Below are 71,630 nucleotides of genomic sequence, written 5' to 3' on the forward strand. Positions count from 1 at the left end.
GTCGGTAGCCCAAAGTGGGAAGAGAACTTTACTTTACTAATATAACTGGTGCTACCAGAGTAGCAGGTGGGTCTATGGGAGTGAATGGTGATGCTACACGTGGAGAAAATAATTATGCTTGGGGAGGAGAGGCAGAATTACAGCTTTTCAAGTTGGTGGTACCGGCACACCCCTTTAAAGCTGATGGTTCCGGTGCATCACTGTACAATATGGGCGCTATGCCCCTGATCGTTGATATCAGTCATTAATGTTGTCTCAGTAGCCAGGTCTGCCTTTGCAAGGATTGTGCTGGCATTTTCTTCATGTGGTCTTTCAGTCACCGGCTTCATGTCAGGTATTTGTGGTCGATTGCTGGTTGGTCCTTTGCATGTCTCTTGCAAACACTACACTTGACACTTGTTTTTCGTGCACGTTTTGGAGAGTAGCTGTCGTTTGTTGTAGGAGAGTCTCTCAATGTTGGGAGATACAACTTTCAGTGCCAACCCTTGAAGAGGCGCCAGTTTTGTGATGATCCTGATGTCTGTGTCAGTCTTCAGGCATCTTTAGTTGGTATTATTGCTTGGTTGATGGTATTAGCAGGATTAGCAGTCATAAAGACCCCCAGGGCTGCGACGTGGACGCTCCTGCTGTGGCCCCGGGATGGGGGAAGGATCCCTCTTCGAGAGAGGGGGGAGGGATTTGGAAAGAGGGGGTGATTAAATACAGGGGAAGAGGAATGAGGGGGAGGGGCATGACCTTAAGGGGAGAGATGAAGAAGTTCTGGGCCTGTAAGACAATAAATGTAAACATCACTCATAATCCTCCCTTGCCAATGGAATGATTCTTAGCGAGACAGTAAGGAGAGTGAATAGGTTTTGAAGAATGGAGGAATAGCAGAAGGGGGGGAGCAAAGATCTTCTTCCTGGCCCTGCACCTCAGCTGCTCAAGCTGCACTGCTGACAGGATTTTTCAGGGACTGGAGTCTGTCCTAGAGAAAGGTATAACTTGGGGAATTATTTGCTATGAAAATAATTTAATTTTAAAAAGTATTCATTAATGTGTGACTTGTTGAGTCACTAACATCCTTCAGTTAGTATGGGGGCTATTTTCTCCCAGAATCCACCTTCCCCTGTCACTGCTACGGTGTTTGTCCTCCTAGCAGCTGTGAATGCTGTACCACCACCGCAGTGTCATGGGGTTATTTAGATTAACCAGGGAAGGAGAAGGATAGGACAGAGAGAGGAAAAAAGCAAGGGAGAAGAAAAAGAGAGGGCAGAGAGCAAAGATGAGGGAAACTGAAGGGAAGCAGCAGAGAGCAAAGGAGAAAGAGGCAGAAGAGGGAAGGAGGAACAAAACTGGAAGTGAATGCTGAGACAATGCCATGGACATCAATTTGCTGCCTCCCTCAGTACCAGAGGTTTGGTCCAGGTGAAGCCTTAGTCTTCAGGCTCAGGACTGAGATGAGAAGGGAGATTTAGTGATGGGTCTGCTGGGGAAGGAGGGTAGTTGGAATGGAAGACATTTTTTTAAACAGCTTTGTCAACCCTTATTTGATTTCCAAATAAAAGGCTAAACTTACCGAATTATTTTCCACTAAAACAGCGGAATATTTTGCGAAACCTATAAGGAAAAGAACATGTGATGGTTATTTCAGCTGCAGTCTGTTCGGTGGGGGGAGATACTGAGGACGAGGACAGAGAAAACATCTGCTCAGTCTGCTGGAGCTGGGAATGGCTGGAGCTGGCTGACTAGTTGGGGGTGGGGAAGGAGTCTGTGGTCATTAAACTGCACCACAGAAGGTGCTATTTTACATTCTCAATATTTCCTCTATTTAGGGAGATTTTTACAAGCATATAGCTAAGAGGCCAATCCTCAAAATGATTTCTGCAAGTAAAAGTGTAAATCATCTGTCTGAAAATGAACCCCTGCAAATGTGTCAAGAGCTAGGTCTTTTTTTGGACAATGCCTGAACTTTCAGTGGCAGAGAACGGAAGTGTTCCTGGGGGCATGTTTACGTCAGGGAAGGAAAATGCACAGACTGCATTTTCAAATCTTTGTGTACGCTTTACAAGCATTGTCTGAATTATCAAGGTGGCTCCTCACCCTGTAAAAATGTTGCTAACAGTTTTTTATGGATTTGACAGTTGCTTTACTTTGATTGTAAATATTACTACACTTAACATAAAGCTTGGGGGTAACCTGCTCAGAGCAGCAGGTACTACCATAGGAAGCTTGCTGGACAGACTGGATGGACCATTTGGTCTTTTTCTGCTGCCTTTATTATGTTACCAGGAGAATTCTACCCACACAAAATGCAGGAGCAAGTAACCGCTGTGATAATATTATACTTTCAGTTTGAAACTGGTGCAAAGGCCAGGGGTAAACAGTGCACCCGGTCTTTGTCCTAATGTGGACAGTTTGAAATTCACTCCCAAATTGTGCTTTTGAGAACAATGATGATGATAAGAATGGATGGGACAAGCCTAAGGAATAACCCTCATCCCCTTCAAATTAGTAAATTAGCTGTGGGTGATGCCCGTCTGTCTTCATTCACCCCATGCTCCCCTCCCACCTTTTCTCATTTCCATGCTTTCCTCACACTCTCACGCCATCCCTCCCTCACACTCTCATCCCATGCTCCCCTCACACTCTTTCTCTCACTCCATGCGCCCCTCACATTCTCTCCCACTCCTATGCCTACTCCTTCCCCAATCACTGAGCTCCCTTTCAATCCCTCTTCAAGACAAAGAACACTCTTGCACCATGTCCCCTTACAGTATCTCCTGTCCTCCATGTTCTCTCGCTCTTCTTCCCCGTTCCTCTCCCACTTTCTAATACTCCAATCCTCTCTCACACTTTTGTATTGCTGCTCTCCCCATCTTAACTTAACTTCAGCAACATAAAAAAAAACAAACTCATGACCTTAAAGTTTCCCTTGGGTCCTCAATTATTGCTCAGACCAGGGGCTTGCTCAGAGGAGAGTGAGGGAAGCAATTTCATACAATTCTGTGGCCACTTGGAGCATGTGTTACGGATGTGGACCCTTGAGCCGGCTAGAGTGTATAGATGATCCGCTGAAGGATGGGCTGCAGTGGAACTCGAGCCAGGAGGTGGACCAGAACCAGACCTGACAGGATCTTCACTATACCAACCTTCGTTCCCCGCAGGTTGAGCCCTTGGGTGCCAGGGCCAGCAGGACTTAGGCGGAGTCTACTGGTGAAGAGGAATTCGGTGGACGGTCCGAGTCAAGGCAGACGGAAGAGGAGAGGAGACGGGGTCAGTGCAGAGGTCGTGGCAGGCAGCAGAGGACCAAGATGAGGAGACAGACTGGAAGTCAAGGCAGCAGACAGTGGAGACAGGAGACAAGCCAGGGATCTAGACGGGCAGCAATGAGGAATACCAGAAGACGAGCCGAAGTCAGGAACCAGAGAGTCAAGCCGAAGTAAGGACAGGAACTGGAGAACAGAGGTGGGAACGGATCAGGAATCAGGAACAAGCTGGATTGGAGCGAGGATCAGGAACAAGCTGGAATGGAGCGAGGATCAGGAACAAGCTGGAATGGAGCAGGAATCAGGAACAAACTGGAACTGCAACTAGTAACTCCCAGTAGTTGACCTGTTGCCAAGGCAAGGAGTTGTGCTCTAGACTGGGTTTAAATACCCTAGAGCATCTGATGTCATCCCCAGGGCCGGGCCGTGGTTTCCCAGCACAGCCCCTTTAAATCTGGAGCTCCTGCACGTGTGCGCGCCTAAAGGGAGGAGACTGCAGTGAAGGATCAGCTGCATCTCCCTCGTGGAAGGAGCACCGCAAGAAAGCCAGCCATGGCCTGGGGCCGAATGGAGGATGCCGCGACCAGCTGAGAAGAGCAGGTGAGTTCGGGAGCCGACCGCGGCCTCCCACGGTCCGGGTTTTCAACAGTACCCCCCCTCCTATGTCCCCTCCCCAGAAGTCCAGGTTTGCTTGGATGGTCCCGGTGGAACTGATGAAGAAGAGATTTATCCAGTATGTTAGAAGCAGGTTCCCAAGTGTTCTCCTCAGGACCACAACCTTCCCAGGAGAGAAGGTATTCCCATCTCCTATGGTAGAAGCATACATCTAAGACATCACGTACTTGGTAAATGGTCTCCTGTTCTGCTACCGGTTTGGAGGGTTCCAGGGGATTTTTGTGGAAGACCGACAGAATCAGTGGTTTAAGTAGTGACACATGGAACACATTGTAAATCTTCAGAGTAGATGGAAGGCGCAAGTGATAGAAACCGTACCCACTCGCTCTATGACCATAAATGGACCAATGTATTTAGGTGCCAAGCACATGGAGGGAATCTGGAGACAAATGTGCTTGGTGCTCACCCAGACTTTATCTCCTGGGTTGAAAATAGCAGCTGGATAATGATGTTTATCAGCATTCTTCTTGGCTGTGTCAGCTGTTTGCGGGAATTTGTTCTGCGTAGATTCCCAGAGGGTTTGAAGCTGTTGAGCTGTGAGCTGAGCCGCAGGTGAAGGCACGGTCAGTGGAAGCGGCAACGAAGTGTTTAGTTGTTTACCATAAACAAGATGGAAAGGAGACGCTCCGGTTGCAGAATGAACCTGGTGGTTATATGAAAATTCAGCCCATGGCAGTAGAGACACCCAATCATCCTGCTTGTCTCCTATGAAGGATCGGAGGAAGGCCTTTAAAGACCGATTAGTTTGTTCTGCCTGTCCATTGCTTTGCGGGTGCAAAGCAGATGTAAAGTCCAAATGAACCCCAAACCTTTTACAGAGTGCCCTCTAATATTTAGCGGTAAATTGTGAGCCTTGGTCTGAAGCGATGTGAAGTGGTAGTCCATGAGTGCGGAATATATGTTGGGTAAAGAGTTGTGCCAGTTCGGGTGCAGTTGGAAGCTTGGCTAGAGAAACAAAGTGAGCCATTTTAGAAAATCTGTCGACAGTAACCCAGATGACGGTTTTCTCTTCAGACAGAGGTAAGTCCACTACAAAGTCTGTAGAGAGATGGGTCCATGGTTCTGTTGGTATAAGAAGCGGTTGTAGAAGACCCCAAGGATGTCTTGGCAAGGGTTTCTGTCTAGCGCAGGTAGGACATGAACTGACATAAACTTGGACATCCCTCCTGACATGTGGCCACCAATCGTATCTTGTTAGCAGCTCTAGGGTTTGTGCCTTACTGGGGTGCCCCGCTGTTAGGGAGTCATGGGCCCAAGATAGGACCTCCCTACTTCAGTGGAGAGGAACAACAGTTTTGCCCATGGGGACTACATTTGTGATGGCTATAAGGAATTAGCTGACTCTAGAATGTATTGAGGAGTGGTAGAAGTGTCTTCTGTCTCAGTAGTGCGGGAGAGAGCGTCTGAACGAAATTTCTTTGATGTGGGTCTGTAGCACAGAGAGAAATTGAAATGGCTGAAGAATAAGAACCATCGAACTTGCCTGGGGTTCAGGCGCTGAGCCCGACACAGGAATTCCAGGTTCTTGTGATCTGTATAGACAATGATAGGATGTTGGACCCCCCTCCAGCCACTGATACCATGCCTAAAATGCTAGTTTTATGGCCAAAAGTTCCTTATCCCCTATGCTGTAGTTTTTTTCAGCAGCAGAAAACTTCCGAAAGAAGTATGAGCATGGAAGTAACTTGCCCTTGAAGAAATTTGACTGCGAACAGCCCCCACAGCTAAATCTGATGCATCTACATCTACAATGAAAGGTCGCTGAGGGTCCGAGTGATATAGACAAGTGTCTAAGAGAAAGGCTTTCTTTAGATCCTTGAAAGCATGTTGGGCTGCTGGAGACCAATCTTTAGCGTTAGCTCCCTTCTTAGTGAAGACAGTAAGTGCAGCCACCCTTTGTGAATAATGGGGTATGAATTGCCGGTAGAAGTTTGTGAATCCAAGGAATCGCTGGAGAGCTTTGATGCCTACTGGCAGAGGCCAATCTTCAATGGCGGATACTTCGTCGGGATCCATATGAAATCCTGTAGAGGACACAATATATCCCAGAAATGGCAGAGATTCTTGCTCAAATAGGCACTTTTCAAGCTTAGCAAATAGGCAGTTGTCCCTAAGTTTCTGTAACACTTTCTTGACTTGTTGCCGATGCGTAGTGAGGTCTTTGGAATATATTAGTACATCATCCAGATATACTATGACTGAGGAATGAAGCATATCTCGTAGGACTTCGTTCATCAGGTTTTGGAAAACCGCAGGAGCATTACACAAGCCAAATGGCATAACCAGGTACTCATAATGCCCATCACGAGTGTTGAAAGCGGTTTTCCACTCATCTCCTGGTCGTATTCTAACTAGATTGTAGGCCCCCCGGAGATCAAGTTTGGTGAAGACCTTGGCTCCCTGTAGCCGGTCTAGGAATTCCGGGATGAGCAGTAACGGGTATCTGTCCCGATGGGTAATGGCATTGAGGCCACGGTAATCTATACAAGGTCTGAGTGAGCCATCCTTTTTTTGCAACAAAAAAGAATCTGGCTCCCGCTGGTGAGGTCGAGAGTCGAAAAAATCCTCTGTCCAAATTCTCCTGGATGTAGCGGGACATGGCTTTTGTCTCTGGAAGAGATAGAGGGTATACACGCCCTCTGGGTGGCATGTTGCCCGGAAGTAAGTATATAGTACTATGAAAGGGACGGTGTTCTGGAAGAAGTTCTGCCTTTTCTTTCAAGAATATTTCCAAGTATTCGGAGTATTGCATTGGCAAAGATAATGGAGTAATGTATAGGGGTATGCAAGGTCGTGGAATTGCAGGCAGACATGAAGAAAAGCAAGATGGGCTCCAGGACATTATTTGGAGATTATCCCACTGGATGACGGGTGAATGCTTCTGGATCCACGGCAAGCCAAAGACTAAAGGATGAATGGCTTTCTCTAGAACCAGAAAGGAAATCTCTTCGCTGTGAAGAACTCCTGTGCGAAGAGTCACCGGAGTCGTAGAGGCAAACTTACAGCTTGGGAGTGGTGTGCCATGGATGGAAGAGATCCGTAGTGGTGGCGTGCAAGGCTGTACAGAAAGTTGCAGCTGTTGTACGAGGTCTGCCAAGATAAGGTTTCCCCCAGCTCCAGAGTCAATGAAGGCAAGAGTGGAGAATGTTCCCCCAGAATATTCAAGGTTAACTGGAACAGTACATTGAGGAGCGGGATTTACACAGCCTAGGGTCAGCTCCCCAATGACTCCTAGGCCCTAGAGTTTTCCGGCCGCTCACTGCATTAAGCCAGCAGATGGCCCTTACCACCACAGTAAAGACAGAGGCCTAGAGAGTGATGGCGCTTCCTCTCTTCTGGGGTCAGAGGGATGCGTCCCAGCTGCATAAGTTCTTCTCTGCGACTGGTCGAGGAATCGGACGAGGAAGCCAGAGGACATGAGAAGGAGGGAGCCAGTGAGACTGCCCTTCTAGCAGGCTTGACTTTCTGAGCTTGTTGCTGAAGCCGGCAGTCAATCCGACCTGCGAGGTCTATTAGAGTCTCAACGTCCTCTGGGAGATTCCGAGCAGCGAGTTCATCCTTTATTCGGGGAGACAAGCCTTCCAAGACAATGCTCCGCAAGCTATCATCTCGCTAACCTAGCTCCGATGCTAGTGTGCGGAACTCCACTGCGTAATCAACCAGAAGGCGGGACCCCTGACGGAGGAGCAAGACTTCAGTAGCGGGAGTAGATTGCTGAGCTGGTTAATCAAATACAGTCATGAACACGTGGATAAACTGCTGCATATCCCCAAGCAAGGAGTCGCCTTGTTCCCAAAGTTGTGAGGCCCAAGCTAGGGCTCACCCATCCAAAAGGGATAGCATGTATGTTGTTTTAATCTGGTCTGATGGGAACTGCGCTGGTTGCAAGGCAAATCTCATGAAATAATGGTTCAAAAAGCCACGGCACTGGTTTGGATCTCCTGCATATTGTGGCGGTGCTGGTAGGTGTAACGATGCGGCTGGTCCAGGAACAGGAGCCGGGACTGGAGGTGGCACTGCTACAGGAGGGCTACCATCCAGGCAATTAGCCAATCTCTCCATGGTAGCCACCACGACATCTAAGCAGTGTTGCTGCTGCTGCAGACTTTGAGCCATGCCAGGAATGGCTTGAAGACCAGAAAGATCCACCAGGTCCACGCCTTGGTAAACTATTACGGATGTGGACCCTTGAGCCGGCTAGAGTGTATAGGTGATCCGCTGAAGGATGGGCTCCAGTGGAACTCGTAGCCAGGAGGCGGACCAGGACCAGGAGACCTGACAGGACCTTCACCTATACCAACCCTCGTTCCCCGTAAGTTGAGCCCTTGGGTGCCGGGGCCGGCAGGACAGGCGGGGTCTCCTGGCGAAGAGGAATCCGGTAGATGGTCTGAGTCAAGGCAGGTGGAAGAGCAGAGGAGATGGGGTCAGTCCGGAGGTCATGGCAGGCAGCAGAGGAGCAAGACGAAGAGACAGACCGGAAGTCAAGGCAGGCAGCAGACAGCGGAGACCAGAGACAAGCCAGGGATCAAGATGGGCAGCAATGGGGAATACCAGAAGATGAGCCGAAGTCAGGAAAAAGAGAGTCAAGCTGAAGTAAGGTCAGGATCTGGAGTACAGAGGTGGGAACGGAGAAGGAATCAGGAACAAGCTGGAATGGAGCAGGAATCAGGAACAAGCTAGAACTGCAACTAGTAACTCCCAGGAGTCGACCTGTTGCCAAGGCAAGGAGTTGTGCTCTAGACTGGGTTTAAATACCCTAGAGCGTCTGATGTCATCCCAGGGGCCGGACTGAGGTTTCCCGCCCTGGCCCCTTTAAATTTGGAGCTCCTGCACGTGCGAGCACCTAAGGGGCAGAGTCTGCAGTGAAGGACCGCGGCATCTCCCTCGTGGAAGGAGAGCTGCTAGAAGACCCAGCCATGGCCCGGGGCCGAACAGAGGATGCTGCAACCAGCTGAGAAGAACAGGAGGTGAGTTGGGGAGCCGACTGCGGACCCCCGCAGTCTGGGTTCTCAACAGCAAGCTTCTTTAAGGCAGCAGAAACTATGACCTGCAGGGAGACCTTTAGGATGCAGATTCCTGTTTGTTTCTTGCATCCTGCCCTGGAGAAGCTGGGAACTCTCCGAGAGAACAGAGCAAATATCCTTGAAGCCTGATTCAGTTCTGTGATTGCTGTTACAATACTATGGGACAGGGGTATTGAGCGTTTCTCTCACAGACACAAAATTGGAAGAACCCCTTAATACATCCAACTCATGTCACTTCTTTCATGCTTATCAGCACTGTACTATGTTAGTGGTATAAATAAGTATAATGCTATTTACCATAGTGCCTTGCTAGTCTTTCTAGAATTAAAAGAAAATAAATAGTGTTAAAGAAAGATTGACAAAGTATGACAACACAAAGAATGGGCTACTGCACTATGAATCTATACAAAGGTTTTATGATATTCTCAATTTTGTTTTCTATTCTTTTCCAAATAATTCCTAATAATCTATTTCCTTTCTTCAACTGTTGCCAAACCCTAAGCTGAAGCTATCAAGATATTGTCCACAAGGATTATGAGGACCTTTCCTGGGTGCTGACTTCTAACACTGAACCCAGCATAATTAACCTGTAGTTTGGATTCTTTTTCCCTACATGCATCACTTTGCACTTGTCCACATTAAATTGCATCTGCCATTTAGAAGCTCAATCTCCTAGTCTTATAAGGTCCTTCTGCAGTTCCTCACAATCTGCTACTGTTTTATAGATCCAAAGCAATTTTGGCCCCGCATTCCTCTGCCTGACAGATTTTGTGTAGCATTTGACTGGATCCCATGCTGCATCCGGGCCTCAAAGTAGAGGGTTGGCAGGAGACAGAGTGGGCAGGGAGACCATAGCATCTGCCATCATGGAGCAGAAGGAGACAGCGGCAGCATCATTGGTGGGCAGAAAGACAGAGGAAGAGACAGCATCGGTCCATGCTAGAAATAGGGGCATTCTGGGATGAAAACAGGACAGCAGTGACAGCTATGACTCAGAGAATACTGCAGAGGCTGAAAGGGAAGGGGAGGGGAGAAAGAGAGAGAGAGCTTGGAAGGTGGCTAGGGATGAGAAAGAGAGGCTGGAAGTGGGTAGGAGAGAGAGAGAGAGAGAGGGTGAAGGCGGTAGGAGAGAAAGAGAGGGGGTGAAGGGGGTAGGAGAGAGAGAGAGAGAGGGTGAAGGGGGTAGGAGAGAGAGAGAGAGAGAGAGAGTGAAGGGGGTAGAAGAAAAAGAGAGGTGGGGGGGGGGGGGGGGGGGGGGAGAGAGAGCCATGAGACAGAGTGATAGAAAGAGACTGGTGAGGGACAAGAGCCTGGGGGGAGGGGGTGACTATTACAGTATGTTGGAAGGAATTCTGGGGCAAAAACAACTATGTCTTTATAATAACTGTTTCTACATTAAAAATAATATATAATAATATATATAATGATTTATTACATTTTAAACAAAGACAGTGACCATAGTGTATTACATTAACAAATAAAATATTCAACATTTTACAATATTCTGCATTTTCTCACAGAATTCCCCCAGGAGAATAGACTTTAGTACTTACGGCCTGTCGGGTTCTGCTGGGGGCTCCTCTAAGGGGGGTTTGGGGGAGGGGGGCCGGGTAGAACTAGGGGAGGGGTTGGGGAAGAAAGACAGCACAGGGGATTGGGGGTGAGACACAATAAGGGAAGTCTGAGGGGGCAGGGAAGTTTGGGAGGGGGGCCTAATATATATACTTTTAATGGAGGGGGTAGGGGATTCAGGGTCAGGAGAGGGCGGAGGTCTTGGAGAAGCCCCAAAAAGAAGTTTGTTCAGACTGCAAAAAAGAAAAAGAAAGGAATTATTAGATGTAATTAAGGATACACAAAAAGCCCAATCTACAAGGAAGATATTCTAATTACCCCTTCCTCTCAGGGCAACAACCCCTTCCTCACTCATCTCCACCCCTCCTCTTACCCAGGGCAGCGACTCATCCCTCACTCACTATCACCCCTCCTCTCACCCAGGGCAGTGACTCATCCCTCACTCATCTCCACCCCTCCTCTTACCCAGGGCAGTGACTCATCCCTCACTCACTATCACCCCTCCTCTCACCCAGGGCAGTGACTCATCCCTCACTCATCTCCACCCCTCCTCTTACCCAGGGCAGCGACTCATCCCTCACTCACTATCACCCCTCCTCTCACCCAGGGCAGCGACTCATCCCTCACTCACTATCACCTCTCCTCTCACCCAGGGCAGCGACTCATCCCTCACTCACTATCACCCCTCCTCTCACCCAGGGCAGTGACTCATCCCTCACTCATCTCCACCCCTCCTCTCACCCAGGGCAGTGACTCATCCCTCACTCATCTCCACCCCTCCTCTCACCCAGGGCAGTGACTCATCCCTCACTCATCTCCACCCCTCCTCTCACCCAGGGCAGTGACTCATCCCTCACTCACTATCACCCCTCCTCTCACCCAGGGCAGCGACTCATCCCTCACTCATCTCCACCCCTCCTCTCAGCCAGGGCAGCGACTCATCCCTCACTCACTATCACCCCTCCTCTCAGCCAGGGCAGCGACTCATCCCTCACTCACTATCACCCCTGCTCTCAGCCAGGGCAGCGACTCATCCCTCACTCACTATCACCCCTCCTCTCAGCCAGGGTAGCGACTCATCCCTCACTCACTATCACCCCTCCTCTCAGCCAGGGCAGCGACTCATCCCTCACTCACTATCACCCCTCCTCTCAGCCAGGGCAGCGACTCATCCCTCACTCACTATCACCCCTCCTCTCAGCCAGGGCAGCGACTCATCCCTCACTCACTATCACCCCTCCTCTCAGCCAGGGCAGCGACTCATCCCTCACTCACTATCACCCCTCCTCTCAGCCAGGGCAGCGACTCATCCCTCACTCACTATCACCCCTCCTCTCAGCCAGGGCAGCGACTCATCCCTCACTCACTATCACCCCTCCTCTCACCCAGGGCAGCGACTCATCCCTCACTCACTATCACCCCTCCTCTCACCCAAGGCAGCGACTCATCCCTCACTCACTATCACCCCTCCTCTCACCCAGGGCAGCGACTCATCCCTCACTCACTATCACCCCTCCTCTCAGCCAGGGCAGCGACTCATCCCTCACTCACTATCACCCCTCCTCTCAGCCAGGGCAGCGACTCATCCCTCACTCACTATCACCCCTCCTCTCAGCCAGGGCAGCGACTCATCCCTCACTCACTATCACCCCTCCTCTCACCCAGGGCAGCGACTCATCCCTCACTCACCTCTACCCCTCCTCTCACCCAGGGCAGTGACTCATCCCTCACTCACTATCACCCCTCCTCTCACACAGGGCAGCGACTCATCCCTCACTCACTATCACCCCTCCTCTCAGCCAGGGCAGCGACTCATCCCTCACTCATCTCATTCCCTCCTCTCACCCAGGGCAGCGATTCATCCCTCACTCACTATCACCCCTCCTCTCACCCAGGGCAGCGACTCATCCCTCACTCACTGTCACCCCTCCTCTTATCCAGGGCAGCGACTCATCCCTCACTCACTATCACTCCTCCTCTCACCCAGGGCAGCGACTCATCCCTCACTCACTGTCACCCCTCCTCTTGTTCAGGGCAGCGACTCATCCCTCACTCAGTCACCCCTCCTCTTATCCAGGGCAGCGACTCATCCCTCACTCACTGTCACCCCTCCTCTTATCCAGGGCAGCGACTCATCCCTCACTCACTGTCACCCCTCCTCTTATCCAGGGCAGTGACTCATCCCTCACTCACTGTCACTCCTCCTCTTACCCAGGGCAGTGACTCATCCCTCACTCACTATCACTCCTCCTCTTACCCAGGGCAGTGACTCATCCCTCACTCATCTCATTCCCTCCTCTCACCCAGGGCAGCGATTAATCCCTCACTCACTGTCATCCCTCCTCTCACGCTGGGCAGTGACTCATCCCTCACTCATGCTCACTCACTATCACCTCTCCTCTCACCCAGGGCAGCGATTCATCCCTCACTCATCCTCACTCACTATCATCCCTCCTCTCACGCTGGGCAGTGACTCCTCCCTCCCTCATGCTCACTCACTATCACCTCTCCTCTCACCCAGGGCAGCGATTTATCCCTCACTCATCCTCACTCACTATTACCCCTCCTCTCACCCAGGGCAGCGACTCATCCCTCACTCATCCTCACTCGCTATCACCCCTCCTCTCACCCAGGGCAATGACCTTTCTCACTCCCCATCAGACTTCCTCTCCCTCAGGACAATGATCCACCCCTCACTCACCACCACTCCTCCTCCTCTCACCCAGGGTAGTGACCCTTTCCCATGGGTCATTTCCCTTCCCAATTACTAAATAATTGATATATTACCAGTCTTCGATAAGATGGCCTGTAAGGAAAACATGGAACTGGTAAGCAAATAAAAATATTGATGCAAGCTAAGAACAGCTCTAATTTAAGAATCAGACTGAAGGACTGGGCAGAAATGATCATACAAAATCCCCACAAAAGTGAGTAATTAAGAAGTAATTTTCAAAGATATTCTCCCTGGTTTAATAGGTGCTTATCCATGGAGTTTCCTTTTCATGTGCATCATATGTGCAGTAAAGAATGTGCCAGGATTTCCAAATGAAAGCCCCAATCATAAGGGAATGTCCCTGCCACTTTTCTCCACACTGGGGAGGATGAAGCAATTTTCAAAGGGATATTCTCTATGGATAAGCACCTATTAAACCAAGGAGAATATCTTTGAAAATTACTTCTTAATTACTCACTTTTGTGGGGATTTTGTATGATCATTTCTGCCCAGTCCTTCAGTCTGATTCTGGGTTGCCCATCTTGCTGGCTTGTGGTGGATGGGTGCAAATGGGGGAATTCAGAGTTATATGTGTATGACTTGGGCTCCGGGGTGTTTAATAAAGCTGTGGCCTGTTGACTCCCAGATCTGTGTTTGTGTATTATGTGGTTGTAAAGAGGCAGGCTTGGGCAGAAGCGTCAGTCCTGGCTGCCCATATTATACTCCCATCCTAGTGGAATTACACTGGCTCTCAATCAACGAATGCATCAAATGCAAACTTGGAATGCTCGTACACAAACTTCTTAATGATCAAAATTGTCACTGAGCGAACGTGATTTTAAGATTTTATCAACCTGCTAGACTTCTCCGCTCTTCGCAAAGAGGCTTACTGGAAATTCCATTACCAAAACTAGCCAAACTTCACATTACTCGTGAGTGTGCTTTCTCTGTCGCAGCACCAACCTTATGGAATTCATTTCTAATAGAAATCAGACAATGTGATTCACTCAACAGATTTAGAAAATTAATTAAGACCTTTTTATTTAATTTAGCTTATGGTTAAGTTTGTTTTTATCATTTAACTCTTGTATTTATCAAGTGTTTTAACTTAATATTGTTGTGGAGCGCTAGGAGAGCGATCCCACTTCCTGAGAGAGGTGTGTCGGGCACGTCTCGACCCCAGAGGATTCCGAAGAGGGCAGCGGGAGGCGTGGCATGCCCGAGCATGGGTAGGACGGAAACAAGACGGGAGTGACGACCAGGCGACAGGCCCTCCTCCGGACCTGCACGCTTCGGGAGACCCAACAACGCAATGTTGGTCTTGTGAACAGTCCTCCGACTGTTCCCAGCCCTTTCGGACCTGCCGCAGGGTACGGCATGAAGCGGCAGGCCGGACAGAGGCCAGGACAGCGAAGGCTGGAACATAAATTCAGACGAGACTCAGGAACAGGGTACTGGGAGTGCAGACGTAGACTCAGAAGCAAGGTACTGAGGATGCAGAGGTAGGTACTGAAGCGAGATACTGTAGATGCAGAGGTAAATTCAGAAGCGAGGTACTGAGGGTGCAGATGTAGACTCAGGAACAAGGGCTGAAGGAAGACATGGGCATTGTCCCTCAGGGCACCCTACTCAGACCACCCGCGGGACTGAGTCACGGACCACCCTGTCCCATGCGCACCCTACTCAGCCCAGGAAGGCTGGTCGCGGACCACACTGAGAACAGGAGAATGCTGGAGGGATCCAGGCAAAGCGAACTCCGATGCTGGGATACTGACATCCGAAGCCCCATCGGCTGGCAGGAAGGGAAGCTCCAAAGCACAGGGACAAATCCCACCTGTTGGCCACTCCAGGGCCCAACAGGACCAGAAGGCTCAGGAGCCAGACAAGACGAAGGGCAGAACACATGGACTGGATCAGGAACTGGATCTGGCACCGACATCAAGGTAACAGGGAAGAAGCAGGATTGCTGCATACCGGCAGCCAAAGCAGGATTGCTGCACACCGGCAGCCAAGGCAGGAAACAAGATCAGGAACAAGGACTTCTCAGGGACTTAGAAACAAGGTACATGGCTTGCATCACAGATGACCCTAATCAGCCCGCCCCGAGGGCTGGTCATGGACCACGGCGTGGCTTGCCGCGAGGTACCAGGACATTGGAGGACACTGGATCAAGGTGATAGCTTTCAAGAGATTCAGAAGCAAAGTACTTAGCTTTCAGGCAAGTTTCAGGATCAAGGTACAGGCTTGTAATATCTGGACTGGATCATGGATACCGGATTAGGAATCAGACCTCAAGGCAGGAACATGAACAAGCAAACATCAGGACTGAAACAACTGGAACATGAAACACTTAGACCTTGCAGAAGGCTGGAACTCACAGCAACTCCTGGAACGAGGGTCTCAGGAGTGACCAACTTCTTGCAAAGACAGACTGAACCTTGAATCTCTTTGTAGAGCTGAAGTGGACAACGCCCAGGGAGGAGCCAGCAGGGGGCCACACCTGGCTGGCCCCTGAAGAACAGACGAGAGGCGCGCTCGTGCCCTAGGAAGCTGGAGAGATGAGTGCTGGCAGCTGGTGGCGTCCTCAGCCACGTGGAGGGCCCAAGGAAGCCATGGAGCAGCCCTGGGCTGGAGCTGGGTGAAGGCAGGTCACTGGAGCAGCTCCCAGCTGCAAGGACTGAAGCAGGAAGACAGAAGCAAGATAAGCTGGCTGCAGAGAGAACAGAGAGACTGCAGGCAGAGTAGAGAGCAGTAGCAGGCTGCAGGCACCGGCAAGGACGACTTCCCTGCTGGGCAAGGACCCGGGCTGGAGCAGGCACCAGCAAGGATGGCCTCCCTGCTGGCTGAAAGGTCCCGGGATCGCAGCAGAATGTCGGAGGAAGGCAGAAGCAGGAGCCAGCCGTATGGCAACAGCTGCGGGGACAGCCCCAGCTGATTCAGGGAGAAAGAAGCAGCAGCAGCATCAGCAGCCCGACTGGCTGTGAGAAGGTAAGAGCCTGCCCACGCTCCTCACGGGCAGGATCACAACAAATATTTCTTATTTTTGCACCATTGTAATATATCTTAATCTTTTATTTTAATTTTAATTGTATGTTGTTTTATTTATTGTTTTCTGATTCAAATTGTATATGTTATTTTGTTCACCACCTAGGCCTAAGTATTAGATCAAGATTGGTTTCACGATGACCGTAATCCCCGCCATGTTAGAGTGCTCCGCTAGTGAACTCTCCTCTCTAAGAAAGTTAAACATGTAATAAATGTAAATGTAAATCTTATATCACTTCTCGCTCTTTCTATTCCCTCAGAGGTGTCCATTCAGCTGCAGATATTTTTGTCCTCCAAAAAAAGGCAAATTTTTTCTTCTGTTCCCTCCACAATATTGCTTACAAATATATTGAATAAAACCAGCCTCAAGACCGATCCTGGAGTTCCTCCACTAATCACCTCTCTCTCCTCAGAATTACTTGTATCTAGCACTATCCTCTGCTGTTTGTCACCTAACCAGTTTTTAATGCAATTCATTGCCCTGAGACCCACTCCCTGGCTACTAAATGTATTAATGAACCTTCTATGCAGGAAAGTATCAAAAGCTTTGCTGAAATCCAATAAACCACATCCAGCAAAGATGTCCTTGAACCAATTCTCTAGTCACCATGTACCCAACAGCCTGTAAGTTCTGCTGAGAATGAGCTGTCATAGAAAGAACCCATTAAAATTCTGGATATTGCTTGTTGTGCTTATTCACCAAGTATTAGTGTTTCTCTTGGGCATCATCAAAAATGCCTAGTGTCTGACAGAAGCCTCCAGTTCACCATGGGTCAGATAATGAAATAGATACTGATCATTACCCCCCTTCCCTAGCCCCTCTATAACCCAATTATGTTTTCCTAAATGCTTCTGCCTTTGAAATGCACCCATTGTCTCTAAATGTTCCCCTAGTTTACTAGAAACATAGAAACATAGAAATGACGGCAGAAGAAGACCAAACGGCCCATCCAGTCTGCCCAGCAAGCTACGCAGTTTATCCATTTTTTTTTTTTTTTTATCTTCCCCCCCACCCCTTTTTTTCTCCCCCTCCCCCGTCACTATTGGCTTCCAGCACCCTCCGGCCCCAATTCCCTTCCACCCCTCCACCAATGCAGAGAGCATTGGTGGAGGGGGTGGAAGGGAATACATCTACCTGTTCTCATGATTTATTTCTGAATGTCAAACCTGTACACCATTATGAACTATTGATTTTCACATGGAATAACGGTTTATAAGACACATAAATAAATAAATCATCACAAGCATGGCCATTACATGAGGAGGGAGAGATACATGGCCCAGCCATAGTGCCAAGGTACCCTCAGCTCCTGTGTAGCTCTGGGATAGGGAAGAAGGCATCCCCTTAAAATCCTCATTTCCTCTTCTGTTGCATGCCTTTCTGTTTTCACCATCCCAAAACTGGATTGAAGAGATCTGTGAGTTTCTGGGAATCACAAGAGATGGTTACCTGCATTGGAAAATGTTGACCTACATTTGTGAGCAGTATGACTTCCACAAGCTTAAAGACTGATGCTTGATGCTCTTTTCCATAAAGCTGGTCAAGATGATGCCATAAGCCTACAAGAATGTTTCTATGAAGTATTTAAAAATGGTAAACTCCCTTACACATCTGCTTCCACACCCTAAAGGGAGTTGAAGAGGCATCTCTTCATGCAGACCTTTGATAAGAGTGGGAGATGCTACATTGCCCATGGTCAATGAAGGGCACAGTTGGCTTCTGTTTGCACTCCTGCCTAGATGATGGGCATAGCCAAATTCTTCTCTTTTGGGCCAGTGGGACCGACTCTATTTTCTTAGCTGTCAATACCCTTGCTAACAGCTTTAGATCCAGATTAATCAGAGATATATGGCAATAAGAGCCACATACAGCCGGGTCTCTGCCTGGTTTCACGATGACCGTAATCCCCGCCATGTTAGAGTGCTTCGCTAGTGAACTCTCCTCTCTAAGAAAGTTAAACATATTTGTTAGTGGGGTTACAAGTATATGAGAGAGGATTTTATAGTAGCTACTGGATATTCCATCCAAACCCGGGGATTTCCCTGATTTAAGTGACTGAATGGCTTGTAGAACTTCAGATTCCTTGATAGGGCTATCTAATAGACTTTGTTGTTCATCTGAGAGTGTGGGTAATGTGATGGTGTCTAGATATAAATCTATGTCCCCATCCTGTATGCTCTCATCAGTACTGTATAGTGAGGCATAGAATACCCTCCGAGGTGGTAAACATTTCACCTTTTGAGCTCTTAATTTCGCCTATGGAGGACTGGGCCATAATTGTTTTCAATCGCCTTGCCAGGTAATGTCCTGCCTTATTCCCCCCTTTGAAATAGATTTGCTTAGATATCTCTAGCGAATAAGCAATAGCCTCATTATCCAGGGTCTGTAATTTTGACCTAGCAGCGGTAAGATGTTTAAGATCATTTGGCAATTGAGAGATCATATGCTTCGAGATGGTTAGTAGGAGACCTTGCCTGCAATTTTCTTTTTCCTTTTTTACAATAGGACGCCTGGGAGATAATCAAGCCTCTGCCCACAGCCTTTGAGCATTCCCATACTGTACTGAAAGAGGAGTCTGTATTTATGTGATGCTGAAAATAGTCAAGGAGAGCATCTGCAATTTGCTTAACAAATGTTGTATCTTTTAGGAGATCCTCATTCAGATCTGAATGAGGCTCCAGGGGTTGCATCTAGAATTTGTTGCTGGCCAGGGGTTGCATCTAGAATTTGTAGATCGAACCATACTGGTGCATGATCCAACCAATTTGCATTGCCCATATTCACTCCCATTACTCTATTTTGAATGTTCCTGTGAATTAAAAAGAAATCAAGGCAAGAGTAAGATTTATGAGGGGTTGAATACAAGGTATAGCAACGGGATGTGTGATTCCTCTGTCGCCAAATATCTACTAAGCTCCAAATATTTAGAAGATCCATCAGAGATATCCGTGCATTTTTTGAGCCACTCGCACTGGAGGATGAATTATCCAGTATTATATTCCTGGATAGGTTAAAATCGCCACCAATAATCACCAATCCTTCTGCATGGTGTTTCCAAAAGGGTAGCCAGTTTCTCAAATAACATCCCTTGAATGGAATTGGGGGCATAAATGGAGACCAGAGTGAAAATATTCCTCCCTAGGCTTAATACTAATAGCAGATAAAGGCCTTGGGTGTCAGCAATCTGAAAGAGTACCTCATGAACCACAGAGCTTGTATGCAGGAGTGGGTATCTTGATTTCTTTGTTTCTTTGGTGCTTGCTGCCAAAAACATATGAGGGTAATTGTGTAAGGATAATAACTGCTTGTGGCGCTTGCGCAAGTGCATTTTCTGGATCGTTGCTATCGCTATCCTGTAGGTTGTTAATTCTCGAGCTAACAAGTGGCATTTGCGATAGTGGTTTCCTTTAACGTTTATGGAAAATATTCATTCTGCCATTTATATGAAAAGAATGTACAGAATAGTAAACACTTCAGCTCTATCTGCCCCCCTTCTAGTAGATCCTTGAATATTTCTTGGTCTTTCATAAAGCATAGATATTAATAAATCCCCCATCTGCTTACAAACCGTTACCCCTCTTTACTCACTCCATCCCCCTTATTTTGAACCACCCAACCACCAAAGCGATCCCTTCTAGCCTGGGGGGTGTTGCCAGCGTACCAAGAGGGAATACCCCCATCATACCTCCCCTCACGGAATACCAAACATACCAAAATTATGTGTTACATAATGATAACATTCAGTTTCCCAAACTTAACAGCCAGGGTTGAAATTATTGGTTAAGTTGAAAGTTGCAGTGACTCGAGGCTTCTATAAAACAGCGCTCCAGACTGCCATCAATTTACCATATCAAAGTCTGTAGCAAAGTTCATCCTTGATCTGACATGGTAGCTCCCTAATTCTCAGAATGGCGACATAGATGGTGGCCATGTGTTATGAACGTTAGCCGCAGGCGGCCGCGGCCGACCCAACTCACATCATGTGTGGCCCTGCTCTCCTCTCCGGGTAAAATCGCGGCTGTGACTAGCTACTCCCGACACATGCCGCCTATCTTCCAGGACTTCTCATGGTGGTTGGGATGCTGCCGACCTCCATGTCTCTTCCGGGTCTTTCAAGGCGCGTGCACCACCAAGCCTACCTTTAAGGACGCTATGGCGGGAACCTCAGGGGCATCTCCTATTGATGACATCACCAGCCAGGATTCATAAGCACCACCTTGGGCTTGCACTAATCGACTTGGCAAGGAGTTCCTTCACTACTGGTGCTTGTTCCTGTCTGCCCAGACTTCTGTACCTGCTCGGATCTCTCCCTCGGTTCCTGGACTCTGGCTCGGGTACCCGCTCCACAGGGGCCTGTGCGCGCTTCTCGGGAGACTTGTCTCTGGACCTCCCCACTCCTCGGGGTAGTCCCTGCGCCTCTCCAGAGGTCCTGCCTGTTGGCCTTCCCGCTCCTCGGAGCTGTCCTGGAGCTACTTTCAGAGACTCTTGCTTTGCATTTCCTCACTCCTCAGGGTTGTGCCTACGTCCCTCCACCAGCAACTGGCTCTGTACTTCCCCTCTCCCCGGGGCAGTGTCTTTGTCTCGATGCCAGCAACTTGCTTTGCATTTCCTGCTTCTCAGGGCAGCGTCTACACCTCTACTCGTGTCTTTGCTCCTGCTCTCCAAACTCCGGGTAGCCTATATCACTGCGGCAAGAACTGACTCTGCGCTTCCCCGCTCCTCGGGGCAGCCCCTACGTCATCTGTTACCACGCTATACTACAGTTGTGTATTCTACTATTGCTAACCACGCCTCCTGATGGGGAGGATCTGTGGGGCTCCTCCTCTCAGACTATAACAACACTCACCTCGGGCTAAGGGCTCACAAACCCATGAATCCTAACAACATCTTTACCTGCTCTATGCTAGCGTGGCAAAGTGTCTAATTTCTGTTGGTGAGGCACCATTTTGGGTATAGTAAAGTTAATCTTAATATCCAAAGCATTGAAAACATTTGCCGCCACTTCAAGAGTCTTTATCCAGGGTGAAGTTCCCTGAAATGTAAATTGAAGGCCGAATGGAAAAGTACAGCGATATTGAATTCCCTCTGCTCTGAGGAGAGAAGTCGCCTCTCTAAACTCAAATCTTTTCCTCAGTGTTGATGGTGCCAAATCCTGGTAAATATTTATAATGTGGCCTTCCCAGGTCCAATTAACCTGTTTCCAGGCTGCTTCTAGAATTTGAGTCTTCTGAGTGAAACTATTCAGGCAGAGGATAATGTCCTGCGGTCGTGTCCTGGATCTGGGACCCAAAGCAAAATGTGCGCAGTCTATGGTGATATCCTGCGGTGCAGATTCATTTTCCCTCACAGTAGCATTGCCTCCTGCTATAATAAACTGGCAGAGTTTTGTGGCCACGTCAGGATAGTCGGGTACTCCTATTATTCGGAGATTACACCGTCTCGTGCGGTATTCCAGGTCCTCTAATTTATCTGACAGAGACAAAATCTCTCCGGTAAGGATTTTATGCTGAGCAGCTAAAGTATTTAATGCTTCATCATGGCCCTCTATTTGTGTTCTCACTTCATTGACCCGGTGACCTAGCATCGCGAGGTCTTCCCATACCTCAGATATGGATACCAGTAGTTCAGTCTTGTATTGCTTCATGTCGGAGCGCAGCTCTATGAACCACTCTCGTATCTCTTCTCTCGTTATCGGGCTAGAAGAGATTGTCAGTGGGGTAATTGCAATGAAGCCGCCGGCGCCATCTTTTACTCCTGCTTCAATCACGTTGTCCTGGGCCTGAATGGCCTGCCCGCTCTCATGTTCCAGGATTTCTGTCACGTGGTTGCTGAAAGAAAACTGCTTCAGATCAGCAGTTTTCTGCTTAGTTATCATGGTGGAGTCTTTTGCTGCCTTAGTCATGTATTGGAACAGCCAAAACTAGTGTTTAGGGGCTAGATTATAGTTTTTAAAGTTCAGTGGGGAAGAACTCCAATCTCACATGTCCATCTTGGTCACCTGCTAAAGATCACCCCCGATCCTGACTCCATTCTAATGCTATGGCAGAGTAAACTTCTTAGATTTATTTGGAAACGTCGACCACCTAGGGTTTCTAAGGCTGTTCTCTTTCACAATAAACTTAGAGGGGGACTCCAGGTCCCAAATTTGGCCTGACATTTTGCTGCATCTCAATTGAGTGCTTTAGTTCACTTGCATACAAGCAGAGAGCTAAAGCCTTGGTCCGGTTAGCTCAATGGGGAGAGGGTGATCCACCTTTGCATATTAGGGCCTGGCAACGGGGTAAGATGTGTCTTATTGGGCTTTCCCCCTTTTCCAGTTTGATTTTAAAATTATGGGGAAGATGGAGATTGAAACTAGTGGGTGATAAACAGTTGTTTCACCTAACTTTTGACGGAACCTGCGGAGATAGAGCGGTGGAGAAGGGTTTGTTTAATGGGAGCAGATATGGGATGGGCCAAATTGCCTCCTATTTAATACATTACAACAATATTACCCGGTTTCTACAGTAGACGGATTTGCCTATAACCAGCTTATTCATTTCTTTACCTCAGCGAGGGTCGGTCAGGAGCTTATAATGAGCCGATCTCTTTTTAAACATTATTGTGTTTGAGCTGAGAAGCCTACCAAGCCCATATCTAAGATCTATGCCCTAATCAATCAGGAATCCCAGGGGAAAATGGCGTTCCAGCTTGCATGGGAGAGAGACCTGGAGGGTGCCCTTGGAGCTGAGGAGTGGGATCAATGTTTCCTAGCTATTAGCAGGGGCTCGGTCTCCTCCCTAATAAAGGAGAATGGGTACAAGGTATTATATTGTTGGTATTTGACTCCAGCTCAGTTGAGTCAGATGTCTCATGGATCTAATGATAGGTGTTGGAAGGGCTGGGGAGCCCAGGGTATGTTTTTTCATTTGTGGTGGTCCTGTCCGGAAGTAATTAAGTTATGGGAGGCCGTGCTCCACTTTATTTACACATTAATTGGTTTCACAGTCCCCAGAGATCCCAAAATCTGCTTACTGTGCATAGCAAGAGCTGTGGGAGATAAGTCTTTCCAATGTTGGGTACAGCAGGTTTTCACTACTACCAGATGTGAGATTGCGTTCTGGTGGCAGAAGTCCTCAGTTTCTTCCTTACTAGATGTATGTTCCAGAATTGACAGAGTTTGTTATACGGGGAAATTAACAAATATAAGAAATGACAGGCTAACTAGTTTTGAGAGGATACGGTATCCCTACTTACGGTGGAAGCTCAAGTTCACGATGAGTGTTGGGAAATGAGAGGATATACAGGCTTTCAACTCCAAGTTGCTAGTTATCTAAGCTTTTGCCCATGGTTTCCTGTACTGTTCGCTAGTATTCTTCTCTCTGTGCCTTATCCGCAATCATTCTTCATCTGGACACTGTCTTACCTGATGTCTTTACACTGAGTATGACCGGGGGGGGTTTGAAGGGTTCTGGGTTTAAAGAACACAGCCATTCCTTTTTTGCTTGTTGGCTGTAAAGATTTTTATTGTTTGCATTATGCTCACATATTACTGTATTTCAGAGCTTATGTGTGAAGGTTGTAAAAGTGATAGTGTTGCTACTTGTTTTTCTCAATAAACAGTTAATTATGAAAAAAAGAAAGAGTCTTTCCTGGGCGCAGGTAGCTAATGGGTGTAACACAGCAGACATACAGGTGATTTCCATTGCTTCCATGCTATTTTGTCCCCACTTGTCTGCCCATAGAAATAGCAGGTCCAGAGTATATGGATTCTATCAGTGCACGATATTGCAGATACTGATCTTCAAAGGCAAACATCACAGACTGATTCCATTTTTTCCCTTTGTAAATGTGCTGTAAATTTAACAGGCTTCAAGAGCTCAATTAAATTTCCCACCCTGCTGGCAATTGAAGACTTTCCCTGGAATTACCAGATTGTTTAAGGAGCGATACCCTACAAGCAGTCAAGCTTCAACAGCAGCTGGGATATACACTTAGCAGTGTGTCAGGAAGAACTGGGCAGTCTCAATGGGCCAATTGGTCTTTATCCGCTCTCCTCTGTTGTGTTACTATCTCTGAGTAATTTAGATTCAGTCCTAGGGCAGAGAATCTCTCCATTAGTGTGTGGAGATCACTGATGCAGATGTTAAGAGGACAGGACTGAGGTCACCTTCCTGTCCCTCTCTCTCCTGCCTGAGGCCTCTGCGTGGCATTTAGATTTCTTTTACAACTCACAGAGATGATAAAGGGGGATCACCAAACTGAGAGTTTGTCTTGTGTTCCCAAATACCTTGCTATGGCCCTAGTTGCATACATGGCCATGGTACAGAAATGTGCACACCGCCGCTGCATGCAGGAATTGAGGGGTGGTCGTGCTGCAGGGAGTGGGCCTGATGTATAGAAATGTCATGTCACTTTGGCTTGCCCCCTATTCCTACTTCATCTCCCTCTTGTCCCTATGCACTTCTGTCTAGTGATGCTACTGCCCTCATTCTCGTGTGTCTGTGCTTTTAGGAATACTCTTTTGTTTTATTTTGGTTTAACTTTGTTTTATGTGCTGTTGTGTAATTTTGTTGAATTCGCATGAGGCATTTTTAGATTACAATAAAAGGTGGAAAAAAATGTAAATACTTACATTTCCGATCAAAAAATGCCATGCTATCCTGCTAGAAAAAGAAATGAAAAAATAGCATCACTCATCTTTATTTTTATTTGTTTATTTATGAACTTTATTATACCGATGTCCGTAGAAAACATCACACCGGTTTACAATTAACCAAGAAAGAAGGAAAATTTGACTCTATAAGGGTCAAAGACTTGACAGGTGATATTCAGCACTACTTAGCTGGATAAGTAAGGATTTATTTTGCCAAGTGGCTGCAGCTGAATAGTAGGTCTAAAATTAGCCGGATAAAACTTATCAAGTTAAGTTTAAACTTATTTGGGTATATTCGGTGTCATAGCCATGCCGTTGAATATCCCATGTATGTTAGCTAGATCAGTCTTATTTATGTAACGTAGGCCTAGAGCCACTAAGTCACAATGTTTTATCAAGGAGGGGGGTCACCGTGATAGTGGGGGCCCCTTCTCCGAAAAAACATTATGGCTGTATGGCACGTTCTTTTGTCTCACGTCCAAATACCACCGGACAAAAGAATGTGGTGAGCGTCCCTTTAACACAAAGGTGGCCTCAACCTCATGGGACCACAATCACCTTAAACAGCCACTGCCCCCCCCCCCCCCCCCGCCCCAGAAAAATGGTGGATAAACTGGGAGGTTGAGTGGGAGTCAGTGCTGACCCCCGTCTCAAGCCAGGTCTTCCACAAGAGGGGGCCCAAACCCCCTAAATGGTCAAAAAAGTAAAAATACTGCCGTGCGGCAATGATACAGACTCAAATGATACAGACTCAAAACTTGGCTCTTCAGTCAAGCCTTTACTTAATCTTCAATCGACCCATCCTTCCTTATAGACACATCTGTATCCAGACCAAATCACATCCTTATAGACACATCTGTATCCAGACCAAATCACATCCTTATAGACACATCTGTATCCAGACCAAATCACATCCTTATAGACACATCTGTATCCAGACCAAATCACATCCTTATAGACACATCTGTATCCAGACCAAATCACATCCTTATAGACACATCTGTATCCAGACCAAATCTCAGTTTTCGCGTTCTGGTCTCCTGATCCTGACATGGCGTCCTACCTAAGTTTAGCTTTAATTTTTTGTTATTTGTACCCTTAAATTATGTTATTTGTACCCTTTGATACCAGTTCCATTATCCCTTGTTCGATGTAATGCATTCGTTTAATGCTGTTTCTCGTTTCGCTGTAAACCGATCTGATATGTTCTTTTGCACATGAATGTTGGTATAAAAAAAAGTTTAAAATAAATAAATAAATAGATAAATAAATAAATACAGGCCCCTCCACCCCCATCCCCAAGTCAACCATAAAATATAGGGTCCCGACCCCCTTCCCATACCCACCCCCACCTCTCTAAGTCAAACAGGTTCCTGGTCCTCCCTCCCTATACCCAGCCACCGAAAGCCAAATAAAATAAATGATGGCCCTGACCATTACCCCACTACTCGACCCCACCTTGCAGCACCATCCCCCACCCCTACCCTCCTCCTGCACTCCCCAAACCTTCAAATTAGGTAGTGAATCCCTCGTCTGGGCCGGGATGTCCCCTAGCACCCCACCCAGTCGGTGCCATTTTCCATAATGGCACTAACATGACCTTGATCCAGCTTTGTGACTGGGCAAGGTCCAGGGATCGGACCTCAGCCACACAGCCGAGACAAATGCAAAATATCATGTATATCATGCAATATCGCAGCATTAGTGCTCTACCTCAGCAATATCACGTGATATATGCAATATAACTCATGTTTGAGGGCTAACATGGCTTCATGTATTTCCCTGGGGCTTTTGAATATCAAGCCCTTAAAATTAAGCCAGAAGAACTCTACATATTTTAAAAGATCAAGATTTTTGACAGGGCACTCACCCAATTGTCCAAATTATTTTGGAGCTCCAAAGTGAGGGCTTCCATTTCTTGTTCTTTTCTTAGGGGAAAAATCATTTAGAAGATGGTTAGGATAAGACTGGCATAAGTACATAAAAAGTCTAGCATCCTCCCTACAAAGCCCTTCAGTCTCTCAGCCCGGGGTAGGGGAATCTTTTCCAGGTATCTTGGTATTTAAATCACCAGTAAGAATGTGTAAATCCAATAAAATCTGGCTCATGGCTCAGGCCACAGCACAAGGGTTCATATTCAGATCACCCAGCCAGCAGGGCAGTGCCGTACTGAGGACCAGAGAGGAAGGGAAGATGGCCCCGACCAATCAATCAGCACTGCTGAGGATGCACCTTGGAGTGAGGGTTGTTTCCTGTGCTGCCTGGCAAGACCATCTGGGGAGGAGGTGTGGGTCAAAAGAGACCGTTAAGGGAAGGAAGGGGCTAACAAAATAAAGACATAAAAATTTGGTTTAGGAATATTTCTTTTCATTATACGTTTGTAACCCACTTTATTTTTGGAATATCCATATAACCTGTGGATCATAGTTTACTCCAAATAATGATGCAATTTGCAACAAAATCTACTGTGGACTGGAGAAGAATTTGCAGATGTGACAAAATCAAAGGCAGAGTTTGCCAGCAATTACTGCATTTTAAAGAAATGCTGAAGTGGATATTTTCTTTTTCAGGAACTGTGGCAAAATCTGTGATTTCCCCAGAATGGAAGCGGTCCTAAATCCCTCTGATCTAATGGCATGGTAAAGTGAATCATCCCAGAGCCAGTTCTCCAAACCTCCAGCCCGAGAAGAGCTCAAGTTCCCTCCTGCTGAAAAGAATGAGAATGAACAAACTGGGATGGAGGTTATACGGGTGACTTCACGCATCCTCAGTGATCTCGATGGTCCCTGAGAGATGACATCACACACCACGCATGCATCCCTCCGCAGCTCGTGTGATAGAAGCAGCAGGTGAAGGCCCCATGATTGGTGCAGAACATGGGACGGAAAAATTACTTTAAGCAATGTGACAGATCCATTTACCTTTCCAATTTTATTTCCAAATCTGTAAAAAAAAAAGAAAAAATGAAGAATTATTTATAGTTTCTATGGCTGAAAAGTTAGAAGTCAATTTTCAAAGGAAAATTAGTTCTTACCTGTTAATTTTCGTTCCTGTAGTACCTCGGATCAGTCCAGACTGTGGGTTGAGCCTCCTTTCCAGCAGGTGGAGACAGACTAAAACTTGAAGGATGCCCTATATCAGGACAGAGCCTATCCTCTAACCCTTCAGTATAACGTATGTCAAAGCAGAAAACAAGAAAACCAAAGTAGGATCAAGCAAGTAACCATAAAGCTCAATGGAGCAACTGTAGAAAAATGTAAGGAACATGGTGTAACTACCCACTCTTGCATATTCTTGGCATGAGAACAACCAAGGCTTCCGGTGTTTTTGCTCAGTATTTTTGTACAAAATTGAGATAGACTCTGAAGATCTGCAAGAAAAAACTGCTTCGAGAGGACAGAAATAGACAAACAGGGAAGGGTGTCTGGACTGATCCGTAGTACTACAGGAATGAAAATTAACAGGTAAGAACTAATTTTCCTTTCCCTGTACGTACGCGGATCAGTCCAGACTGTGGGATGTACCAAAGCTTCCCTAAAACGGGTGGGATCAAGACAGTCCCGCTCGAAGCACTGGTAGCCCAAAAGAACCGAAGCAGAGCTTACACATCCAGGCGATAGTGTCGAGCAAAAAGAGATAAGGACGCCCAAGTATGAACTGCATAAATCGCCCTTGGAGAGAACAAAGAATGTTCGCCCAAGAAGGAGCTCAGGAACGCAAAGAATGAGTCGGAAGACCCTCGGGGAACCGCCAGGCCATGACAAAGAACAACCGAAGAGATCACTTCCTGCAACTAGCGCGCTATAGTGGACTCAGAAGCCGGCTTTCCCCGATTGGACCCACTCTAGGGAACAGGAAGATGGACCGATGCACGAAGGCCATTGGGGACCAGGAAATAGAGCAAGAGAACTCGTATGGAAGCGAGGTAACTGAGACCCGTATGGCATCAAGATAACGGGGACCGTCACCAGACACAGGAGAAATGCGGGGAGTTCCGCCGACCGAAGGACAAAGAAGTTAGACAAAGGTTCACCAAAAAGGAAGGGCCCGTACGAGGGCTACCCTGGAGTCAGAAGATCGCAAAAAGGGTTCCCGACAGGACAGCGCTTGGATCTGACGAGCAGAGGAGATAAGACCAGAAGACAGTCTTAAGCGTAAGGGCCTGCAGGGTGATGCGATGGAGAGGGTCGAACAGAGCTGTACAGAGGGGTCCGAACAACCGAGTGAAAACTTTACGATGGACAAGTGGGCGAGAAGGTGGATGTTGATGCCTGACGCCCCTGAAAGTCCAAATCGCAAACGGGTGGCCGCTCAGGGACGAACTGCCACTCGACCCAGGAGAGAGCTGAGGGGGTTGACTGGTACGCGCCGAGAGCGAAGGAAAGACCCTCTGAGAGACTGCCTTGGAGAAGAAAGGACTAACGAGATCGGTGCGGAGTACGCCGAAAAACCCGACTTCGCACAAACAAACTCAAGCACGTTCCAGATGCGCACGTACGCCAGGGAGTCGACCGTTTCCGGGCCCGAAGCAAGGCGAAGACGGCCTCCTCCGAAAAACCCTCGCACCGGAGACATCGCCGTTCAAAAAGGCAGGGTGCTAGACAAGCGTGAACGGCCTGTTCGAAAAATACAGGTCCCTGACTAGAGAGCCGAGGAAGATGGCGTAGCCGTAGAGGTCCGACCATCGCTAGGTTAAGAAAAACTGCGAGCCAAGGCCTGAACGGCCCCTCGGGTGCTACCAGAACCATGGGACACAGGTGGAGAACTATCCATCTGAGAACTTTCCCGACCAGAGACCACGGGGGGCGGGAAGTAGAAAAAGACGTACCGCCGGCCAAGGGAGAGCCAAGGCAACTACGCCTGCCGAGCCGTGGTCCCTCCAGCGGAAGAACCAATCTACCATGGTATTGAGAAGAGTCGCCATGAGGCCCATTTGGGAGGGGACCACCTGTCGATGAGAAAACCATGGTTCAGCCAAAGCATTCCCACTCCCCGGGATCTAGCGACTGACGACGGAGAAAGCAACCTGAACATTCCCCTAGCCCGCGGAGTGGGAGGCCGCCGGGCACTGTAGGTGTCGCTTTGCCCAGGCGAAGAGAAGGCTGGTGTCCAGGGCCACTCACGGACTGCGAGCGCCACCTGGGTGATGGAAGCAAGCCACGGTGGTGGAGTTGTCGGGCAAGACCCGTAGCACCTTGCCGCGTATGAGAGGAAGAAACTCCAGAAGAGCTAGGAACATCGCCCGAGCCTCCGTAATGTGCCAGCGAGACGGAGACGCTGGCCAGGTTCCCTGGGCATACTGGGAGAGGCAGACCACGCCTCAGCCCGAAAGACTAGCATCCGTGGGCACTATCGTCCACTGGGGAACTTGGAGAGGTAGGCCCGGTAGCAAAAGAAGAAGATGGGGGAATCTACCCCTGCAAGACGGCGACGGTAGAGCCCAAGAACAGGAGAACTGTGTGAGACTGTTCTGCCAGTGGCTGCCAACGGGACAGCAAAGTTATTTAGAACAGTCATATTGGAGCAAGGGCCCAAGGGACTAGGTCAAGGGTAGGAGCCGAGGAGCCCGAGATATGCAGGCAGGCACAAGCCGTCAAAGAAGGAAGCAAGGGCAGACTCTGAAACCGGCCGAACAACTTGAGGGCCCGCGCACGAGGCAAGAAGACCTTGCCTACCCGGGTGTCGAAGTGGATTCTCAAGTACTCTAACTCCGGGAAGGGCTGAAGATTGCTCTAAGAGAAATACAGTATCCACCCCAGGGACGCAAAGAGAGCTAGCAAGTGATACATCGACCGCCGACAAAGAACCTCCGCCTTGGCCCTGGCGCGCCAGATGCCTAGATAAGAGTAGATGAGGAGTCCTGCCATCAACACCTAGACATTGGTGAAGATGCAAGGTTCCATCGCGAGTCCAAAGGGAAGCGCCCAGAACTCGAAGTCCCGGCGGAGGACGCGAGCGCGAAGAGACTATGGCAGCCACGATGAAACGGAAAATGGAATATGCCACTGTGAGAAACGAGTGGGGCGAGGAATGCCCCGGGGCAGGACGGCACAAGTATGCTCACAGGGTGTGCATGCGGAGAAGCGGGAACAGAGAGCCCGGGGACTCTTGTGAGGTCTAAGAGTGAACAAAGAAAATAGGATAGTGGCCTGCGGCAAGTACGTTGGCTGGGACCGGGGCCTCCGCGCCCAGACACAGGAGCTTGGCGGGGGTTTGCTCCACCGTATGCCGCAGGGACCGACCACCCGGGGAAACGGGAAAAAAGATCCCGCCAAACTCGAGGAAGGCGAAGACGTACCCATGTTTGAGAACGTCGAGGACCCCTTGGTCCGACCGGAGCCGGACCCAGTCCGCGGAGAAGAGGGAAAGGCAACCGCCTCAAAAGGGGACCGAAGAATGAGGCAAAGATACTCCGGAGTATGTGCAGGCATAAGGATTGAGCGTGTGGGCTAACCCTCGCGAGAGTGATGGCACCCACAAGAATGCTGCGACAAAAACTGTGATCACAAAGGACAAACCCCCCTGAGGAGTCACCATGCCCACGTGGGGTATACCGACTCTGGCCCCGAAAGCGTGGACTAGAGGGTATAAAGGACCAGGATGGTTACGGACGGGCCACCGGGAGCTGATGGCCCCTACCGTCCCCTAAGGAATCCCTAGTCTCTCAAGGTCCTGGACAAGGAACAGATTACCTCTGAATGGCAACGTACCCCACTGGGCTGAGGAGGCCGGAGCGGCCGACCAGTGGCGCAGCTTGAGGAGCCATGTGGCGAACATCTCCGAGGCAATCGCTTCCGGCTGGAGGTGGAGAAGGGTCGAATGCGCAGCCTCTGGCCACAGGAGGTCCCGGGCGCAGAGGAAATTTGCCGATGACCCCATGTGAGACCTGCCCACAGCAGGAACTGCAGCAAATAGTGGAACATATCCCCGGCACTAAAACATCAGAGAGCGCATCAAAGGAGCCTCGAGCAGGCATACCGAGGCTGCTTGAAAACAGGGAAAAACCCTCCTGAAACGCGACCGCAGAAGGAGTCCACGGAGTGATTATGGGGTTTCCTTTTTTTTTTTTTTTTTTAAACAAAGCATGCCACCGGGAGGGGAAGCTCATTCAGGGCACGGCCCGACCGTGGAGCCTGCGAAAGCCGCAGGCGCAACTGTTTGGGCGTGGAAGGAAGGAGAAGGCGCTTGCCAAAACCAGGATCCCGCCAGGACCGGGGCCATATCCGTAAGCAAGAGGCGGCACCAGGAAGATTAGCTAACGCAACCGTGTTGTCTATAGGATCCGGGAGTACTGGGATCCATCGGGGGGGCAGGGAGGGGGCACCTCCGGGACCACCCGTGCCTAAGGGACCCCGGGGGCTCCGCAGCCGGCCGAACTATGAACGGCACGGAGTGGGGACATTTTTGTTTAAATCGATTACGAATTACCGATTTAATTAATCAATTAATTAATTAATTTTACATTGATTTGTCCCAGGGGGAGGCAAGGGGGGGACCTGCCACCTCCTCCTGCATGCTCACTAAAGGGAATTTACGCAGGAGGAGGAGGGAAAAAACACAGAAAAAACAAGCCCAAAAATCCCGGGTGGGGGAGGGGAAGGGGGAGGCGAGGGGGTGACAAAAAACCCTTCCTGGGGGGCTGGGGGGCTCAAATAGGGGGTAGCTGCAAAAAAATCAGCCCCCCAGCCCCAGGGAGCTCCGAAAACGGAGCCGATAAAAAATCCAAAATGGCCACCGTTCCCGGGTTTCCCGACCCGAGAACGGCCTGGCCAAGCTCTGGGGACGAGATCCCCGGGATAAATTTGCCTTCCCTGCCGAGGAGGGACCTTCCCCACCCGGCAGGGAGGCACAGAAGAAATCCCCACGGCAAAAACTTGATGGGGGCTGGCAGAAAAGAGGCAGGCTGCCTGCCCGCGGCAAAGAGAGAGCCGCTCTGAGGAAAAAAAGCCTGCAGAGAAACAATTTGATTGACAGCCTGGAGGCCAGGAGTGAAGCAGGGGAGAATCCTGCTAACTCCTGCCTGTCTGGCTGCTGGTTCAAGCCTCCTGAGACCCGAAGAAGAAAAATATGGGTCTACTGCTGCAAATAAGCTGGAGGTAGGGGAATACCTGCAACTTATAATAAGTGAAATTCCTCTTTTAAATATTTATTCACTTTTTTTTTTTTTAACTGAGCGCAGCAGTCGGGTTCTAAACCCTCTCGGCAGCCAGAGGGGGGGGAGATGAGACCCGGAGAGACTCTGTCCCCACACCTGGAAGAGGAACGGACTCAGGTTATGCAGCGCACAAGGGGCAAAGCCCCCCTGAGACCGGCAAGAGCTGGGAGATGGAACCGTCAAACACAGAAGAAAAGGAAAAAATCACTAAAGAAGAAGTCCCATACTACTAAGGAAAATAAGAATAAATACTTGCTTGATCCGAGAGGAAGAAAAAAGAAAAGGCTGACTAGCCTAAGCAGAGAACGAAGGGTGAGCTGCTGCACCTGCTGGAGACAGACGAATACTGAAGGGTTAGAGGATAGGCTCTGTCCTGATATAGGGCATCCTTCAAGTTTTAGTCTGTCTCCACCTGCTGGAAAGGAGGCTCAACCCACAGTCTGGACTGATCCGGGTACATACAGGGAATGGGATTTATCTGGGTTACTAAGCTGTTCCATTCTTTCAGTTTTTTAAAAGTCACCCTACACTTTAACTATAAATCTTCAGAGCAGCTGCTTTTTATTGTAATTTTTTTTGTTGTTCATGTAATTTTAAGAATGTTTTCAATGGAAGATGCTTTGGACATGGGATAATGTGGTCTATACATTTTTAAAATAGATAAATAACTAAATAAAATTATCCCCCTGACATTTCTACTACTGCAGATTTTCAAGTCATCTGGAAATGGGCACTTTTTCCATTCTAAGCCTTTCACAATGTCAATAGTAAAGACTCTGAGAAGGATCAGGGCGAGCACTGATCCTTAGGGCATTACCTTGGCCACATTCCCTTCACCAGATTGGACACCATGGTCCATAACTGTTCTGGTGCTTAAACAACTTCTCTCTTAGTTTATAATTTTTGTTCTAACTCTCATAACTCACTCACTAGTCTTTTGTGTGGAAAATTGTTAAAAGTCTTAGTAAAACCAGATAGACCACATCTACTGTACCCCTTGATCTGTGGTCATTTCATCAAAGAAAACAATCAATTTTGCCTGGCAAGATCTTCCTTTTGTGATTCCTTTTATCCACTAGCTTCATGGTATTGCACTATTTTTTCCTTTAATAGTTCTCTATTAATTTGCCTCCTTCAGATGTCAAACAAACAGGTCCCTATTCTTCTGCTTTACCTTTGCAATACAATATCTGTCACAGGCCAATGCAATATCATGCATGTAAAAACGTGCATCCAAAATGGGCGCACATATTTTTAAACGTGTGCACATCCACGTCTCCTGGGTGCTCAATGCAATATGCAAATGAGCTGCCGTGCTAAAAGGACACACAATGGATAATTGGTGCATCCCTTGCGCTCTGCATCGGGTGCCCAGAGCAGCCTGGCCAGTGCTTCCTCCCCCATCCTTGTCAGTGAAAAGAACCAAATGGGAACATCCCTGCCAGAGGATGGAGGAGGAAGCTCTGGCCAGGCTGCTCTGGGCATCCGATGCAGAGCGCAAGGGATGCACCAATCCCATTTCCGGACAGCCTTCAGAAAGGGGATTGAACCTTTCATTGACATGTGACAGTGAATGGACCAATCAGCAGTACGTAAAGCAGTGAATATATTAATAAAGTGCCCTGTGTATGCATGTTACCAAAACGGATGCTGAATTTATGAGTGTCTGTTTTATTCCCAGCAGCTAATTTACTGGCACAATATGCACACACAATATACATGCTCCTGAGCGTGTATATTGAGGATGTATATTGTGTGCGCTGAAATTTTTTTTTTTTTAATGTCAAGACATTTTTTGCATCATACTATCAAGTAGAAGCACAGAAAAGCACATTTTTTGTTTTTAAGTTGAGTCCTTGACATGTGGGAAGACTTTAAGCCTGCTCCAACAGGTATAAAATTTGACAAGTTAAAAAGTGTGCTTCGGCTGCACGGGGTTTTTTTGCATCGTGGGGTAATGGCTAATGGAATTTACATCTGATGAGCGCTATTAGCTATGTGCAAGTCTGGAGGCACATTTTGGACGTGCTGATCTCCTTATTGCAATCAGGTTTATGAACGCACTTCCAAAATGCACGTCCAAACATTCATTAACCTATGCACTAGGCTCAGCGCACGATATTGCATTAGCCTGATACAATCTAAAGCTTAGAAGAAAGAGACATTAATATAAAAATCATGTTTTGATAATGTTTACCTCTTATCCGAATTTGCTCTAAATTTAGCTGGAAAGCAATAAATATATGGTTAATTACATGTTTTATTTTTCTACATGAATGAATAAGCAAGCACAATCTCCATATATCACTGCACTCAGAAGCCAAAGACTATGGAGGGTGATGAGACTTTCTGTATAAAGGTTGTAGGGCATCAAAGCTTGGGAGATATAAGACTGAACCCCTCCCCCCCAAAAAAAAATAAACAGGGCTGCTAAGAAGAGAATGATTTGAGATGATACTGAGATGAGAGATGTTTGCAGATAAGGAGGTTCAACCAGGAGTGTTGTTATAGTTCAAGAGAGGAGTGGGGTGCTGGAGTGAAGGAGTTCAGGAATCAGGTCTCAATTTGGAAGAAAAAGAGACTGAGGGAACTGGTGTGGATGGAGAATTGCATCCAACATCTTTATCTCCCTTTCTCTGGCTCTGAGCCCCCTCCCAGTCATCTTTTCCTCCCTCTCAGCATCTTTTATCCTCCGTTTCTACCTCTCAAGCTCTTCCACTCCTCCATCTCTCTCTCATCCCTTTCATATTTATTTATTTTATTTATTTATAGGTTTTTTTATACCGAAGTATTGGTGAAGGCCTTCACTCCAGTTTACATTTTAAACAACGAGATACAGAGAACAATCAAATGATAACTAACATGTAGCTTAACAAAAAAAACAATCAAGTGATAACTTTAACATATAATATTAAACGAGGGGTATTTACATGTAGTATATTCGAGAGGGGTTAGACGAGAAAGACATTTTAATATGAAAAGGCTGTGTTGGAAAATACAGTGCTATCAGAGAGGTCAGCAGGGGGGGTTGGGGTGGGCTAGGAGGGAACAAGAGGAGGAGAGTGAAGAATATACAAGGTGGGGGCAGGGTGTGGAAATGGAGGAGAGGACAAGGTGGAGGAGGTAGGGGAAGTGCTGTGGGTGTCAAACTTGTTGGCTTATCCAATCCCATCTTTGTATGCTCGTTTGAAGAGCCATGTTTTGAGTAGTTTTTTGAACATAGATGTGTTGTTTTGTGTCCGGAGGTTGGATGGGAGGGAGTTCCAGAGGTGGGGTCCGGCTATTGAGAATGCTCTATTCCTTGTGGTGGATAATTTGGCTGCGCTGACTGGTGGGATTACGAGTTGAGATTTGTTGGTTGATCTAGTGCATCGTTGAGATTGGTGAGTTTGGATTAGGGATTCGAAGCATTCAGAGTTGTTGTGGTGGACAGCGTGGTGAATGATTGTCAGGGTTTTGTACTCTATCCTTTTTTCAATGGGGAGCCAATGTAGTTCCTTCAGTACAGGTGTGATATGATCGGTTCTTTTGAGGCCGGTGAGAATTCGAGCAGTGGAGTTTTGGACAATTTGCAGTGGGTGTATGGCTGATTTTGGTAGCCCTAACAAGAGGGAGTTGCAGTAGTCGATGCCAAAGAATATCAGGGCTTGGAGAATGGTTCTGAAGTCGGAGTGGTTGAGTAAGGGTTTGAGGTGTTTGAGGATGGAAAGTTTGTGGAAGCCTTCATTTGTTTTAGTGGTGATATGTTTCTTGAGATTGAGTTGGGGGTCGATCCAGAATCCAAGGTCTTTGACAAATTCTCTTAGTTTGATGGGGGTGTTATCGATGAAGATGGGGTGGGTCAAGTGATCGCCAGAGATGTTTTTTTTGATCAGCATACATTCAGTTTTATCGGTGTTGATGCAGAGCTTAAGTAGGAGTTTGATTCGGTTGATGGTTGAGGCAGCGATTTTTAGAGTGTTTTCAAGGGAGGCTGAGACAGGGATGATTAGTTGGATGTCGTCAGCATATAGGAAGTGGGTGATGGAGAGGCTTGATAGAAGTTGGCAGAGAGGTAGTAAGTAGATGTTAAAAAGGATGGCGGATAGTGAGGAACCTTGTGGTACACCAGTATCAAGAGGGATGGGGTCGGAGATGTGGTTGTTTAGGTTGACCTTGTAGGTTCTGTTTTGGAGGAAGGAGGAGAACCATTTTAGTGTTTTTCCAGATAGGCCTATCTCGGAGAGCCTGGTGATTAGGCTACTGTGTTCGACTGTGTCGAATGCAGCGGAAAGGTCGAGTAGGATGAGAATGTACCGTTGATCGTGGTCGAAGCCTCGTAAAATTGTGTTGGTTAGGTTGGTGAGCAGTGTTTCTGTACTATTTTTTTTCTGAAGCCGTGTTGAGATGGGTACAGGATGTTCTTTGCGTCAAGGTGGTCGTTCAGCTGTTTAAGAGCGGCTTTCTCGGTTAGCTTGGCGAGGAATGAGAGGTTTGAGATTGGGCGGTAGTTACTTAGGTCTGAGGGGTCGAGGTTCTTTTTTTTTAATATTGGTTTTATGGTGGCTACTTTTAGGTTGGTTGGAAGAGCACCTTCTTCCAGAGATTTGTTAATGATTGAAGAGATGGTCGGTGCAATTGTTTGGGAGATTTCTTTTAGAGTGTGGGTAGGTATTGTATCAAGCTCGTGTCTGGCTGGATTCAGAGTTTTGATGAGTTTCTCTGTATCAGAGATTGATATCGGATCGAAATGGTCCCAGGGTGGAATGTTTGTGCGATTTGGGATTGTATTAAAGGAGGAGGTATTTGTAATTTTTTCTGATATCTTTCTGATTTTGTTCTTGAAGAAAATTGCGAGGTCTTGGCTTAGGTTTTTTTGAGATATGTTGGTATTATTGTTCACTGTGATTAGATTGTTTACGATGTTGAAGAGGGATTTGGGTTTGTTTGTGGAGTTTAGGATTTTTTTGCTGTAATATTCTTTTTTTGCTTTGTTTATTAGGTTTTTGTAGTAGGCGAGGTAGGTTCGGTATCTTTGAAGAGTTAACTGGTCTTTGTTTCTTCTCCATTCTTTCTCTTTCCTTCTAAGGTTAGATTTGGTCTCTTTTAGCAGTGGATTGAACCATGGGTTGTTTTGGGTTCTTGAGTTAATTTTTTTGGTTCTTTCAGGGTTTATGGAGTTGGCTGTTTGTGTTGTTATTTGGTGCCAGGATTGAGTGGCGTTGGGGATATTGGAGAGATCGATGTTTGGTAGATGTTTTTCGAGTTCCTGTTGGAGTAGGTCGGGGGAGGATGGAGGTCGGTATTTAAGTGAGAGTGAGTTGTTGGTTTCGAGCTTTTTGATTGCCGTGGGGTGGGTTTTGCACTGTAGAAGGTAGTGGTCTGACCATGGTACTTGGGAGTAGTGGATGGAAGAATTTGAGAAAAAGTTGTCGTTTGAGAAAATCAGGTCGCGGGTATGACCTGCCTTGTGTGTTGGGTTGTTGACTAGTTGAGTGAATTGGAGAGTAGTTAGAACATCAAATATCTCCCTCTAAGCCTCAACCTCTGACTCCACTTTCTCCCTTCTAGTCCTCCCTGATTCCATCCCAGTCCCCCAGCCTTCCACCTCTCTCTCACTGTTGCGGTCGCCACCGCTTCCCTCCAACTACGACTCAAACCTGCCTACCTCCGCCTTAGGAATCGCCGCATAACGCCCGCTCTGGACCCCGGGGGCTTCTCTCACTCCACGTGGCGGCCGCCATTACGTGCCTGCTTCTCGTCAGTCTTGCGGCACGCGAGGACGCCCGTCTTGAGCGCTCAACTCTCGGAAGCCTGGCCCCGCCCGTGCTGCTGACATCACACCCAAGCCCCGATATAACCGGCGCTCAAACTCTCTCTCATCGCCTTGCAACGAGGTTCACAACTCCATAGTTGTTCTTAGTTGCGTTCCTGGTGATCTCCTCGTTTCCTGCTTTTGACTCCGGTATGCTACCGACTCCGCTTCAGCCTGCTGCCTGCCTCTGACTCCGGTTTGCCTCCGACTCCGCTTCAGCCTGCAGCCAGCCTCTGACCCCGGCCTGCTTCCGCTTCAGCCTACAGCCTGCTTCAGCCTCCGGTTTGCTACCGACTCCGCTTCAGCCTCCGGTTTGCTACCGACTCTGATTCAGCCTACAGCCTGCTTCAGCCTCCGGTTTGCTACAGACTCCGCTGCCGCCCGCTGCCCTGTCTTCAGCCGGCCCTCGGCCCTGTACTGCCGGTCCCCTGCTTCCCAGGTACCTTTGGACTTCCACTCCCACCTGTTTGCTCTGGTCCTGGTCTAGCCTTTCTCAGTCCCTGGACTTTCTGCCTGTATTTCCAAGTCCCAAGGTCCCAGTGCCCTACGGGCTCCTCCTGGGGGGCTCCTGGTTCCCGGGTGAACACCTCCTGCCTGTGGCTCCGCCTCCCGGCCTACCCTGTCACTCTAGGTAGGCCGGCCCAAGGGTCCACTATCTCGCCAGCAGTGTCCGACTACAACAGTTTGCAAGGCCATGGACTCGGCGGAGGCCCCAAGCCTGCAGGCCATCCCAGGGATGGCACAATGCCTCCAGCAGCAACAGCACTGTATCAACACACTTGCTGCTACCGTGGAACAGCTGGTCTCCCGCCTGGAGGCCTCTCCTCCGGAACCGCCTCCAGCCCCGCCTCCGGCACCAGCACCCAGTTCAGCTTCAGTGACTCAGTTACCCACGCCGACCCGGTATGCCGGGGATATCAAGACATGCCGTGGCTTTTTAAATCAGTGCTACGTGCGTTTTGCCCTCCTTCCTGCACAGTTTTCTTCTGACGCAGTCAAAGTAGCATACATATTCTCGCTACTGGACGGAAAGGCCCTTGATTGGGCTTCACCCATGAGGGAGCGTTAGGACCCCTTGCTACAGAATCTGCAGGCATTTGTCCTCAACTTTCACCTTGCTTTTGATGATCCTGCCCGCCAGACCACCGCGGCCTCGGAGCTCTTGCACCTCAGGCAAGGGACACGCTCGGTGGCCGATTACACCATAGACTTTTGCACGCTGGCCATGGAAGTTGGCTGGCGAGATGACTGCCTTAGGGGAATCTTCCTGGAGGGGCTTGCTAGTCGCATCAAGGATGAGTTAGCAGGCCAGGACCTCCCGGAGGACTTAAATGATTTGATAGACATCGCTGGCAGGGTGGATCGTCGCCTTCAGCAGCGGGATAAGGAGACCCGCTCCTACCGTAAGGCATCACCACAGTCGTCCACTACCTCCAGAACCCCGGCTCCTAAGGCTCCCCCGGCCTCTGTTAGCAGTGGAGAACCCATGCAATTGGGTAGATCTCCACTGACTCCCGAAGGAAGGAGGAGGCGCCGCCTGCTGGGCCTCTGTCTCTACTGCGGAGGCAAGGGGCACTTCCTCGCCAATTGCCCGGAACGTCTGGGAAACGACCGTGCCTAGGTTATACCGAGGAGCTACACCTAGGCTCTACAGGATCAGCTCCTCTATGTACCTTGCCAGTGACTCTGAAATACCCCGGTGGGGAACTCCAGATCCGCGCTTTCATCGATTCTGGTGCTGAGGGGAATTTCATTGTGGCTGACCTGGTGAATCAGCTGAATCTCCCCACGCTACAGAAAGTTCCCCCACTGCGGATTTCCTCTATCTGGGGCACCCTGCTCCCTGGGGTCATCACCTGCTCCACAGCCCCCTTGACTCTCCAGACAGGCTTGTTTCATTCCGAGGAGATCTCTCTGCTAGTCCTGGAGCGAGCTGTGCACCCCCTGGTTCTTGGACTACCTTGGTTGCGACAGCATTTGCCTGTAATTCAGTGGGACAACTTTCAGCTAACCCAATGGAGTCCCTTTTGTTTTGAACATTGTTTACGTCTCCCACGTCCACTGAAAGCCTTGCACCTCTGCTCCTCGCTTCTGCTGCCCGAGCCATATCGAGACTTTGCTGACGTCTTTTCCAAACAGATGGCTGAAATACTCCCTCAACACCGGCCTTTTGATTGCCCTATTGACTTGTTGCCGGGCACCACGCCTCCTCGTGGCCGGGTGTACCCTTTGTCTTTGCCTGAAACCACTGCTATGTCTCAGTATGTGACTGAGAACCTTGCCAAGGGCTTCATTCGTCCTTATCGCTCGCCGGCTGGAGCTGGCTGCTTCTTCGTGGCCAAAAAGGATGGCTCCCTCCGTCCATGTATAGACTATCGTGGCTTGAACGCCATCACCAAGCGAGACCGGTACTCGCTTCCTTTGATCCCCGAGCTTTTGAACCGCCTTCAGGGAGCACGCATCTTCACCAAGCTAGACCTCCGAGGGGCCTATAACCTCGTCCCCATTCGCCCCGGGGATGAGTGGAAGACGGCCTTTAATACCAGGGATGGGCATTACGAGTACTTGGTAATGCCCTTTGGACTCTGCAACGTCCCAGCCGTCTTCCAGAACCTCATGAACGAGGTCCTACGTGACATGCTCCACTCGCATGTCATTGTCTATCTCGATGACGTGCTCATCTTTTCCAAGGCCCTGAAGACTCACCGTCGCCACGTCGCACAAGCCCTGCAGGCTCTCTGAGACAATCACTTGTACGCCAAGCTTGAAAAATTTGTTTTCGAGGCTGAGGCCCTGCCCTTCCTCGGCTATATCATCTCCTCCACAGATTTTCGAATGGACCCCGAAAAAGTAGCTGCCATAACTAGGTGGCCTCAACCCGAAAGGGCTCAAGGCCCTCCAGAGATTCTTGGGCTTCGCTAACTTTTACAGACATTTTATTCCACAGTACTCGCATTGGGTCGCTCCCCTTACTGCCCTGACCCGCAAGGGAGCCGACACCAAGAACTGGCCTGATGCTGCAATTGCAGCTTTCACTGACTTGAAAGAGGCATTCCTCACGGACACCTGTCTCTGTCATCCAGATCCCGCCAGACCTTTCATCGTCGAGGTTGACGCCTCCAGCATTGCTGTCGGAGCGGTCCTCGGTCAACACTCTGACTCCGGACAGCTCCTGCCATGTTCTTACTTCTCCAGGATGTTTTCCCCCGCCGAGATTAATTACTCCATCGGCGACAAGGAGCTCCTGGCGATTAAGCTCGCCTTTGAAGAATGGAGGAAATGGCTTGAGGGGGCCCGACACACGACCACCGTATATACGGATCATAAAAACTTAGAATTTCTGTCCCAGGCTCAACGACTAACCCTCGCCAAGCCCACTGGGCCCTGTTCTTCAGTCGCTTTGATTTCATTTTACAGTACCGCCCGGCGGCCAAGAACCTCCGAGCTGATGCTCTCTCTCGGACTTCCTTTACCGAAGAGGACCAAGAACCTCCGCAATATATCCTCGACCCTAGTAAGGTTCGCCTGTCCGCCCTGACGGTCCTCTCACAAGATAGGACCGTGGTTCCCTGACGAGACCGGTTAAGGACGCTGCGCTGGGCTCATGACTCCCTCACTGGAGGACATGCAGGATGCGAGAGAACCCTGGAACTCCTTAATCGCTTCTACTGGTGGCCCAACATCCGACAAGATGTGCGCACCTATGTTGGTTCCTGTCCCACCTGTGCCCGTCAAAAACCCAGTCCTGGACCCCCGTGCGGTCTCCTACAGCCTCTGCCCGTCCCCACAGAGCCCTGGACCCATCTAGCTACAGACTTCATGGTGGACTTGCCCCCGTCTCATGGTCAAACGGTTATCTGGGTTACCGTCGACCGCTTCTCGAAGATGGTGCATCTTGTGCCATTGACCAAGTTACCCTCTGCACCCGAACTAGCTCTCCGCTTTGCTCAGCATATTTTCAGGCTACACGGCCTCCCGCACGTCATCGTTTCCGACCGGGGACCCCAGTTTGTTGCACGCTACTGGAGGGCTCTCTGCAAGTGCTTCAAGGTAAAGCTCAGCTTCTCTACAGCTTTCCACCTGCAGAGTACGGACAGTCCGAACGAATGAATCGTTCTCTGAAAACTTACCTTCGAGCCTTCACCAATGAAAAGCAAGACAACTAGTCGGAACTACTGCCCTGGGCCGAGTTTGCCTATAACAATCAAGCTCATACAGCCACCGGGCTCTCACCATTCCAGCTAGTCTACGGGAAACAGCTGAGACCTCCACTTCCACTCGCTATCCCCAGCGCCTCTCCAGCCGCCCAGTTGATGGCGCACCAGCTATAGACCTTGTGGCAGAAGACCCAGAACAAACTGCTCCGCTCAGCCTCTTCCGCCAAACAGGCGGCTGACCGCCACCGACGACCAGCCCCTACCTACCAGCCAGGAGTCCGGGTCTGGCTTAGCACTAAGAACATCCGTCTCCGTCTCCCCTCACGAAGATTTGCGCCCAGATTCTGTGGGCCATTCCAGGTTGCCGAAAGAGTGGGGTCAGTTTTGTATCGGCTGAGGTGCCGTCCTCCCTTCGAATCCACAATGTTTTCCACGTATCCTTGCTGAAGCCCGTAGTCCTCTCCCGCTACCACCGCAAACCTCCGGATCCTTCTTCTACTACCATTGATGATGATCCCACTTACCAGGTACGTGAGGTCCTGGACGTTCGCTTCCACAACCGCAGGTGAGAATATCTACTCACATGGGAAGGTTGCGGTGATGAGGACAACACTTGGGAACCTAGCCGCAACATCCTGGACAAGTCCTTGTTGCAGCAGTTCCACCGTGACCACCCAGAGAAACCTGGTCCTCTCAAGAGGGGCCGTAAAGGGGGGGGGTACTGTTGCGGTCGCCACCGCTTCCCTCCACCTACGACTCAAACCTGCCTACCTCCGCCTTAGGAATCGCTGCATTCCGCCCGCTCTGGACCCCGGGGGCTTCTCTCACTCCACGTGGCGGCCGCCATTACGTGCCTGCGAGGACGCCCGTCTTGAGCGCTCAACTCCCGGAAGCCTGGCCCCGCCCGTGCTGCTGACGTCACGCCCAAGCCCCGATATAACCGGCGCTCAAACTCTCTCTCATCGCCTTGCAACAAGGTTCACAACTCCATAGTTGTTCTTAGTTGCGTTCCTGGTGATCTCCTCGTTTCCTGCTTTGGACTCCGGTCTGCTTCCGACTCCGCTTCAGCCTGCTGCCTGCCTCTGACTCCGGTTTGCCTCTGACTCCGCTTCTGCCTGCTGCCTGCCTCTGACTCCGGTTTGCCTCTGACTCCTCTTCTGCCTGCTGCCTGCCTCCGACTCCGGTTTGCCTCCGACTCCGCTTCAGCTTGCAGCCAGCCTCTGACCCCGGCCTGCTTCCGCTTCAGCCTACAGCCTGCTTCAGCCTCCGGTTTGCTACCGACTCCGCTTCAGCCTACAGCCTGCTTCAGCCTCCGGTTTGCTACCGACTCCACTTCAGCCTACAGCCTGCTTCAGCCTCCGGTTTGCTACAGACTCCGCTGCCGCCCACTGCCCTGTCTTCAGCCGGCCCTCTGCTTCCCGGGTACCTTTGGACTTCCACTCCCACCTGTTTGCTCTGGTCTCGGTCTAGCCTTTCTCAGTCCCTGGACTTTCTGCCTGTATTTTCAAGTCCCAAGGTCCCAGTGCCCTACGGGCTCCTCTCGGGGGGCTCCTGGTTCCCGGGTGAACACCTCCTGCCTGTGGCTCCGCCTCCCAGCCTACCCTGTCACTCTAGGTAGGCCGGCCCAAGGGTCCACTATCTCGGCAGCAGTGTCCGACTGCAACACTCACCTCCTCCTGCCTTCCTTCGTCCTCAGTCCCTCCAGCCCACAGTATCCTCCATCTCTGCATGTGCTTTCCCTTTGAACTGGTGCAAAGACCTCGGGTAAAGTGCCTATGCAGACTTTAAATCAAGATGGGTAGTTTGAATATTGTTCCCATAATATGATAAAGGAAATTAAAAGAAATACACATGATCAAGGAAGTTAAAATAAAGAAAAAGGTAACACTGACCCCTTCTCCTGTGCCCCCCTCCACTCATTCGCCCCATCATGTGTAGAGAAGGTAACAGAAGCCATCAATATACATGGAAAAGCACAAAAAGTCCTTAAAGTGCATCCTCTATATATTCTACCACATATCCTCTTCCAGGAGTTTTCAAATATCTCAATAAAGGGGCCCCCAGCTGTGTGAAACTGCTAGGAGTCACAAGTTGTCAGATGAGCTGTCCTATCCCTCCTGCTTATGGAGAGTGGACTCTCTGGCAAGGTAAGCGCTGATTCCTGAGGCTTGGTGGATGGAAGGCAGGCTATGGAGGTCACTGGGCTACCAGTCAGACATCAGAGGTTCAGGAGACAAATTAGGAACAGAGATTGGGTGCTAGAAGAGAGGAAGGAGTGGGGTTTGGAGGGAGGATTGGTGAGCATCGGCTGGACAGATTGAGGTCTGTTATTGCAGGGCCTAGATTTGGCCAGTGAAGTTATGTGGTTAGTGCTGCTTCTTTCTCTTCAGCTGGTGGCACCAGATGATGTTGTTCAGAGTCCGGCAGCTGGGAGGGAGGAAGCAGCCTGCGCTGCAAGGCCACAGTCCTTCAATTGTTTAGGAACAGGGAGGGGATCATGGCAGCACCATGGGGGTGAGCAGCATGAACTGAAATCATGCACTGGTCACTAGCGGTGAGTGAGGGGATTGTGGTTGAGAAGGTGTGGGAGGGGGAACAAGACTGCTGGGGACTGGGAGGGGAGAGGGGACTGTGGAACAAGATTTCTGGGGAGTAGGGAGGGTAAAGGGGGCTGGGGAGCAAGACTGCTGGGAAGTAGAGACCTGGCAGGGGAAGGGGAACTGTTGAGCAAGACTGCTGGGAGTGGGGTGTCTGGGATAGGAGAGGAGAGGAGAGGGAAGCAAGACTGCTGGGGAGTTGTGGGTCTGAGAGGGGAAAGAGGGTTGGGACTAAAGGTGCTGGGGAGTGGAGGTCTAGGAGGGGAGCAGGGGCTGGGGAACAAGTTCGCTGGGGGCTGATAAGTTAGACTGCTGATGTTATGGTTTTGAGGTGTTGGAGTGGATTCTTGGGTACTGCGGTGATGGCCACTCCCACGGGGAGGAGCCCCATGAGGAACCGCAGTACTAGGCTAGACTCGAGACACGACAACACAGAGAAGTGGAGTTTATTATGCAGCTGATGGCACTGCCCGGGAAGCAGGCAGCAGTGGATAGAACCCAGAAACACAGTCCAGTAGTTCTCAGCAGAGAAGACCAGTCTCACATTCATGTAGATGGTATACAGCGCGGCGGTGCAGGAATAGGTCCCGGATGTAAAGATGAGTGCTGAAGCTGAGGAAAGACTGAGAGGGTTACTCACTGAAGCTGAAGCTGTGGTAGAGTTCCAGTCAGGCAGAAGTTGTAGAGTGTCAAGCACCAAATAGGGAGAGCAGGCCTTCGAGGAGCGAGTACCTGGTATCCCAGGATAGGTATATGAAAGAAGAAGGAGGGCCTCCGAGGAGCGGGTACCCAGGTTAGAGAAACTCCGAAGGACAGCGAAGACTTCCAGTGGCAGAGCAGCTTAGACCGGAGACATTCCAATCCTTGCTAACTCGGTTTGTTAGCAAATACAGGGCAGGCTAAATATCCGGCTGGGATGACGTCACTCGAAGGGGACGCCCCAGAGGTTCCCGCCATGACGTGAATAAAGATGTGGGTGGCGTGCTCGTGCGCACCCTAGGAGACCCTCAAGAGAAACATGGCGAACGCCGTCGCCATTGCCAATCCGGGAATGCCGGAGAGAGCGGCATGAAGACGCGGCCGCAGCCATCTTCCCAAGGCTTGAGAAGAGAGAAGGAAGAAAGGTGAGGCACAGAGGTTGAAGCCATCTGAGACTGACGGATGCAACAGTACCCCCCTTCAAAGGGCCCCCTCCAGACCCCCTACCTGGTCTTGGTTTTTGAGGATGCGAGCGATGAAATTGTTGGAGCATCTCTTTGTCCATGATATTAGCCAAAGGTTCCCAAGAGTTTTCTTCTGCCTCTCTTTCTAACATCAAGGATGGCATCAACCTTGTATTCGATGTCTTCTTCTGCATCAGCTGGAGATGGTTCAGGTGTCTTGGTGAAAAACTTGCTAAGGACAAGCGGTTTCAGTAGTGACACATGGAATGCGTTGTGGATCCGCATGGCTGGTGGAAGTTTCAGACTGTAAGTAAGAGAGCCCAATCGGAGAATAGGAAAGGGTCCAACGAAGCGTGGAGCAAACTGAGCAGATGGAAGCTTAAGTCTCAGATGTTTGGTAGACAGCCAAACTTTGTCACCAGGCTGGAATTCAGGAGCCTTGCTGCTGTGAGCATCATAGCCTTTCTTTGCTCTTTGTCCTGCTTTTTGAAGCATCTCTTTAGTCTTTCTCCAGAGCTGCTGGATGTTTATGGCAGTAGATTGAGCTGCCGGGGACGACACAGAAAGTGGAAGTGGTAAAGCTGGTAAGGGTTGTCGTCCATAGACCACTTCAAATGGTGTAGATCCAGTAGATGACGCTGGATGAGAATTGATGGCAATTTCAGCCCAGGGCAACAGTTCAGCCCAGTCTTTCTGTCAGGAACCGACATAGGCGTGGAGGAACTGTTTGAGAGTTCTATTCATTCTCTCTGTTTGGCCATTCAACTGAGGATGATACGCAGAGGTGAAGTCAAGTGTGATGCCGAACTTCTTACACAAGGCTTTCAGAACATTTCTGTAAATTGCGCTCCTCTGTCGGAAACAATGTGTTTAGGCATGCCGTGTAGGCGAAAGATGTGAGTGAGGAATAACTTAGCAAGTTCCATGGTTGATGGCAAGCCAGGGAGGGCCACGAAGTGAGCCATCTTCGAGAATCAGTCCACTGTAACCCAGATGGTGTTGTTACCTCCGGAGAGTGCAGGTCCATCACAAAATCTGTTGCAATGTGAGTCCAGGGCTCGTCCGGTGCTGGCAGGGGTTGAAGCAGGCCCCAAGGACGTCCAGGCAGAGGTTTCTGTCTGGCACCATTGGCACAAGATGCCAGATAAGCTAGAGTATCTTCTTTCATGGTGAGCCACCAATAGTACTTTTGTAGCTTGACCAGTGTTCGCTATTCACCAGGGTGTCCGGCCAGTTTCAAATCATGAGCCCATCTTAGCAATTTCTTGCGTAGATTGCAGGGTACAATGGTCTTGCCCGGGGGTACCAGTTGTGTAGCTGTGAGAATCACTCTCTTTGGGTCAATAATATGCTGCGGTTCATCAGGTACGTCTTCTGAGAGAAAAGAGCGAGATAAGAAACATAGAAACATAGAAACATAGAAATGACGGCAGAAGAAGACCAAACGGCCCATCCAGTCTGCCCAGCAAGCTTCACACATTTTTTTCTCTCATACTTATCATTTTCTCTTAACTCTTGGTTCTATTTCCCTTCCACCCCCACCATTAATGTAGAGAGCAGTGATGGAGCTGCATCCAAGTGAAATACCTAGCTTGATTAGTTAGGGGTAGTAGGGGTAGTAACTGCTGCAATAAGCAAGCTACACCCATGTTTATTCCCTTTACCCAGACTATGTCATACAGCCCCTATTGGTTGTTTTTCTTCTCTCCTGCCGTTGAAGCGGAGAGCCATGCTGGTTATGCATTGAAAGTGAAGTATCAGGCCCTTTTGGTTTAGGGTAGTAACCGCCGTAACAAGCCAGCTACTCCCTGCTTTGTGAGTGCGAATCCTTTTTTTTTTTTTTTTTTCTTCTCCCCTGCAGTTGAAACTATTCTGGATATGCGTGAAGCCTCAGCTTTTCTTATTCCCCTGCTGTTGAAGCAGAGAGCTATGCTGGAAATGCTTGATGTATCAGCCTCTCCCATGCCATGAAGCAGAGAGCCATGCTGGATATGCATCGAAAGCGAAGTATCAGGCACATTTGGTTTGGGGTAGTAACCGCCGTAATAAGCCAGCTACTCCCCGCTTTGTGAGTGCGAACCCTCTTTTCTTCTCCCCTGCCGTTGAAGCAGAGAACTATGCTGTATATGCTTGGAAAGTGAAGTATTAGGCTTATTTGGTTTGGGGTAGTAACCGCCGTAACAAGCCAGCTACTCCCCTCTTTGTGATAGCAAATCCTTTTTTCCACATTTCCTCTTGCCGTTGAAGCTTAGAGCGATGTTGGAGTCACAGTAAGCATCTGTATGTTTATTTAATAAGGGTATTGTCTCCGGGCAGTAGCCATCTTTCTGGTGAGCCACCCACTCTACATTGGCGGTCTCTTGACTTTATGGATCCACAGTGTTTATCCCACGCCCCTTTGAAGTCCCTCACAGTTCTGGCATCCACCACCCTCTCCGTGAAGAAATACTTCCTGACATTGGTTCTGAATCTTCCTCCCTGGAGCTTCAAATCGTGACCCCTGGTTCTGCTGATTTTCTTCCTTCGGAAAAGGTTTGTCGTTGTCTTTGGATCATTAAAACCTTTCAAGTATCTGAAAGTCTGTATCATATCACCTCTGCTCCTCCTCTCCTCCAGGGTGTACATATTTAGATTCTTCAATCTCTCCTCGTACGTCATCTGATGAAGATCCTCCACCTTCCTGGTCGCCCTTCTCTGTACCGCTTCCATCTTGTCTTTGTCTTTTTGAAGATACGGTCTCCAGAACTGAACACAGTACTCCAGGTGAGGCCTCACCAAGGACCTGTACAGGGGAATAATCACTTCCCTTTTCTTACTCGATATTCCTCTCTCTATGCAGCCCAGCATTCTTCTGGCTTTTGCTATCGCCTTGTCGCATTGTTTCGCAGACTTCATATCATTAGATACTATCACCCCAAGGTCCCTCTCCTGCTCCGTGCACATCAGCCTTCCCCCCCCCCCCATCGAATACATTTCATTTGGATTTCCACTCCCCATATGCATGACTTTGCATTTCTTTGCATTGAATCTCAGCTGCCATGTCTTCGACCACTCTTCCAGTTTCCTTAGATCCCGTCTCATTCTCTCCACTCCTTCCGGCGTGTCCACTCTGTTGCAGATCTTAGTGTCATCCGCAAAAAGACATCTGCTCTGACATTCTTGTCACCAGGGCGGTATTTCAGCACAAAGTCAAATCTGTTGAAGAACAGGGACCACTTCGCCTGTCTATGGTTGAGGCACTGGGCGTGACGGAGGTACTCCAGATTTTTGTGATCAGTGTAAACAGTAATCTGATGTTGGGCACCTTCAAGCCAAGGGCGCAATTCTTCGAATGCCATTTTTATTGCCAACAGTTCTTTATCCCCAATACCGTAGTTCTTCTCCGCTGGCGAGAAGCGTCAGGAAAAGAATGAACAGGTGTATAAGATCTTCGAATCACCGGTCTGGCTTAGCACGACCCCTACACCTACATCAGAGGCATCAACTTCTACGATGAAGGATCGAGTAGGGTCCGGATGACGAAAGACATGGTTTGCTTTGAAAAGCATCTTTTAACTTCTGGAATGCAGTCACAGCTTCCATAGACCAATTGGCAGTGTTGGCTCCTTTCTTAGTCATAGCTGTTAATGGAACAGTCAATGAAGAGTAATTTTTGATAAAGGTCAGGTAGTAATTGGTAAATCCCAAAAATCGTCTCAGAGCTTTTAGGCCTGTGGGTTGTGGGTTGAATACTCTCAAGCTTCTGAGGGTCCATTTGGAAACCACTGTTTGAGACAATGTAACCTAAAAAGGGTACGGATTCTTTATGAAATTCACATTTAGACAACTTGGCGTACAAGCGGTTTTCGCGAAGTCTCTGCAGAACTCTTTTGACATCATCTTGGTGGGATTGCAGATCCTGAGAAAATACCAAGATGTCATCTAAGTAGACAATGACACATTTGTAGAGTAGATCACGCAGAATGTTGTTCATCAAGTTTTGGAAGACAGCCGGGGCATTGCACAAGCCGAAGGGCATCACCAGGTATTCAAAGTGTCCATTCCGAGTATTAAAAGCCGTCTTCCATTCATCGCCAGCTCGGATGTGAACTAAATTATATGCTCCTTTGAGGTCAAGCTTGGAGAATATCTTGGCTCCCTGTAACCTGTCAAATAGCTCTGAGATGAGAGGTAGAGTGTAGCGGTCTTTTATGATGATCTCATTCAGACCTCTGTAGTCCATGCACAGATATAGTGTTCCGTCCTTTTTCCCCACAAAAAAGAATCCTGTGCTGGCAGGACACTTAGAGGGTCTTATGAAGCCTTTCTGGAAATTCTCTTGGATGTATACTGGCATTGCCATATTCTCCACCACGGAGAGGGGGTAGACCTTTCCTTTGGTTGGCTCCGTATTTGGCTTTAAATTAATTGCACAGTCGTAGGATCTATGAGGAGGTAACGCATCAGCAGCTTATTTTGAAAATACATCTTGGTAAGATGCATATTAAGGCGGAAACTCAGGCAACAATGGGGTAGTTAGCATGCAAGGTATTGGAGAGACTTCCATTAGGCATTTGCCATGACAATCTGGACCCCAACGTGAAAGCTCCAACGTGGTCCAGTTGAATTGTGGCATGTGTTTCTGCAGCCACGGTAATCCAAGTACCAAAGGGTGCATGGCCTTCTCTAGCACAAAGAAGGAAATAGTCTCTTTATAAAGCATACCGGTACGTAAGCTTACTGGTTCTGTAAGCAGAGTCACTTCTCCTGGTAAAGGCTCTCCATGAATAGAGGACAACAGTAATGGAGACGTCATATAGTGGTAGGGATCTGCAAGTGTTCCACTAGACATTTCAAAATGAAGTTTCCCCCTGCCCCAGAGTCCACTAAGGCAAGGGTCTGAAATTCCAAGGGCCCGCAGAAAAGAAAGAGTGGAGGAGAGGGTGCAGTTAGACCTAAGAAGAGTCCTCCCACAGGACTTAGGTCTGCCAGTTTCCCGGACATATAGGGCATGGTTTGAACAGCATGGCCAGCTTGTCCACAATACATGTACAGTCCCGACCTCTTTCGGAATCGTCTCTCTTTTGAAGTCAAATGACTGCGGCCTAATTGCATTGGTTGTTCTTCGCCAGCAGCAGGACCTGGGGGTGTAGGCCTGGATACAGACTTGACACGAGTCTCTACCTGGAGTGGTTTTCTGGGGCTCTTGACCTCTTGAACTTTGTCACGAATTTGGCGATCAATCTTTGCGGCCAACTTCATAAATTCAGCTAAGGTCTTGGGCATCTCACAAGCCACCAGCTCATCTTTCAACCGGGAGTTCAGGCCTTCAAAGAATAATGTTTTCAAACATCTAGGGTCCCAATGTAATTCAGAAGCCAACGTCTTGAATTCTATGGTGAAGTCTGATAAAGGTTTGTTACCTTGTTTTAGATGAACTAGAGCTGATCCTGATGTCGAGTACTGGGCTGGGTCATCAAATACTGACTTAAACAGTTCAAGAAACCCAGCAAGATCATTCAGGATAGGATCATTACGCTCCCACAACGGTGAGGCCCAAGCCAGCGCTCTTCCATCCAGATACGAAAGGATATAGGTGGTCTTGGCATACGCTGTAGGGAAATGATTAGGTTGCAGAGAAAATTGCATGCAACATTGATTAATAAATCCTCTACATTTCCAAACTTCACCCGCGAAGTGTGTTGGAGCAGATAGAGGTACTGTAGACTTGACCATCACTTCTGGCGGTGTAACATCTTTACCTGAGTTAGTAGGTGTCTGTGCGTGGAACTGGTTAAAGGCAACAGTGTGTTGTTCGGAGATTCGCTGGGCCAGGCCCGGAATGGCCTGCAAGGCGGTGAGCTGAGCCGAATCCATGGAGTTAGCAATCTGTTATGGTTTTGAGGTATTGGGGTGGATTCTTGGGTACTGTGGTGATGGCCACTCCCACGGGGAGGAGCCCCGTGAGGAACCGCAGTACTAGGCTAGACTCGAGACACAACAACACAGAGATGTGGAGTTTATTATACAGCTGATGGCACTGCCTGGGGTGCGGGCAGCAGTGGAAAGAACCCAGAAACACAGTCCAGTAGTTCTCAGCAGAGGAGACCAGTCTCACATTCATGTAGATTGTATACAGCGCGGTGGTGCAGGAACAGGTCCCGGATGTAGAGATGAACGCTGAAGCTGAGGAAAGACTGAGAGGGTTAATCACTGAAGCTGAAGCTGTGGTAGAGTTCCAGTCAGGCAGAAGTTGTAGAGTGTCAGGCACCAAATAGGGAGAGCAGGCCTTCGAGGAGCGAGTACCTGGTATCCCAGGATAGGTATATGAAAGAAGAAGGAGGGCCTCCGAGGAGCGGGTACCCAGGTTAGAGAAACTCCGAAGGACAGCGAAGACTTCCAGTGGCAGAGCAGCTTAGACCGGAGACATTCCAATCCTTGCTAACTCAGTTTGATAGCAAATACAGGGCAGGCTAAATATCCAGCTGGGATGATGTCACTCGGAGGGGACGCCCCTGAGGTTCCCGCCATGACGTGAATAAAGATGTGGGTGGCGTGAGCGCACGCACCCTAGGAGGCCTTCAGGAGAAACATGGCGAACGCCGTCGCCGTTGCCGATCCGGGAACGCCGGAGAGAATGGCATGAAGACGCGGCCGCAGCCATCTTCCCAAGGCTTGAGGAGAGAGAAGGAAGAAAGGTGAGGCACAGAGGTTGAAGCCGTCTGAGACCGGACGCAACAGCTGAGAATGGGTGTATGAAAGCCAGAAAGCCTGTGCTTGTGTGCATGCATATGACAGCCAAAGAACCTGTACATGTATGTGTGTGTATGAGAGCCAAAAGCCTGTGTGTGAAAAAGAGAAAGGTTATGTGTGTGATACAGACCCTGTCTATGTGTAAGAGAGAGAAAGAGAGAGAGGGATAATGGTATGAATGAGAGTCTGTGTATGAGAAAGAGGCTGTGAAATTTCTACTTACTAATACTATGGCCCTGTCAGTTTTGCCGGGGCCATGCTGCTTTGGAGCAGGAGGAGGTGCATGCCCTGCCCTGCCCTGCCCTGCCGGAAGAGCCCAAAGTCAGAGCTGGGTTGGCCCCTGTGGCCTGAATTTATTCCCTTGGCCGTGAGAGCTGAAAAAGGAGACTGCTGCTGCCTGCTATTTCAGAGGAGAGTGAGTGAGTGAATGAGAGGATGTGTGTATGTGTGTGTGGAAGAGAAAGCATGGATGTGAGAGAGAACGTGTATATGTGTGAGAGTAAGAAAAAGCATGTGTGTGGGAGAATGAAGGAGAGAGAGAATGTGATTGACCCCACTTCCTTTCTGCCTACTAATCCATGGCAATTTTAGGGCATCTGGTAATCAAAGGTTCCCAGGTATGGATAATGGAAAGTTTTTAAAATTCTTATTACCGTATTTTCCGGCGTATAAGACGACCCCCCCCTTTTTTTATACATATTTTTAAGAAAAAAAATAATTTTACACTCAAACAGGAACAACCCTATCTATGAAAAGGCAACACTACAAATACCGTATATCAGGCCCTAAAAACCAATACACCTCTTATTAGGAAAACAGAACTAGCAAGCGGCTATAGATCCCCACACAGAAATAATTGTAAAACTATACTAATAAGCAGAATAAATGTTTCAAAACAGCTATGAACAGAATAACATCCAACAATTAAAAACTCATAAAAACTATTAAACATTCTCCAAACACCAATAAAATATTTCAAAAAAGCAGACAGATCACATAATATTAAATAATTAAAATGGCAGTCAATCAAGAAAAATAAACTTTAAAAGCCACCTTACCCCCTCCAGCAGCTCTCCTACTCCTCTTCCATGCAGGCCGTAGCACACAGCAGAAGAAGCAGTAGAGGCTAAGCTCTATACTCATGGTCCTCTTCCTTAGGGCCCATGTCTCTCACACACACACACCCCATACCAGTCATGCCCCCATGACCAGTTTCTGTCTCTCACACACCAATCATTTCCCAAACAGTCTTTGACACACACACCAGACACCTTCCTGAACAGTTTCTCTCATGCCATACACACACACACAGGCTTCCCACTCCCGTGTTCTGCTTACCGTACATATACGGGCTTCTCACTCTCATAATCACTTTCTCTGTCTCTCACACACACACACACACACACACACACACACCAGTCTCTCTCTCATTTCCATGCTTGCTCTCCACGTGCACAGGCTTCTCATTCCCTGAATCACATTCTTTCTCTCACATTCACACACACCAGTCTCTTTCTCTCACACACACCGTCACCTTATCAACCAGTCTCTCTCTCATGCACGCACACACACACACACACAGCTCTCCCGCTCCCATGCGCTCTCTCACATAATCAGGCTTCTTACTCCCATGCTTTCTCACATACCCAGATTTCTCACTTCCATGCTTTTTCTCTCTCTCACACTCACATCAGTCATCTCTCTGAGCAGTCACTTTCATTGTCTCTCACATATTCACACACATGAGCTCGCTGACCAGTTTCTCTCAATCACACACATGCTCTCAATCAAATGCATTCTCTCACTTACACACAGGCTGGCTGCTTCTCTCTCTCACTCACTTCCACTCTACTCCCTCCCCGAGCACAAATAGTAGCTGCAGCAGCCTCCTCCAGCCCCCGCAGGCCAAGAAAGAAGAAACCCATCGGCCGCGGGAGGCTCATGCTGCGGTCTCCTTTCCCGATTACCAGCTCCTTCGACTGCTCGGGGGCCGATGCTGCTGTCGCCGCTGCTATTTTTTCACGCGGCACGGCTCTTTCTTCCCGCGCATCACTTCCTGTTCCGGTTCAAAGGGGGGGGGGGGGGGGCGGGAAGAAGAAAAGGCCAGCCGCGGATGACACAGCTTTTTTTTTTTTTTGCACTGCTGCCGTTCCCGCTGGGCTTGAACGTGCTGATAGCCCAGCGGCAACGGCAGTGCGGTGCGCGGGAAGGAGAAAGCCATGCCGCATGAAAAAATAGCAGCGGCGACAGCAGCATCGGCCCCCGAGCAATCGAAGCAGCTGATAATAGGGAAAGGAGACAGCACCATGGGCCTCCCGCGGCCGATGGGATTCTTCTTTCTTGGCCTGCGGGGGCTGCAGCTACTATTTGTGCTTGGGGGGCAGGGGAGAGGAAGTGAGTAAGAGAGAGAAAAGCAGCCAGCCAGCCAGCCTGTGTGTAAGTGAGAGAATGCATTTGATTGAGAGCATGTGTGTGATTGAGAGAAAGTGGTCAGAGAGCAGGTGTGCCCTATATGACGATACCCGGCGTATAAGACGACCCCCGACTTTTGAGAAGATTTTCTTGGGTTAAAAAGTCGTCTTATACGCCGGAAAATACGGTAGTTTTTATTATTGGATATTATTTGATTTGTTATTTGAAATATTTTGTTAGTATTTGGAAACATTGTATGTGAGATTTAAAGTAACGAATGCTATTGTATTCATTAGTTTTGATTTATTCTTTTTGTTGGTATGGTTTTACTAATTTTATTGTTTTAAGAGGAATGGTAATGCTGGTTGATGCAGTTTCTAGTTCAGTTTTTGTCTTCACATTTCTATTTATACTTTATGGTCTCTTTATTCTGTATTTGAGGGTCTATCTGTGTCTTGCTTGTCTCACTGAAGTATGAAGTTTTTATATAGGGATCTATAGCAGCTTGACTTGTTCTGTTTTCCTAGAAAGGGGTGAATTGGTGTTTTAGGTCTGGTATAATATTTGCAATCTAAGCTTTCATAAACAGGGTTGTTGCTGTTTGTGTGCTGGCAGTTAGTGTTGTTTTGAAAAAGAAAGTTTATTTCATTGTCTGAGGGTCATGCCCATGCCCACGATGCATTACAGTAGGCCTAATACCATATGAGTTCCAAGTGTCTCTTGCTTTTTTGCAGGATTTTCTGGTTGGCACCACAGCAGTGTAAGTAAATATGATATACATATTGTGACATTTTTACCTCAGAGGACTGTGTTTCGAATGTCATTTTTCATATAAAATCTGTTATTATAAATGCATTTTTGATTGTATGTGAAGAAGGCATGATAGGGTGGGGGTGCAAGGCTGTAAGGTTTCCCTAGGTCACCTAATACCCTTGCACAAGCCGTGGGCATTGCTGTACAAACATTTCACAGTCTCCTAACTTGTGGTGTCATGTGCTGTCATCTGTTGTGTAATAGGTGAGGGCGCAGACTTTCACTTGGCCATAGGCGCCACATTGCCTGGCTACGGCTCTGTAATTATCTATTCACAGGCTATACAGGGAGCCATACTAGCAGGGAGATTGGTTAGCGGGTTTTTTAGCACCGGGGTCAGGGCAGGAATTAAGTGAAAGTTCTGTGACTCCGGATGGTATCAACACTTGTCTGGAGCTCCCAGAGATCGCCAGTCCAACCATCCCGGTTCCTGCTCTCTCCCAGTGGAACTGATCCTTTTTTTAGTTAGATTCATAGTTTTTAGTTGCATCCTGGCCTATGTACTGGTATATACGCCTATTTACATATGAGATACCTTGATGTAAATACCTTCTGATTTCTTCTTTAGCATATGTGAAACTTTTAATATACAGCAACACAAGAGCAATTACACAGTTTTGCATTTCCTAAGGGAAGACACACATGACATTAATTTTAAAGCACTTACTTTCATGATTTTATGAGAATAAAGTAATTGGTGATTTCATCAAATGTTAAGCTAAAAGTTTATCTCAGTTGCTATACACATAGGGGTCGTTTTTCAAAACCGTGGTACACGCATCCATGTGTGCAAGGTTTTCAGTGTCTGCACATGGATGTGCCAATTTTATAACATGTGCTCGTCGGCGCCTGCACATGTGTGCTGGGTTTTAACATCCGCGTGTGCATGTGTGGGCGGACCGTGACTCACGCGCACAAGGAGGGATATTTTCAAATTATGTACGGCGACGCGATCGGCCTTTTCTCCAGTTCCCTACCCCCCTGCCTAACCTCCTTTCCCTTTCCCCTCCTTACCCTGACCCTTAACCACTACCTAGTTGCGCCAAATTTTTTTCTTACACTACTTACTGCTCCTCTGGAGCAGAAGTATTATCCATGCATCGGCCGGCTGCTGACGCACGCTTCCCCAGAACAGCGGCTAATGGCCACTGTCACGGCCGGCCTCCATCCCATCCTGCCCCTCCCCACCCAGACCATGCCCCCAGCCCGCCCCTTTCTCAGGGCCTGGCACTTCTGGTTACTCGCGTGGCCGAGTCCATTCTAAAATGCACGCACGGAACCCGTCTTTTACACACGTGGCCCTTTGAAAATTAACTGGATAAGTCTTAGTGCGGACAGCTTGACCTGGGGCATTGTTATCTGCATTCATTTGTGCTCTTTTTCAGCCATGAAAATGATGTTTCTTCTGAGCAGTTGGTATCATTAGACTCAGGGAGTCATTTATAATCCACCTACATAGAGGGTCCTCCTTCTTAAGTACACATATATTAATCCAGTTAAAACAAAATGAAACCAATAAACAGTTAAAATAGGCAAGCCTTCAATTGTTTACAACAAGGCTGAGCAAACTGAGGGCAGGGTCCCCCAGTGGAGAGTTCAATAATCCTGAGAGAGGCCCACTGGCTGCCCAATCATGGAAGTAAAGGAAGGCTGTGCTGAGGAGTCTCAGTGAGGCGGAGGTAGTGCAAGCTCCGGAGGAAGGGAGCTGCAAGGATGTTGTGATGTCGTTCTCAGCATGCCATAGCTGAGCCCTGCTTCTCGTTCAATGGGCCAGAGAGAGGAGCTGCTTCGGCTGTGACGGGGAGTCTCTTATTTGGTGGAAGGAGCAGCCATTGCAGTGTTCCACAGCCTAGAAAGATCTGCCACTCTCAGACCTCGGCCCGGGAGGAGTTCCTGCTGCTGCTGCTGCTGGAGAGATCACAGCTATTGCCCGCCGGGGAAAAGAAGTGATGAGGAAGGGAAGGGGAATGGGCAAAGAGGCCAGAGAGAATCAGGAGGTGGAGGGGAGAGAGGAAGGAGGTGGGAAAGGGTGAATAAAGGCAAAATGTGTCAAAGAGTTTTAAAAAGGAAAATTAGTTTCTTACCTGATAATTTTCGTTCCTGTAGTACCAAGGATCAGTCCAGACACCTGGGTTGTGACTCCGCACCAGCAGATGGAGACAGAGCAAAACTTGTCGGGCACCCCTACATATAGTAAGGCGCCACCCACAGCTCGTCAGTCTTACGTAATGTCAAAGCAAAATGGAAAACTCCATTAACTAACTATACCGCCCGAAACCCCCGGGCCGATTCAAAGAACCCCCAACTGGATCAGATCTTCCAGAACCAGAGGTCCAATCAACAGATAATAAAAAACATACCAAACAGCCCAACCGAGCGGACTCCATTAAACTACAGATTACTTGGGCGGGTCCCTGGACTGATCCTTGGTACTACAGGAACGAAAATTATCAGGTAAGAAACTAATTTTCCTTTCCCTGTACGTACCAGGATCAGGCCAGACACCTGGGATGTACCAGAGCTGAACTACTGAGGGTGGGAAGCAGAGAGTCCTGCTCGTAGAACCCTCTCTCCGAAATCCCCCGCATCCAGGCCCCGAACATCCAACCGGTAGTGTCTCGTGAATGTATGCAGTGACTTCCAAGTCGCCGCTCTGCAAATTTCCTGCGGCGACACCTGCAAAGATTCCGCCCAGGAAGCGGCTTGAGCTCGTGTCGAGTGAGCCCGAAGCCCCACCGGAACAGCCTTACCTTTCAGTATATACGCCGAAGCAATGGCTTCCTTGAGCCAGCGCGCAATTGTGGCACGGGAAGCTGCCCCTCCGCATTTTGGGCCGGACCACAAAACAAAGAGATGATCGGAAACCCGAAATGGATTCGTCACTTCCAGATAACGGAGCAGAATTCTGCGGACATCAAGTTTCTTCAACAATTTAGCGTTAGGATCAGAACGCTCCCCCTCCGGAAAAGCGGGCAGCTCAACCGACTGGTTCAAATGAAAAGCTGACACCACCTTTGGGAGGAAGGAGGGAACCGTCCTTAGGGAAACCCCAGAGTCAGAGAAGTGTAAGAATGGCTCACGACAAGATAACGCCTGCAATTCTGAAACTCGTCTTGCCGATGCAATAGCCACGAGAAACACCGCCTTGATAGTGAGATCCTTCAGCGTGGAACGCTTGATAGGCTCAAAAGGTGATGTACACAGCGCAGAAAGAACACAATTGAGATTCCAGGACGGGAAGGGATGACGTAATGGGGGCCGCAAATGCTTAGCCCCCCTAAGGAAACGCGCCACATCCGGATGATGCGCTAGGGATAGGCCGTGCACCTTCCCCCTGAGACAACCAAGCGCCGCTACCTGGACCTTAAGAGTACTGCAAGAGAGACCTTTTGCCAGTCCTGTCTGGAGGAAGGCGAGGACATCCGGCACGGATGGCAGCACAGGATTCACCTCCCGGGTTCTACACCAATCCTCAAAAACCGCCCACACCCGAACATAGGCAAAGGACGTAGAACGCTTCCGAGAACTCAGCAAGGTGGCTACCACCGCGTCCGAATACCCTTTATTCCTCAAGCGTTTCCTCTCAAAAGCCAGGCCGCGAGACAGAAGTGATCCGCGTCCTCCAAACAAACGGGTCCTTGACGTAGAAGAGCCGCCGCCCCTCGAAACCTGAGGGGGGGCTCCCTTGCCAACTGTAGGAGATCCGCGAACCAAGGGCGCCGCGGCCACTCGGGTGCCACCATGATCACCTCCGCGGGATGCATCTCTATTCTCCGCAGGACCTTGCCGATCAGTGGCCAAGGAGGGAACACGTACAGCGGAACGTTTGTGGGCCAAGGGAGCACCAGAGCATCCACCCCCTCGGCTCCTCTCTCTCTTCTTCGACTGAAGAACCTCGGGGCCCTGGCGTTCTGAGCGGTGGCCATCAGATCCATGTGTGGTGTTCCCCACCTGTTGCAGAGCTGTTGGTAAGCCATCTCCGGCAGCTCCCAGTCCCCCGGGTCCAAGCGATGGCGACTGAGGAAATCCGCTTGGACATTGTCGACTCCGGCGATATGGGATGCCGCAATATCGGTGAGATGTGTTTCCGCCCAGCCCATCAGAAGACTCGTCTGGTCCGCGACTGCCCGGCTCCGTGTTCCTCCCTGGCGATTGATGTACGCCACCGTGGTTGCGTTGTCCGACAACACTCTGACCACCTTCCCTCGAATTAATGGGAGGAAGGCCTGCAGTGCCAACCAAACCGCTCTGGTCTCCTAGCAATTGATGGACCACTGTGACTGAGCTTTGGACCACTGTCCTTGCACCGAGCGGCCCATGCAAACAGCCCCCCAGCTGGATAAGCTGGCATCCGTCGTGACCACTGTCCAGGCCGGCATGAGCAGGGACACTCCACGCGTCACATTGTCGGAGTTGAGCCACCACTGCAGACTGGATCTCGCCTGATCCGTGAGAGGAAGCGGCCGGTGAAATTCTTCCGTCACCGGACGCCATCGGGAGAGCAATGCGGACTGCAATGGCCATAGATGAGCAAACGTCTAGGGCACTAACGCCAGCGTGGACGCCATCGACCCCAACACCATCAGATGATCGCAGACCTGAGGGCACCGCAGGGCCAATAGCCGACGCACCTGACCCTGAAGCTTGCACACCCGCTCCTGGGACAGAAACACTCTGCCCTGCCTCATGTCGAACGGTGCTCCCAGGTACTGTAGCGTCTGGGCGGGAACCAGGCGGCTCTTGGAAAGATTGATCACCCATCCGAGCGAGCGCAAGAGTTGCAGGACTCTGTCGACCGCCTGGCAGCATTGGACTTCTGTCTTGGCCCGTATGAGCCAATCGTCTAGGTAGGGATGTACCAGTAATCCCTCCCTTCGGAGCGCGGCGGCGACCACTACCATGACCTTTGTGAACGTCCGCGGAGCGGTGGCGAGGCCAAAGGGGAGTGCTTTGAACTGATAGTGCCTGCCCAGGATACAGAAGCGCAGAAACCGCTGATGGGCCGGCTGAATGCCGATATGAAGGTAAGCCTCCGTGAGGTCTAGGGACGCCAGGAATTCGCCCGGGCGCACCGCTGCGACCACTGATCGAATCGTCTCCATCTTGAAGCGCGGAACGCGAAGGCATTTGTTGACCCCTTTCAGGTCGAGTATGGGTCTGAAAGAACCCTCCTTCTTTGGCACGATGAAGTAGATGGAGTACCGCCCTTGACGGTGTTGTCCCAGTGGTACGGGCACTATCGCGCCCAGGCCTTCTAGCCGATCCAGGGTATCCTGGACTGCCGCCTGTTTTCTGCGACCCTTGCAAGGGGAGATCAAAAACTTGTCCGCAGGGATTCGTGCAAAATCTAAAGCGTAACCGTGTCTTATCACGCTGAGGACCCATTGGTCCGTAGTTATTCTGGTCCATTCCCCGTAAAAACGCTCCAACCTGGCCCCTACGTTTGGGACGGCCAAGACCGAGGGCGCCGGCTGTAGGGAATGGACCGTCCGTATTTCATTGTGAGGCTTTTGGACCCGACCCCGACGAGGGACCGTCTCGCCTCCCAAACTTTCTCCCACGAAAGGACTGAGACCATGCCTGAGGCCTCGAGGATCCCGAGCCAGTCCGGTAAGAGGGCCCCGACGATCTCTGCGGTCGGGACTTTCTTGGCCCCCTGAACCGGGCCCTACTGGAAAAAGACGTCCTGTTTCGGTGTCTGTCCTCAGGCAGCTTGAAAGCCCTGTTCTCTCCGAGCGACTGCATCAAGTCGTCCAACTCCTTACCGAACAGTAACTTCCCTTTAAACGGAAGAGATCCCAGATGAGCCTTCGTGGACCCATCCGCTGCCCAATTTCTGAGCCAGAGAAGCCGGCGCGCTGACACAGCCGAGACCATGGCCCTGGCCGACGTCCGCAGAAGGTCATGCATGGCATCTGCACTATACGCGATCACTGCCTCCAGGTGATCCGCCTGCGCCGACTCTTCTCCCGATAGACCTGCATTAGCCTGAAGCACCTGAGCCCAGCGCAAACCTGCTCTCAATGCAAAATTACTGCAAATAGCCGCGCGGACCCCCAGGGCCGAAGCCTCAAACACCTTCTTAAGCTGTACTTCCAACTTCCGATCCTGGATATCTCGAAGAGCCGTAGCCCCCGTGACCGGAATCGTGGATCGTTTCGTCACTGCCGATACCGCTGCATCCACCCTGGGAAACCGAAGGAGTTCCAGCGCGTCCTCTGGCAACGGGTAGAGCTTGTCCATAGCTTTACTCACCTTCAGGCCCAAGTCCGGGGTATCCCATTCCCGGAACAGGATGTCGGTCGCTGAGAAGTGGAACGGAAAAGCCACGGCTGATCCAGTGAGGCCCAGCAGCACCGGATCCATCTTTGCATCTGGTTTAGAGCCCACCGGCGGGGCATCCACTCCTACTTCCTGCAGGATAGCCGGGATCAAGGGCGCCAGCTCCTCCTTTCGAAACAAGCGCACCACTTTGGGATCGTCGCCGTCCACAGCTGGCGCTCCCTTGGCGTTCCCTGGATGCGCCACCTCTTCACCGGTGGGAGCTCCGGGGACCCTCGGGGCCTCCCCGTCCGGTTCCTCCTCCGCTGCGGAGGACGAATCCGATTCGGTGTCCTGAGGGACCCCCCGCAGCGGCCGGTGCTCCCTGGGCGGGTCCGCGGGCCTCCGAGGACCCTCCCCCGCCCTCTTCTTCCGGGGCTCCGACCGTCTGTCCGAGCCCCCATGTCTTCTTCTCTTCTTTCTAGACTGCTTGTACTTTAAAATTTTATGCAGTAAACCTGCAAAATCTGAAGAAAAGGAGGCCTCCGAATCTGTGGAGGCCTCCTCCCGGCTCTGGCCATCCGGCGAATCTGGTCCCCCCGGGGGGGCCCCCCTGGGGGCTCGCTGCTGTGGGGAAAGCGCGGGAGGCAAAATGGCCTCTCCAGCCGCTTTCCTCGTGGCTTCGCGCACCGTCGCCAAAATGGCCGCCGTTCCCGCGCTCAGCGGGAACGGGTCAGCACTGTCCCCCGCGGCCGATGCCTCGCGCGGCGGTGATCACAGCGGCCGGGGGCGAGCCCCCCGACCGCCCTCGGACGGTCCCTCACCTCCCGAAATACAAGAGGCACACATGCCCGACCGAGACACCCGCGAGCGCGCCTAGCCGCACGCACGGCAAGCGGCCCTGCGCGGCATGCGCTTTCCTTCTACCGCCCGCGGCCGGGACAAGAATCAGCACAGTAAGTGAAACAATTAAAAATAAAGAACGGGCGATACTTGCGGCGAAAACGACAAACAACGGCGTCCCCTCCCCCCTCGACGAACTCCGAGTGAGGACGGCCCGCCGGCACAGGAAAATAAAAACCAACACTTTTTTTTTTTTTTTTTTACAACCTGCCGCTGACCCTGGTCCTGATCCTTCTTCTCCAGCGGGGGTGAGTGAACCGGGCTCCCCGGTGTCACTCCCAACGCTGCTGCCAGATAGGCCGGGTCCTCAACCCCAGCAGCGGCCTCAACCAGGGGGGGGGGGTCCCCTCAGAACCTCGCAACCCCCCTGGGAGGCTTCCAGTACCCCGAGCTTAACTCTAAAATAAACCTTCCAAATTGAAAAACTATTGTCTCTTTTTTTTTTTTTTAAATTCCCCTGACTAGCTAACCACTAACCAGGATCACCAGAGACTGTGGGTGGACCTGCCCCATCTGCTGGAGACAGAGTAAGACTGACGAGCTGTGGGTGGCGCCTTACTATATGTAGGGGTGCCCGACAAGTTTTGCTCTGTCTCCATCTGCTGGTGCGGAGTCACAACCCAGGTGTCTGGACTGATCCTGGTACGTACAGGGAAAAGCAAATATAAACATGAGAAAATAAAAAAGATGAACAAACCAAGAATAATTAGTGAAAACAATTAAAAAGCAAAACTAAAATTGGGCAGGGCAGGGAAGGATGGAGTTTTTCTCAGCTCTTAAAAAACTTTGCCTGGCACCCAAGTTTAAACGTATTTTTTCCAGCTTTTACCATTGCGGTACGTGGCCTCTGTGTCTGGGCATTGTGTGGATCATGTTTCTTTCTGTTTGTCTGGTGGGCTTTTGTCTCTGTGTGTGTGTGTGTGTCTTGGTGTGTGATGTGGACTGTCTCCCTGTGTCTCTCTCTTTGTCTGTGCCTGGATTTGCCTGTCTGGGTATGTTATGGCTAGGCCTCTCTCTATGTCTGTCTCTGGTGCGTCTGTATGCTGACTTCTGTCTGAGGGTGGTGTATCAGTCTGTGCTTTTTCTGTCTAGGTGTGGTATATCTGTGTTTCTGTGCCTATCTAGGTGTTTGTTTCCTCTTTTTCTGTAGGTGTCATGTGTCTAGGTTTGGGATTTTTTTGTCTCTCCATTTGTCTGGGTGTGGGTAACTATGTCTATGTTTGTCTGTTTCGCTTTCTGTCAGCCTGGATGTGTAGTGTCTGAGTATGAGGTATCTGCTTCTCTCTGTGTCTGCCTCTGTTGCGCCTGTCAGATGCAGATGGCTGCGACCTCTCATGCTCACCTCTTTTTTTTTCCCCGCACCGTCAATCATGGGAAGAGTGGCAGTCTCCTTCAGCCAAAGCCGGCCTTCTCGGTGTCCCCGGGACAGCGTGGGTACTGCCAACCGCCATCTTCGACCTGGAATTACCTAGGGCGCGCACAGGCGCACGAGGGCCTCCTGTGTACACATCATGGCGGGAACCTCGGGGGCATCCCCTCCGGATGACGTCAACTAGAAGCTGTACTTAAACCAACTGGCCCTCTGTTAATACGAGTAAGCAAGGAGTTTTCCTCGTTGCTGAATCCGCTCTACTTTGGACTTCAGTTCCTGCTTTCACTTCCAGGTTTGGACACTCTGGGTAACCGCTCCTCGGGGGCCTTCCGCATTCCTGGCTATCCGCTCCTCGAAGGGCCTTCCTACCTGGAGATTTACCTGACTCTCACCTTGGGACTTGTCTGAGTAATCTCTTCTGACTACAACGACTCAAGCTTGACTGAAGCATTCCTGCGGGGTACCCTGTCCTCGGGGCCACTATCGCCTCCTCTTCTGTACAGACATCTGCAGTACAATCTGAGTTCAGGGACGCTGCCGCAGCAAGCTACAAACCTCACCTCCGGGTAATTGTTCCTCTGCTTCCATCTACAGTACAGACTCCTCGGCGTACCCCGCTCCACAGGCCACTGCTCCTTTGAGACTATCTACACCCGTCTGAGGGAACTACTGGTGTACCCCGCTCTGTGGGCCACTACCGGAACATCTCAGCTGTGGTATCATCCTGGTATACTTCTCTACTCAGAATTGTACTTATTACAACTCCCGCCCTGCGGGACCTGCCTTTTCCTTCCTGCATAATAAAGTCTCTATCTATAGTTATGACCTACACTGCCAAAACCCCGCCTGCATGCCCTGGTTCCTGGGCCTCCCTGGATGGCGTGGATGATGCCAATCACCATCTTGCCCTTGGAGTTCCTTAGGCATGTGCGCGCGCTTCCGGGCCAGTCTTAAGCATGTCATGGCAGTAACGTCGGGGGAGTCCCCCCGGATGACGTCATTCCTCATCGACTCTTAAGCCGGCTGGCCCTGCCTGCCTATGACTTGACAATGAGTTCCCTCATTGCTGAATCCACTTCACTCACTTCAGACTCTTTGTTCTAGCTCCTGCTTCCTTGGCGTGAGACGTCCCGGGTACCCACTCCTCGGGGGCTCTTCCTGTCTCTGGCTATCTGCTCCTCGGAGGGCCCTGCGCCTAGGACTGCTGCCTGCCCCATTCCACGGGGCTTCCTCTGGAACCATCGCTCTGCTTCAGTGAGAACTCCGCTTGCGGACCTTTCTCATACCTTCTTACTGAAGAACCCTCATCGGTGTACCCCGCTCTGCGGACCATTGCTGTACCATAGCTACTGAGGAACCCTTACTGGTGTACTCCGCTTCGCAGACCATTGCAGTATCATCACTACAGAGGACTCCTTCCTGGGTGTACCCTACTTCACAGACTTTGTAGCACTTCTAAGTCTGTGTGTCTCTGTGCCACACTCCCCCCTCCATGGGCAGTTTCACTCTACTTCTCTAATAAAGATTCAAGGACTCTCAAGCTAGAACTGATGTCAGCCAGCTCTCTGCGCTGACGTTCCATGGCTCCACCACCTGGGGTCACTCTCTTTAGCTTCTTCTACCCTCTCATCTCTACTCTCTCTCTCCAGCACCTGTTGTTCTAAGCAACCCACTGCTGAGACCTCGCCTCCCGATGGTGAGGCTCACGGAGCTCCTCCCCGTGGGCAGTACCATCTCTCATCTCGGCCCAGGGCCCACATACCCACAAATCCTAATACATCCTGTTTGATGGTAGATTACATTGGAATAGTTTGACCAAAAAAATTCCTCATTCAGAGGAATAAATACTGGCACAAGACAAGAGATGCTCAAGAGAAACAATTTTCTGTACTGAATGTCATGAGGTTAGATTAGTAAGCGGAAACTCATACAAAACCACAAAATCAGGAAATGCAACAGCCAGAGTTCAGGTATAAGATATGGACATTTTTTCTATGAAAAAAAACCCCTTAAAACTTACTGTAAACCCCAGCCCCTATCATTGTGAAACCATTTCAATGTACTGCGTCTGATATCTGTCTCATATGGAAAGCCCATTTCACAAGAAAATCTAAATTTCACCCTGTGCCTTTGACGTTTTTCTGCCACTCTACCTTGTTTCCATGCCCAGAAGATAACCTTGCAGTTCTTTTGGCACTGTGCCTTGCTGTTGTATCCCAGACCTTACACCTGGAATTGCTCTTGCTAGTCTGGGGGCTGCTTTGCACCTCCCATGAAGGTTTGGAGTGCCTTTTATCAGTGCTTGCCTTGGGGTTTTTTCTGCTACCTTTTCTGCTTTATTGGCCTTCATGCTGCCTTACAAAGCTAATGTCATTTTTGGTGCCAATTTAATGCTTGACAGTAAAACAATTATATTTTGTTTGTGCTCATTAACATAAAAATGCTAATTGCACGTTGCAGTTCAGAAGATAGGTCCTGCCACTATAAAAAGGTTGGTGGGTGCAGTGGTATCACCATTAAGGTGCAAAGTATGGCAAATGCGCCCCCTATAAAATAGCTTTCCACCCCATTTCTGAAAGCAGCCGTGTTGGGCCCAAGCCAAGTAGTATGTGTTTGTATTTGGGTGTGAGCAACAGATGTGTCAAAGTTTGCGCACGTGTGTGAGCAATAGCTGTGAGAACTAGTGTATGTGAACAATAGCATGTGTGAGTGCTGGTGTACGTAAGTGAGCAGTAACGTGTGTGAACAATAGCATGCGAGAAACGTTCTGTGTTTATGTGAGCACTAACGTGTGCGAGAACTTGTATCTGTGTGAGCAACAGCATGTGTGAGAGCTTGTGTATGCAATTTAGCAGTAGCATGTGTGAGAGCTTTTGTGTATGTATGTGTGAGCAATAGCATGTATGAGAACTTGTGTGTGTGTTTGTGTGTGTGTGTATGGGTGATGCTACCTGGGCCCAAGTAGGAGGCTGCTGCTGCCTACACATCATAGAGAGAGAGAGCATGTTTATGCATGTGCATGTGTATGTGTGTGTGTATGTATCTGTGTGAAAGAGATAGAGAGAGAGAGACAGAGCATGGGAGAGATTGTGTGAAAGCATGTGAAACCGGAGTGAAGGCAACTCTGCTATACCTCGGTATATAAAAAAAATGCTAAATAAATAAATAAATAAATGTTTAAGTGAGAGAGAGCATGTGTGTGTGAGAGAACTGCTGAGCAGATCCAAGCAGGAGGTCCTTATGTTCTAGGGAGAAAACATCTGTTTATGTGTGTGTGTATGTGTATGTGAGAGAGATCATGTGAGAGTGAGCATGTGAGAACATATGGGGGGAGAGAGACAGCATGTGTTTGTATGTATGAGAGAGAGTATATGAGAGGGAGAGGGAGAATATGTGCAAGCATGAATGAGTAGGTGAGTGTGTGTATGGGTTGGAGAATGCATGTATGTGAATGAGGGGAAAGTTTGCATTCCCCTCCCCATTAGTCGACGACAAACTCAAGATGACTGCAAATAAATAGTTCCCAGGTATGGGGATCGGGGATTTTTTATCCTTATTTGTTTTAATTATTGCATGTTATTTGATGTGTTTGCTGTTTTGAAATTTTTTATTGCTGTTTTGGAAATTTAACAATTTTTTTATGAATTTTTAATTATTGGATTGTTTTTAAAAATATTTATTTATTTTATTAGTATGCTTTTACTATCATGTTTCATGTTTCTTGATTTTATAGTTTGATGTTTTATGTGACAGTGATATTTCTGTTTTTTCCATTGTTGAACTGCATACAGAGTCTAGTTTTTTGCAGTTTCCAATTCAGTTTTTGTCTGTACATTTCTGTTTATAATTTATGGTCACTTTATTCTGTGTTGGCTGAGGGTCTGTCTGCATTTTGCATGTGTGACTGAGGTGAGGTATTCTGCTAGCATGTAGTTTCTGTGTACTTACTGTTTGAGTGCTGGCAGAGTGCTGTTTTGGGATGTGAGGTTTACTATATTGTAATTGGAATTCATTTTTTTCATAGGATTCATTGGCAATTTGTTTTCAGCATCAAATTAAAGGCAGCACAATTGTTTAATGTTTACAATATTTTAATGTAAAGGCTGTATGTAAGTGGCTGTGTTTTGTGCTATGCTATGTCTGGGTTCTTCAGTCAGCTGGCTGATAGGAGCACTTTAATAAATGATCATTGAATGGTGTGGATGACTGATGCACTCATCTGTCTCCTAAAAATGACTTAAACCATTTAAGAACCTCACCGTTAATACCCAAATCAAGTAGTTTAGCTAAAAGTAAAATATTATTAACTGTCATAGGCTGCACTTATATCAATTTAAATCAAAAGAATCTCTTTTCCCTTGTCAATATTTAATCTAATTTCATTTATCATAGATAAAGCAGAGTCTTCATGCTAAAATTTTTGAAAAATCATATTGTCTAGGGTGGAGAGCATTTGTCGTTTTAATAAAATCACTAAGTTGCAGTTTCTTTCCTGCTAAAAAGAAAGGTGTCCTTATTGTGTGTGACATTTCACTTCTAAGTGGGGGGGGGAGGCGATGAGAATGCTCAGGATTGCCTGTCTCAGTGGCCTAATAAACTATGTGAATGTACTTAACAAAATATTGTACTTACCAGATCTAGCAATGCACTATGGTTTTCATGTAGAAATGCTACCTGTTTAATTTAAAAAAAATATTTAAAATCAAAGATGATCATCTGAAAAAAAGAATTTCAACAAAGATGTACAGCATTTAAACCAATCAGGTCTGATGGCAACCCCCACTATCCCAAACCATGTCATCAAACCTAGCACTATCCCAGCCATGTTATTAAATCCTGTATCCTGGCTTCACTATCTCAACCATGTTATTAACCCTCTACACTGCTCCCATAATCCCAATCATGCTATTAAACCAGTTTTTCCCAACCCTCTCCTGGAGGCACACTTAGCCAGTCTGGTTTTCAGGAGATCCATAATGAATATGAATGAGATGAATTTGCATATATGGAGACCGAGGGTATGCAAATCTACCTCATGCATATTCATTGTGGCAATCCTGAAAACCCAACTGACTAGGATTGGAGAGGATTGAGAAACACCGAATTAAACCCTCTACCCTTCCCCAACTATTCCACCATTTTATTAAACCCTGTACCTTGCCAGCACTATCACAGCCATATTATTAAAATCTATACCCTGCCCCCACTATCCAAACCATGTTTTTAAATCCTGAGCCATGCCAGCACTATCCCAGCCATGTTACTAAATCCTATACAATGCCTCCACTATGCCAGCCATCACTGATGAGAATGTAGCACTGCATCTGTTTGTTAAACTATCTGGAAAGGACAGACAGGTTTGGGCCTCTGCTCTCATTCTATGTATAATTATGAAAGAACACTTACGTTTTCTTTTAAAAGAAGGTTCTCCATCTCCAACTTCTGAAAAACCAAGCCAAATAAAAAATCCTGATTTTCAGATTATGACAAATTGAAATTTAAAAACCTATAAAACAAACACAGAGCTAAGAGCTTATTAAAAAAACTTCTTTTGGTGTGGAAGAATATAGCAAAAGCAGCAACAGCAGTACTAGAGATTCAGATGAAAGTTGTGAAATGATTTTCTGGGTTTTCCTCTTTCAGAACCTTGTCCATGGATAATATTAAAGGAATTTTCTCTTCCTGGCCAGTTCCTCCATTGATGGGTGCTAATCTCAAATTCTGAATCATGGCCATTACAATTTGACATATATCTTAGTCTCCGAGAGAGACTAATGGATTGTGGGTGTGGCACCCAAATGTCTGAATGCTGGAACTCCATTCCTGAGTGAGATGTCTAGGAGAGTTTTTTTTAGTTTGATTTAGGCAATTTTGGGTATGGTAAAGTGTTTGAAATAAGCAGGCTAAGATATGAGTGGGAAAGAGAGAGGAGAGAGGAGTCAGTGGGTATGTGGGGAGTGTATGAGGTATGCAGAGTGAGAAAGTATGGTACAGTGCACCTGGTACACTTCCTCTGATATCCTAGCAGATAATTTGGCTTCCTCAGGTGGCCACTGATGGGGCTGGTATGTGGTCATCTGTTTCTTTAAGGCTGTATCTCCTACATTGATTTTTTGGCTACAGTTTAATAAGCCACCTTGTGAAGCCTGGGAGCAGTCCATAGTTTAGGACAAGTAGCAGAGGACAGAGGAGTCTGGACTCCAGCTGTTCTTGCACAAAATCTTTTATTATTTACAAGGCAAAAATAAGTAACAAGGCCCGCTTACCTCAGCAATGCTTGGAAAAGAATGTAGCAGTTTACACTTAAAGCAGTTTTGGCATAGTTCCTCCTTAGAGAGAATAGGGAGGCCCCTTCTCT

At 49.0% G+C, this 71,630-nt stretch overlaps 1 protein-coding gene across 1 annotated transcript; it reads right to left on the minus strand.

The window, feature by feature from the left end:
* Window positions 1-656: 656 nt before the first annotated feature.
* LOC115088750 (extensin-like) lies at window positions 657-35,290 on the minus strand. The gene is made up of 9 exons (XM_029596985.1): window positions 35,266-35,290; window positions 27,835-27,856; window positions 26,784-26,841; window positions 24,893-24,923; window positions 13,307-13,325; window positions 10,501-10,752; window positions 9,245-9,265; window positions 1,559-1,599; window positions 657-765 (listed from the first exon to the last, which is right to left on the minus strand). Exons 3-8 carry the CDS (start codon window positions 26,826-26,828, stop codon window positions 1,563-1,565), a joined length of 405 nt encoding a protein of 134 aa, XP_029452845.1. The 5' UTR covers window positions 26,829-26,841; window positions 27,835-27,856; window positions 35,266-35,290; the 3' UTR covers window positions 657-765; window positions 1,559-1,562.
* Between the last annotated feature and the right edge of the window lie 36,340 nt (window positions 35,291-71,630).

The sequence above is a fragment of the Rhinatrema bivittatum genome, chromosome 3, assembly GCF_901001135.1.
Source record: "Rhinatrema bivittatum chromosome 3, aRhiBiv1.1, whole genome shotgun sequence".
Lineage (NCBI taxonomy): Eukaryota > Metazoa > Chordata > Amphibia > Gymnophiona > Rhinatrematidae > Rhinatrema > Rhinatrema bivittatum.

Excerpts from the sequence above, each read along its gene's own strand:
- LOC115088750 (XM_029596985.1), bottom strand. The coding sequence starts at position 26,828 with ATGGAAGCCCTCACTTTGGAGCTCCAAAATAATTTGGACAATTGG. Across the intron at positions 24,924-26,783 it reads AAAATAATTTGGACAATTGG|CAGGATAGCATGGCATTTTT; the intron begins GTGAGTGCCCTG and ends TTCTTTTTCTAG. Across the intron at positions 1,600-9,244 it reads AAGACTAGCAAGGCACTATG|GTTTCGCAAAATATTCCGCT; the intron begins GTAAATAGCATT and ends TTTTCCTTATAG.